The following is a 60,948-nucleotide window of genomic DNA, read 5'->3' as shown; positions in this document are numbered from 1 at the left end:
GAAGGGTCCGGGACAGATCTATGGTATTAGGTTGATAGCCAGAGAGTTAGCTGATGATATGACCAGAGCTGGTATAGAGTTACTGGTGGGCCAGTTGGCCAATATTACGCTACAGTCTACGCTGCTAGAGAGGATTAAAGAGGGTCAGTTGGGTGATTCGCAGCTAATCAAGATTAGAGAGGATGTCTTGGCTGGAGCATCCAGGGATTATACAGTGTCTGATTTGGGGTTGTTGAGATACAAGGGGCGGATATGTGTTCCGTTAGACATTGCATTGAGGCGGGAGATTCTGGATGAATCTCACACTACACCTTACTCTTTGCATCCAGGCACCACGAAGATGTATCAGGATGTGAGATCCTTGTACTGGTGGCCAGGGATGAAGAGAGATGTAGTAGAGTATGTGGCTAAGTGCTTGACGTGTCAGCAGGTCAAGGCTGAGCATCAGAGGCGGGCAGGGTTACTGCAGCCTCTGGATATTCCAGAATGGAAGTGGGAAGACATCACAATGGATTTTGTGGTGGGCTTGCCCAGGACAGTTGGTCAGCATGATTCTGTTTGGGTGATAGTGGATCGCTATACCAAGTCAGCTCACTTTCTACCAGTGAGGACTACTTATATCGTTGACCAGTATGCAGATCTCTATGTGAGGGAGATCGTGCGCCTCCATGGAGCTCCTAGGTCGATTGTGTCAGATCGGGACCCTACTTTCACTTCCAAGTTCTGGAAGAGTTTACAGACGGCCATGGGTACACGACTGAAGTTCAGTACAGCTTATCATCCTCAGACAGATGGGCAATTTGAGAGGACGATCCAGATACTGGAGGACATGCTGCGGGCATGTGTGCTGGACTTTGGTGGGTCATGGAGTAAGTATCTGCCTTTGATAGAGTTCTCTTATAATAACAGTTATCAGTCTACCATTGGTGTTGCACCTTATGAGATGCTATATGGTAGGAAGTGCAGATCTCCCATTCATTGGGATGAGACAGGTGAAAGGAGATACTTAGGTACTGAAGCAGTTCAGAGGACCAGTGAGGCTATTGACAAGATTAAAGCTCGGATGCTTACTTCTCAGAGTAGACAGAAGAGCTATGCAGATCCCAAACGCAGGAACGTGGAGTTCCAGGTAGGAGATTATGTCTTCCTTAGAGTCTCGCCATGGAAAGGGGTGAGAAGGTTTGGGAAGAAAGGCAAGCTGAGTCCCAGGTTGGTAGGTCCATTTGAGATCCTGGAGAGGATTGGTCAAGTGGCTTACAGGCTAGCTTTGCCTTCGGCGTTGTTGGTCGTGCATAATGTATTCCATGTATCTGCTCTTCGGAGGTATGTATCTGATAAGAAACATATTTTGAGTTATGAAGATCTGGAGCTTGAGCCAGATCTCTCCTTTTAGGAGCAGCCTGTTCAGATACTTGATCAGAAAGATAAGGTCCTCAGGAACAAGACAATACCTTTGGTTAAGGTATTGTGGAGGAACTGCAAGGTCGAGGAGGCGACCTGGGAGCTGGAGTCTGATATGCGAAGTCAGTATCCCGAGCTGTTCAGGTAAATTTCGAGGACGAAAATTTCTGTAAGGAGGGGATAGTTGTAATGTCTCGGATTCCCTATTATGGTTAATGGCTGGATGAGTAGGCCGGGAGGGCCATAACTGTTTAATTATGCCATTAAGTGTTTTTATGCATGTTTATGAGAATTATATTATAATATGATGTTAAGTGCGTGCATGTGGGTCCACATTTGTTTACAGGGGTGTTTTGGTAATTTGGCCCGTTGAGGGTATAATTGTATAATTGAATATTTGTTTGCATGTTAATGATATATTGTGAGACCACATTATAATGTGGATTGGTTTGAATATTTTGACACGAGACGATCTTTAAACATGATTTATCGGTTTGGTCATAACAGGTTTGAGCTCGGGGCTCGGGGTGAGTCTCGGGGTGTTATTAATGACTATAGCGTTACCGGGGATTTTAGGGTAACGGGATATGAATTATTGGTGTTTGAGGATATTGAGATTAGCGGGAATTGGGAAGCGTTAGTTATGATTAACGGGTTAAGCTAAAAGTACCAATTTTACCCCTAGAGTAGCTTGAAAGGCTTTAAATGACACAAGGGTATTTTGGTCTTTTTAGGGAGGATATATATGATGTTTATGTTAGAAAAAACTTATACAGGATCTTTATTTATTTTCATGTATATCTAATATTAAACAAATTAATACGAGATAGCCTAAAACATGTTTCTAAAATTGAATTCAAAGATAAACAAAAATAGAATACTTACAGTATACGCAGCGGAATTAAGAGTCCTTCCTTCAGTTTCTCTAACTCTTGTATCCTCTCTGTCGCAGAGTATTATCAAGAAACTGAACCGATCTTCTATTTTCTTCACGATCTTCCAATGTATCCTTAGAACCACCTAGACTAGTGTGGGCAATTCTCAACACATGAGATAGATATAGAGAGAAGAATAGAAAATACAAAGAGGCTTAGAAAATGACTTGTGTTTAGAGAGAATATAAAACTATCAGAAAATCTGACTTATCAAAAACCCTTGTTTTGACTTCTCTATAAGCACTCCTTTTATAGACTCAATTAGGCCATTTAATTTAATTAAAAAATCAATAAAATAACAGCCATTTTGAAGCCCTAGGTCGAAATTATCATGGGCTATAGGCCCGTGAAATTTCCCATTTGATTATAAGCCCATTGGACTTAAAATCAAGGCCTGTATTATTTTCTATTGATTTAATTAATTAAATAATTATTTAAATCATTTATCAAATTAATTATTTATAATTTGAACCTTGATTTAAATTTATTTATTAATTTAGATACCAATTTATCTTAATTAATAAATCTGCCATAATTTCTCTTTTCTTCTCAAAATTACACAACTTTGTGAAACTATCCAAAATTGACCTGGTCAACTTTGATAATTCTAAGTGATGATTAAATCAATTAATTGAGACTATCTAGATGATTTTATCCAAGGTACAATGGGGACCATGGGCCTATGAAATCAAGCTCCAATAAGTTATCATAAATCTAACAAATAAATTTACTAACTTATTAATTCCTCGTGACTCCACTATAGACTTGGAATTGCACTCTTGAATTCATAGAACGCTCTATAACAAATATAGATACGCTATTAATTATCCATTGTTACAACCATAATTGTCACTCAATCCTCTATAGACGTTCTACAATGAGATAGGACTAAAATACCGTTTTACCCCTCATTGTATTTTATCCTTAAAACACTTAGTTCCTTGTAAATGATATTTCAGTAAACTAATTTAATTACTGAAATGAGATCTCTATCATTTAACACCTTGAACCAAACTAAAAGGAAACCATCGTTTCACTTCTTCATCAGAAGCTATAGATGTTCATATCTATGATTAACACTCCCACTCAATTATACTACCGAGTTCCCAAGATGTAAGTATGGGCTAGTCCGTAGGGTAAGCTGGTAACGAACAAGTCAAAGAACTCAAATAATACAATCAGTTAGAATACTAACCACTCATAATTGAGATTGAATTGACCTATGGTCAACTATATGATATGACTAGAATAGATAATAACGGTATGTTTACTTATCTTATCAACTGTCAATATCGGTCCTGTTCGATGTAACACTGTAATGTGTAAGTAGATCATATCGTAGATTGGCAAGTCAGTGTAAATCCGGTGCACTGACTAATCTTAGGACTAACTTATTTTTGAACATATAATCATATTTATATTCCACTGTGATTACGTCACTATAAATAAGATTAGCTATATGCTCGGGATTTAATAGAAGTTTATATTAAATAAATAATCATGAAAATAAAACATGTGAGCAAAGTGATTGACCAAGTCAAAAAATGATTTCTATTCTTTTATTGATAATAAAATGAGATTACAAAGAATTTGAGTTTTAATTAGGGCATAAAACCCCAACAGTTTAGTGGCTGTAGAAGGTGGTGGAATAAACAGAATAAAAACAGGGGTTTGCTTCCTCCATTCCCGTACATCATCTTCCTCACTTTTCCTTTGAGGGTTTTGAGTTCTTGGTGGAGATTCAAGCTAGGGAAACTTAAGGGCTGGATTGGAGACTTGGTTTAGCTTGTAAGGGAGGTTCAAAACCGGTTCCAAGGTGAGTTTTAGCCACTGGTTTTATACATGCTCTGTTTTTCGTTTTAGTTTTCAATTCATGGTTTTGATGTGGGAAGTGGGAAATCAAAGGGGGTTTTTGTGTTGTTTTGATTGGGGTTTGATGAGGGTGGGCTATGGGTGTTATTTAGGGGTTTAATTGGGTGTTTGGAGGAGGTTTGGAGTTGGTTTGAAGGGTTAGTTCCAAGGGAAAACGCAGGGGAGAGTTGGCTGGTGCGTGCTGGTTCTTGGTTGTTTTGCGTAATGAGCCGCGGCCTGTCTATGGCGTGCCGCGGCCTATGATGGCTCAAAATGTGAAAATGGCCCTGTCAGGAGGGTGAGCCACAGCATGGCTCTGGTGAGTCGCGGCCCATCAGGGCAGATTTAGCCAAAAGCATGTTTTTAGCTTGGGGATTCAAACCTTAGGCCTCGAGGTTGAACCTAGTACCTAGGTGAGTTATGTTTGATGTCCCGGAGGCTAGATCTTGGTTTGGGAACCCTCAGTTATCATTTTTATTGATGAATTCTATAATTTGGTTATGACCAGGTGACCGTCAAGGATTTTAAAGGTTGATCGTTCTCAGGGGTCGTTCATATTATAATTCTCACTCGAACCAGAGGTAAGAAAACGGTGTATGATTACATTTGCACCCTGTATAGGTATATGACATGCATGGTTTGATATTGAGGCATGTTGGTTGATTTATGTGGACATGGATTGCATGTTAAATGCTAGTGAACGCTGATTACCTGTTTGAGACACTGACTAGTCAGGGACCGACTCTAAAGTCAATGATCACGCATTGAATGGCTCTATGGCATTAATGCGGGACCGACCCTAAGGTCGAAGAACTTATAAGCGCTTGCCTGGTCTACGACCAGATGACTATAGCCAAGGTGTATGACCCCGGTGACCGTTTGTCACGTGGCTAAGGGACGTTGTCCATAGTTTCAACTCTAGAGTCGTGAGGAAAGTTATGTTGGTGACCAATCACCATGCACCTGTCCTGAACAAGCTTATGAAAGAATCATTTATCAGTTAAGCCCTGGTGACCCTATCGTCACATGGCTAGAGGGAGCGATGCTCATTATTGTGACTTTTGGCTATTGTCACCTATTTGTTGGACTGTTAGTCCTGAATGGTTATCATGATCGTTGTCGATATTATATCATGTCTTATTATGTTTTCTTGCTGGGCCTTGGCTCATGGGTGCTATATGGTGCAGGTAAAGGGAAGGAAAAGCTTAACCAACCCTGAGTGGAGAGCTTGGGCGATGTGATGTACATACAGGGCCGCTTGACCGCCACGGTCAAGGAGTTCTCAGAGGGACTAGGGGTTTACCCTATTTTTGCCGCTTAGGCCGGCGGGGATTGTAAATTTGAAACTGTAGCGACTATTTTGTATTATGGACATCTTGTACACATTTTAAAAAGCTCATGAGCAGTTTATTTACTTAATGAAATGTACCATTTCCTTTTTACTGGTTTCCACCTTAACCTGATAATAACACTTAGATCACGTTTTTAACCAAAGGACTCGGGTAGCGAGTCAAATTTCCGGTTCACCGTTCACCGTAACTGTTCTGGGGTAACCAGGGCGTTACAGACCTAGCCGAGAATGCCACAGATCAATGGACGACTTGGAGGAATAGAGTAAACGGGGAGGGGCCGAGCAAGTGGACTTGACGGAGGAAGCAACACGATAGATGCCTTGATCAAGTAGACCGGTGAGAAGTATTTGGTGACTGACCTGGTTTTTAACAAGAAAATGAGTGGGGTGAAATTCAAGATATGCATTATTATCTTGACAAAGCTGAGAAACACTAAGAAGATTCTTTGACAGGGAGGGAGAATAGTAAAGGCGACAAAGTTTAAGTGAGGGAGAGAGTAATGAATGAAGATATGCAGAGCCCACATGAGAAATAGGAGCAGACTTACCATTGCCCATAGTAATTTGGTCATTACCCGTGTATGGAGTAGCCGATTCCAGGAGGTTGAGATCAGGGGTGAAATGATGGGAGGCACCCGAGTCCATATACCAAGCCGAATCAGTTATTGAGGTGGGGGAAGGGGGAGTGGGCAGTAAAGGAGGGGCGGGTGGGGAGGATGATGCATAGGATGGAGGCCTTTGTTGGGTAAAATAGGCATTGAATGGTCTTGGTGAAGTGGTGGGTTGGAAGTTGAGGTTTGCACGGTGATAACAAGTGAGGGCAGTGTGACCGATTTTGAAGCAAATTTGGCATTTGGGTGGGCGATTGGTTGAACGGGAAGGAGGCGATAACCAAGGAGAGGGTGGACGGGATGGGGGTCGGGTGGAGGGATATTGGGGTGGGAAAGAGGCATTATGAGTGGAGGGAAAAGGAAACCGTGTTGGGGTAGAGTGAGGAGGTGATTTGGGCTTCGGTTTGGGAAAGGGAAGCTTGGCGAAATTGGCTTGAAGGGAGCTAAGGGAGGCCGCAGCAGTTTGGCGTTCCAGACGAGCTTCATAACTGAGAAGCAGAGCATGTACTTCTTCAATCGTAGGGGGAATCGGTCGAGCTAAGATTGGTGTAACAAACGCATTGTACTCAGGACCCAGGCCATTGAGAAGGTAAGAAAGGTGTTCTTGAGGGGATACGGGTTCTCCAACCGAAGCAAGGGTGTTACACAGTGACTTCATTTTTTGCAGGTATGTGGAAGCAGAGAGGCCGTCCTTCCGTAGCGTTTGCAAGGTAGTGCGAAAGTCGAAGCTGCAAGCAAAGGAGGCGGCGGTGTAAGTGCGTTCGAGAGAGACCCAAATTTCAGCTGCAGTGTTGAAGCTGACGATCTGGCCAAGTAAAGAGTCGGAGAGGGAGGCATACAACCAGCTCATGAGAAGGCGATTGCATCGATGCCACGCCTGAAAATCTGGGTTCGGTGCTGAAGAGTCGGAACCGAGGAACTGGGAGGGGCAAATCACCGTGCCATCTATATAACCTTCAAGTCCATTGGTTATAATAATATTCTGCATTTGTATTCTCCATACCAAGTAGTTTGAATCATCAAGTTTGACTGAAATGGAGTGGTGAAAAGTGGAAAGGGGTGAGGAAGAAGATGAGTAAGGAGAAAAGGAAGGGGCGGCGGCAGCAGCAGAGATGTTTTCAGGGTTAATGATAGTAGGGTTTTGAGAGGGGTTTTGGGTATTTTCATCCTCCATTGATGGGGTAGAGCTATTACTCCCTTCGGATGCCATTTGTTTGGCCTGATACCATGACAGAAGGAATCAGAAATTGTGTATTGTATTCCTTGAGTAAAAGTAGTACACAGTACAAGACTATTTATAATACACGTGAATGGGTAAAAGGGACACTTGTCCATACAATAGCAAATAAGAGAAATGAACCAATAACAGAGAAAAGCTGGAAAAAGGCAGAAGATATTTTCTATTGTTTAACAATGATGATGCCTTAATGTTCATTTATAAGCCATATTCTAGTATTTTATAAATAAAAAATGCATTTTCATTTTCATATTCAAATTCAAACACTTACTCCTCTACATAATCCAAAACAGAAATGACATTAAATATAATAAACAACATTCATTACTATTACTACTAGAGTAGTCTACAGAGATAGACATTAACGTGCACAGGAAATGTTGTCAACAAAAACGACACCAAAAAATTGATAATACCATACGTCACTTATATACTTTTATTATTATAGTAAATCTCAATAACTTATGATCAGATAAGTCAAAGTCAATTGAATTTTATAGGCTTGAGAAAATACAAAATTCTATGTATAAAAAGTATGCAAATTAACACCAAAAAAAATCGTGATTCATTAAGAACTCTATTTATTTAGTTGTATATTATTTTCATTCAATCCCATACACACGTATTTCGCATGAAGAGTGAATATTTATTCTTATTTAAATAAAGAAATAATATTTTTTTATTTTGTAAAAAATTTCTTAGTAAAATGATTTATTTTTTAAAATTATTTTATATTTTACTCTAATTTTAATAATTTTTATAAAATATTCTCTCATAATTAAATTAGTAGAAAATTTATTCAAACAATTTTAAACAACTAATCATAAAATTTAGACAGATAATCAAATTTTAAACAAAAATTATTTATAAAAATAGTTCAATTTTACCAATTTCATTGGGGGATGTTTCGTAAATCATATGAAACATTATTTCTTAATTTAGTCGGTTGTCTACATGAACTCTTAGACTAATATGATCAAAGTGAAAATATATATTTTATTAACCCAAAATACATAAACAACACGTGCTGCTAAAAGTAACAAATCCTTATCAAAAACGTCAGAGCGTGTTGGAATAAAAGTCACACACATTTAACCACGTGTCATTATCCTATTAGACAGAAAGAGAATCTTCTCTAGACTGCAAAACGAGTGTCCATGTCTTAGCTGCTAAGCCTTCACCTACCCTCACATCATCATAATCCTATTAATTTATTTATTGATCTTTATACAATTTTATATTTATAATTAAAAATAAAAAAGCTATTAAAATCTATCTCCTCCCTCAAATCTCACCTGCACTTGGTTTTGAAGCTGTGAAAATTTTCAACCAGAACACAAATCTTCATCTTCAATGGCCGATTTTTCCGAAGGCTGCATAGCCGATATCATCTCCTTCACCACTCCTCGCGACGCATGCCGCCTCTGTTCGGTGTCCACCACCTTCAGGTCCGCCGCCGAATCCGACACCGTGTGGGAGAAGTTCCTGCCGCCGGATTTCTCCTCCGTCATCTCTCGATCCACACATCCTCCTACTTTCTCTCGCCTGAAAGACTTGTACATCTCCCTCTGCGATCAACCCTTACTCATCGATGGGGGTAGAATGGTAATTTCACCTTCCCATCGTCTCTCCAGTCTTCTCTATTTCGGTTCAGATCTAATTCAATTCTCTGGTGATTGACATTGCTCAGAGCTTCTCACTGGAGAAAGAGACTGGAAAAAAGTGTTTCATGGTATCCGCGAGAGAGCTCTGTATCGTTTGGGGTGGTACTCATCAATATCATTGGAAATGGATTTCGTTACCTGATGCTAGGTATAAAGATGTATATATTACTTCGTTGTTGTTCTTCGATCTTCTTTCTTTCTTGTGGGAATGAATGTGAATTGAAATTAAACAGTTCGAAGAAGTGGCTATGCTGATTCGCGTGTGCTGGTTGGAGATCAGTGGGAAGGTTGAAGTTTATTAGAAGAAAGTTCTCTGTTATTTGTAGTACAAGAAGAGACAAGAAGAGGGTTAGCCATATATACATAGGCTAACAAGAGTTTGTTTTAGACAAGAGAAGAGACTCTTACAACATAAAAGGTATAAAACTGTTACAATAACTAATTAATCAATAATGGTTATAACTCTAAAACTCCCACTCAAGATGAAGTGTAGAGATTTCTGACACTCATCTTGGATAACAATTCCCTGAAGTGAGTTGGAAATAGAGCTTTTGTGAGAAGATCAGCAATGTTATTTTTGGATGGAACATGAATGAGCTTGATGGAGCCATTGTGAACTTTCTCTCGGACAATGTGACAGTCTATTTCAACATGCTTTGTACGCTCGTGAAAGACAGGATTTTCGGAGATGTGAATGGCAGCGTTGTTGTCGCAAAAGAGAATGGCAGGCTGCTTGTGATGAATGCCGAAGTCTTGGAGAATATTGAGTAACCAAGTGAGCTCACATGTTGCGTTTGCCATGGCCCTGTATTCGGCTTCAGCTGAAGATCTAGATACTGTGACTGTTTTTTTTTATTTCCAGGAAATAAGAGATTTACCAAGAAATATGCAATAGCCTGTGACAGACCATCTAGTATCTAAACAAGAACTCCAGTCAGCATCTGAAAAAACTTTAAGATGGAGATCATGAGCAGTAAAATTGGATTCAGCATAAGCAGTTAATTGAGGCTGACTATTTGATGGGAAGAAAAGGCCTTGACCATGACTTCCTTTCAAATATTGGAGAATCTTTTGGGCAGCCTTTAGATGAGGTAATCTAGGCAAAGACAAAAATTGACTCAACCGATTAATAGCAAAGGATATATCAGGCCGTGTAATGGTAAGATAAATCAACTTGCCAATTAAGCTTCTGTATGATGTAGGATCGGTAAAGGCATCTCCTTCATCTTTGCTTAACTTTATATTAGGCTCCATAGGTGTGGATGAAGCTTTAGTGCCAAGATATCCTGTATCACTTAAGAGTTGTAAGAGAAAGGGTCTTTGAGAAACAGAAATGCCAGAGTTAGATCTGCCTATTTCAAGACCAAGAAAAAAACGAAGAGGACCAAGGTCTTTTAATTTGTATTTTGAGTCTAGGTGAATTTTGAAGTCATGAATAGCTTGATCATTGTTAGTGGCGATGACAATGTCATCAACATAGATCAAAATTGCTATAAAAACACCTGACATATTTTTAATGAAAAGAGAATGATCTGAATGTGATTGTTTGAAGCCATCTTCAATTAAAGTGGAGCTGAGTTTAGCATACCACTGTCGAGAGGCTTGTTTTAGGCCATATAGGCTTTTGTTTAATTTACATACTGGATTAGGAGGAAGATTCACCTTAGGTATATATCCTTGGGGAATATTCATATAAATTTCCTCTTCTAAATCACCATGTAAAAAAGCATTATTAATATCCATTTGATGTAAAGACCAATTAAAAGTGGCAGCAAGAGCTAGAAGAAGTTTTAAAGTATTGAATTTTGCAACAGGAGCAAAAGTGTCAATGTAGTCAATACCTTGTTGTTGCGTATATCCTTTTGCAACGAGTCTAGCTTTATATCTGTCTATGGCTCCATTGGGTTGATATTTTATTTTATAAACCCATTTGCTTCCAATGGTATGTTTGCCGTGAGGAAGAGAAACTATTTGCCAAGTATTATTAAGCTCAAGGGCAGTAAGTTCGTCCATCATAGCTTGTTGCCATTCAGGCATGGTAGAAGCTTTGGCATACGTAGAGGGTTCTGTAGTAGTATGAGCAGTAAGAATGGCTGCACGAAAAGAAGGAGAAAATCTGTCATAAGAGAGATATTTATGTAATGGATGAGCAGTAGATGAAGTAGAAACACTATGAGTACAGATATAGTCATTTAAATGACTTGGTCGAGTAGTAAGACGGCCAGATTTTGTGTGTACAGGTAAAGCTTGTGAAGTGTCATCCTGCTGGGAAGGATTATTGTTGGCCAGAGGAGATGAAGCGGAAGGCATGAGAGGAGGCCTGTATGAAACAGATTCTGATTTTGGCAGCAAGGAGTTATGAAAAAAATTGGTGATATCAACATTATGGTTAGACTTATATAGAGGAAAAATATCCTCATGGAAAATAACATCTCGTGAATGGTGAACTTGTTTTGTTTCAATATCAAGAAGAGTGTAAGCTTTCATACCTGTAGGATACCCAATGAAGATGCAAGCTTGAGATCGAGGGGTGAATTTATGTCTTTTGCTGTCAAGAGTAGACATATATGCAAGACAACCAAAACTTCGAAGGTGTGTATAGTTAGGAACTTTATTATGAAGTAATTCAAATGGAGTTTTGAATTTAAAAAAAAAAAGATGGTGTCTTGTTAATGAGATATGCAGCTGTAATGACAGTATAATTCCAATATGATAGTGGAAGATTTGATTGAAAAGCAAGGGCACGAGCTACATTCAAAATATGTTGGTGCTTTCTTTCTACTACTGAGTTTTGTTGAGGTCTATCAACACATGAATGGTAATGTTGAATTCCCTTAGTAGCATAAAAAGATGTCAAATTGAATTCCTTAGCATTATCAAAACGAATGGCTTTAATTGTAGTAGAAAACTGAGTGGAAATAAGTGCAAAAAAAGCTGGAATTATTGTTTGAACATCAGATTTTAATTTTAACATTTAAAGCCATGTAAATCTAGTATGATCATCAACAATGGTGAGAAAATATCTATACCCTTCAGTAGTAGTGACTTGAAATGGACCCCAAATATCAATGTGAATTAAAGCAAAGGGAGTATCAGATATATTGTTATTGGAAATAAATGGCAGTCTCTTTTGTTTAGCAAAATGACAGATTGAGCAATGCCTATCATGAGATTTATCAGTAGAAAAACTCAGACTTTTATTGATGTTATTAGAGATTAACATTGAAGGATGACCTAGGCGATTATGCCATAGGTTTCCATTAGTACATACAGAATTATTGGAAAAAACATTAGAACAAGAGGAAATAGATGACTTGTCTTGAGCAATTATATAGAGATTGCCAACTCGATTAGCCATCCCAATCTTGGAAATCCGAGTATGATCCTGAATGATGCAATGGCAGGCAGTAAACAAGAAAGAATGAGCATAAATTTTCAGATGTGCATTAACAGAAAATAGATTGAACCTAAATTCTGGTACATATAGAACATCATGAAGAGTTAATTGGTCATTCAAGTGTATTGTCCCTGTTTTGTGAATCTTAATATGCAAACCAGTGGGTAAAGAGACAGTGTTTGCAATATTAGTATCATTAAACGAGGAAAAACAAGCAAGATCATAACAAATATGGTGGGTAGCCCCACTATCAATTATCCAATGAGATGATGGAAAAGAAAATGAGTTACCAGTAATGTTGGAAACCATTGGCTGAGTTTGGGGGGTGGAGGATTCACTCTTCTGAAGTTGTTGACTGAGTAGAGAGAGAAGGCTCTGAATTGAGGCATTGCTGGCACTAGCATCAATTATGGGAGGGGTCATAGTGGTACTACCAGTTTGGTTAGTGACAGTAGCCAAGTTGATATTGGCTTTAGGGTTGTTATCAGTGCGCCTCTTGTCACCATATCCCGGAGGAAAGCCATGGAGGAAGTAACACTTTTCTTTGAGATGTCCTGGTTTGTGGCAATTAGAACATGTTGGGCGCATTTTCTTGGGCCGGGTATTGGTAGTTGGAACAGCAGCCACCAAGTTGTGATTAATAGAAGAACCAAGTTTTCTTTGGCGTTCTTCTTGAATGATCATGGAAAAAACTTTGGATAAAGGGGGAAAGGGATCAATCAACAAAATCTGAGCTCTTACAGCATGAAATGATTCATTAAGACCTGTTAAAAACTGTAAGACTTGATCTTGATTCGGAAAATGAAAGTTATCAACAGAGGCAGCACAAGTACAAGGAGTTCTAGGCCTTAATTGATTGATTTCATCCCACATTGATTTGAGTTTAGTGAAATAAGCACTTACAGAATCATCACCTTGATGAAGACTAATGAGACTTTCATTGAGTTCAAAGATTCTAGGGCCATTGCCTTGGTCGAATCTATTATTGAGCTCCATCCACATGGCTGCTGCAGTATCCAAGAACATAATGCTACTCTTGATTTCTGGAGAGACAGAATGTATAATCCACGACATAACCATCTGATTGCAACGAAGCTAGGCGTTGGAGTGAGAATCAGATGGAGAAGGTTGTGGGAGGGAGCCATTGAGAAAAGCAGTCTTGTTCTTTGCCCCAATAGAAATCTTAAAATCACGGCGCCATTGGAGGAAATTTTTGTCTGTGAGAGGAGGTGAGGCAAGAATAAGACCGGGATGATCACCAGTCCCTAGAAAATATGGATCATCTTCATGAGTTGGACGAGGCAGAGGGGTACTGAGCATGGGTGGAATTGGAGTCTGAACAGTCGGTGGTTGTTGTCCAATCGAGGAAAGATGGATTGGAGGTTGAGCGACTGAAGGTTGGGGTCCAATCAGAGACGGAGCAACCGGAGATTTCGCAATCGGTGGCTGAGTTTGTTCTGGTTCTTCTGGTGTGATGGGGTCAAAGCGATTAGAGTTAGAGCTCGCATGACCAAGATTTTCAGTGGCACCATTAGAGAGGTCTGGACCGGTTGAAGGAAGGTTTCGTCTGGTGCGAGCCATCAACGCCGGAGGAGAAAAAAAGAGCAATCAATCGAAGAGGGTAGTGACTTCTGATACCATATTAGAAGAAAGCTCTCTGTTATTTGTATTTCACTCAATATCAGTACAAGAAGAGAGTTAGCCATATATATATATATAGGCTAACAAGAGTTTGTTTTAGACAAGAGACTGTTACAACAGAAAAGGTATAAAACTGTTACAATAACTAATTAACCAATAATGGTTATAACTCTAAAAAAGTTTCCATGCTTACTCCATCGACGTCGTACACTGCATATCTGGTCTTCAAGCTAAGTGATGAACGTTTTTGGGGATTTGACACCCAAGTAGGATATACTGCAATTAGACTTGTGGGATCGGGGAAGACTGTTCGGGGAACAGCCGTTTTAGACGGCGATTACGAGAGAGAAGAAGGAGATGGGCATAATTATCCCAAGGAGAGAGGAGATGGGTGGATGGAAACTGAGCTGGGTGAGTTTTTCTACCATGGAAGACAAGAGGGGGAGCTGGAAATGAAGTTTGAAGATTTGAGTAGCCATTGGAAGGAAGGTCTCATTGTTCATGGCATCGAAATTAGACCAAAATAAGATACATCACTGTTTATGTTTGTTCATATTCTCAAAATATCTTGAATTTTATATGAGAAATAATTGCAAAAAGTTAAAAAAAAAAAACAGAAAAGAAAAAAGAATGCTTGTCGTTTGTTGAATTTAAAAAATTACTTGTCGTTTTGTGTTTTTGTAATCAATGGGATTAATTTTCATATTTTTTCTCTCGGATCTCTCTTAGGGGTGTTCACACCACACAAATCGTTTATACTGTATGACACCGCACCGCAATTTGCATTTTAGAATCTTTCGTGGTATGATTGCAGTTTGTATTTTTGTCAAACCGCGTAGTACGATATGGTTTGCGGTTTTAAATTTTATAAATACGGTTCAAACCACACTGCATTATTATATATATTAACTTATTTATATTATTTTTTTCAATTTTACTAATTTAAAGTTAATACATAAATATTTATATAGTATAATATAATAAACACAATATCTAGAAAAAAAAATATAATATTTCATATGATGCTAACATATATTCTACTTCATATTATTCCTTAATTAAAATAATATTTACTTTTAAATTACATTTTTTCTTTGTTATTAGTTTATTATATTTTTATTGTTTTGCTTAAAGTTTATTAACTTGTTGTACATTTAATTATTTTGTTAAATACTCTATGTTATGAGGTTTATTATGAATATTTCTTAATTATAATATTTAAATGTTAAATTATTTGGCGATAGGTATAAACCGCCCACACCGTACTACACCACACCGCATGTTTGCGGTTTGAGGTCTATGCGGTGCGAGTTGTGGTTTGGAAAATTGTTCAAACTGCATATGCGGCACGGTCCAAAAAATTAGAGAAAAATCGCACCACCCGCACCACGAACACCCCTAATCTCACTTGATAAATTACTCTAAATTATGCAATTGTTGCAAGGATAGTCCATGTAATGCCCCGAATTCTCCGATGAGTTTAACGGCATGAATAGTAGGCCGGGAGGGCGATACTTGCTTAATTATGTTATTAATTGATAAATGCATGTATATGTTGATTATATTATGATATGATGTGAAATGCATGCATGTGAGTCCATATCTCTTGTTACAGGGGTGTGATGATAATTTGGCCCGTTGAGGGTAATTTGTGTATTTGGGTGCATAACTTGATTTGTGAATGAGATTCCATTATTATGGAGATATATTCGAGTTATTTGTCATGAGACGGTTATTTTTAGTGGATTAGCGGTTTTACCATAATGGGGTCAATTTTGGGGTAATAGAAATGTTCATTTGATGATAAATTGGGAATATTTGAGATCAGGGTGAAATTTTGGAGGTTTTGACTTTAATGTCCCCGGGGGTGTTTTCGGGACCCCGAGCATTAGGTTTTATTTGAGATTACTTAAGGTTGAAGTAGCTTATCAGATAGAACCTTTTCAAAGTTCGTTTTACCGTTTAAGCCTTTTTGACGAAATCTTGAGTTCTAGGAGTCGGAATCGAGTGAGGATCGAGGCATAGCGATCCTAGGGAAGATTAGAATCTTCTTAACCGAAGGATTCGACGGAAAACAACCCAATTGAAGGTAATCAAAGTTTAAGTTTTGAGTTTTTCCGAGTTTCTAAGCTTTGAATTGATTTTGTGAATTGTTGAGTTTTCGGTTCGTTCGAGCCTTGGGTTTTGAGGGTTTTGATGCATGGGGAAGCTTGAGAACTTTGTTTTGATGATTGGGGAATGTTTAGGGATGATTTTGGAGGCTTTGGAGTGTTAGAAACGCGGTTGGGAATGGCCCAGGGTGGAGTGCTGCGGCCCTGTTCTTGAGGCGCCGCGGCCCTTCTTTGAAGAAGCAGGTGGGGAGCTTGTGCTCGCTGGGCGCCGCGGCCCTAGCCTCTGGGAACCCTGGGGGCCGCGGCCCAAGGTGCTAGGGCTGCATCCCTTGCCCTGTTTTCGCCCCATTTGCTCGTTTTGACCCTGGAAACCTAGTTTTAGGCCTCGGGAGTGTCCTTGCTACTTGGATTAGTTTGGATTGATCTCTTGGAGGTTAGATAATGGTTTGAGACCCTTGATTATCTTGATTATTAATGGTATCCCAAATGTGTTGTGATTAGGTAACCGCTAAAGGACTAAAAGCTAAACCGTTCTCAAAGGTCGTTCTTTTGTTCATTCTAGCTCGAATCAAAGGTAAGAAAACTGCACCCCATGTGTGACATGCATGGATATTTGTGAGGCATGTTGGTTGTGTAACATGGACATGGAATGCTTAGCATATGTTGTTCACTTGAGCATAGCACTGACTAATTAGTCAGGTTTGGCAAATGTGCTAGTATCAGCTGTGAAGCTGTGACTGATTAGTCAGGTTCGGCAGTGGTACTGGGCACTGGTCACGTTGCACTGACTTGTCAGTCAGAATTGGCAAAGGTGTTAGTGTCAGCTATGAAGCTGTGACTGATTAGTCAGGTTCGACAGTGATACTGGACACTGGTCACTTAGCACTGACTTATTAGTCAAGGATGGACTTAGCGTGGTTCACGTAAGCCAACAGAGATTAGATCTAATCGACCATTAGCATGGAATGGCTCAAAGAGCATTAATGCCTGACCGACCCTGAGGGTCGATGAACAAACAGAGCTTGGAGGCTAGTGGCCTACCTAGCAGCCACTCTCCCGCTAGGAAAGAGAGCTTGGAGGCTAGTGGCTTACCTAGCAGCCACTCTCCTGCTAAAATCATGTGATATTCATTCGCTGGTTTGAAAGCTTTATGCTCAGTATGATTATAATGATAATCATTTGATAATGTTATGAAAAGTATCATGCTTTCTTGCTCGGCTTTGGCTCATGGGTGCTATGTTAGTGCAGGTAAAGGGAAATAAAAGCTCACCTAGCCTTGAGTGGAGAGCTGATGTGGTGATGTGTACATATGCGGCCGCTTGACCACCACGGCCAAGGCGTTCTCAAAGGAACTAGGGGTTTACCCTATTTTTGCCGCTTAGGTCGGCGGGACTGTAAATTTAAACCTGTAATGACCATTTTGTACTGAGAACCACTTGTAAATGTTTTGTTTAGTTCTGCAGAGCAGTTTGTAATAAAATCTCCATTTCCTTTTTATTGGTTTTGTACCTTAACCTGTTAATTACACTTAGAGCACGTTTTTGACCAAAGGACTCAGGTAACGAGTCAAATTTCCGGTCCACCATTCACCGTAACTGTTCTGGGGTAGCCAGGGCGTTACAGTCCATATGTCACAAATAACAGAGAAAATTAGTCATATGCAAAGTGCTAAAAAATATAATTTTTTTTAAATGATAAATTTTTATTTTCTTTAAACTTTAAATTTGAGCAATAATTCATTATAAAAATTAATAACTTTTATATCGGATATAAAATTTAATGAACTTATACTATGGCAATTTGTAAGGATTATAAGGCACTCTATTTTGCTTAGCGGCAGCGCCATTAAAACTAACCTAATATGAATAATTAAATTTCAAATATTAATACAATTTAATTTATTCATTACATGTTATTGGTTTAATCTTGATAATTGGTGACCTTAAACTGATTAGAAGGATATGTCGATGTTAGAAACATGATTTTGGTTTGAACTATGGCTTGAATTCAAATTGAAAATTAAGATATTAACTGAGTTTTGGAACTTGAAGAAAATTGGAGAACTTAGACCTAAATTCTTGAGTTTTTAGTTAGAAACTTAATTTGGGCACTTGATGGTTGTTCTATAATGTGTATATTTGTTTTAGTGCACCAATTCTAGGCTAGATGCTGGTTTGGGGCGAGTTGGGGTCAGATTGAGTTTGGAAGAAACTAAATTTTTGGTTTGTGTTTGGGTTTCCAGGCCACTAGCGCGACCGCGCTAGTGCCCCATAAAGCCCAAACTTTTTTAAAGGCATTTTAACATGCACATAGAGGTGGGCATCACCGTGATGACTGAATGCGGTTATAACTTTGCATTGAATCTGTTTAGGGTTGAGTACCCATTTTTGCATAATTATATTTGTTTGGATAAATTGTATTGAATTGTCTATGATTGACTGGCGTGGGTCGTATTCGGAGATAATTATGCAGAATGTAGGTCGTGATGTCAGGGCCACTATGGGAGTGTTGTACATACTCGCCTGACAAGGTCGTAAGTTTGGTGCCCTAATGATGCGCCTTGCTCGGCATATGCAGTATAAATTGTCTATGAGTTTGAAATGAATACGTCTATAACTTTTAAAGCATGCTAGTTGTTGTTCATGTTTAAAATGATATTATTATGCTTTGTTGAGTTTTCTTGCTGAACCTTGACTCACGGGGGCTCTATGTTACAAGTAAGGGCAAGAAAAAAGTGGATTAACCATGAGTTAGAGGGCTTTGGAGTGGTGCATACATGCTCGCCTTGCTCAGCCGTCAAGGTTGGGATATCCGTGGGACTTAGAATAAAAGTCAATTTTTGTCGTCAACTCAATTAGATATTAGTAATGTAATAATATTTTGTTAAACTTATCTTGAGATCCCATGTAAATATTTAAAGTTTTAAATAGAAAAAGTTTATACCTTTTAATCAACTTTTTAGTATTTTAACATTTAACTAACTTTAATTATACTTTTGAATCCAAATTACTAATTAAACATTACTTTTAAACACGGGAGGTGAAAGTCATGAATTAATAAGGCCTTACATATACTTTCCTTATTAATACAACTTTTCTCCTAATATAAAAAAAAAATTAAAAAGAAGGTCAAATGAATTTGTTTATTATTTGTATTTTTTGAATTTTTGGTAATTAATAAGTTGGATATTTCATAATCAATTCATATTATTAGTACCTTGATTTTTTTGTTGGTTATAGATTATACAGTATAATGTATAATATATTTTATTATTATAATTTTTTTGAGCAATGATAACATTTTTTATTATAATTTCTTTTATTTACTAGTATATAGATAAAAATTGCCCTACTATTAATTTATTGATCATTATCTAAAAAAAAAGCTTATATAAACCATCTCCTCCCTCAAATCTCACAAAATCTCAACCAGAACACAAATTTCTTCTTCATTTTCATCATCATAATCTTCAATGGCCGATTTCCCCGAAGGCTGCATAGCCGATATCATCTCCTTCACCACTCCTCGCGACGCATGCCGCCTCTGTTCGGTGTCCACCACCTTCAGGTCCGCCGCCGAAGCCAACACCGTGTGGGAGAGGTTTCTCCCAACCGATTCCTCCTCCCTCGTCGCTCGATCCACACTTCTTCCGACCTTCTCTCGCCTTAAAGACTTGTACATCTCCCTCTGCGATCAACCCTTACTCATTGATGGGGGTAGAAAGGTAATTTTGCTATCACCATCAATTCACCCATCGTCTCTCCAGTCTTCTCTATTTCGATTCAGATCTAATTCAACTCTTTTTTAATTGACTTTGATTAGAGCTTTTCATTGGAGAAGGAGACCGGAAAAAAGTGTTTCATGATATCTGCGAGAGAGCTCTGTATCATTTGGGGTGATACTCCTCAATATTGGAAATGGATTTCTTCACCTGATGCTAGGTATGCATATATATATATACATATATTTTAGAATTGTGTGAATGAATATGAACTGAAATTGAAATCAAACAGGTTTGAAGAAGTGGCTCTGCTCCTTCAGGTGTGTTGGTTGGAGATCAGTGGGAAGATTGAGGTTTCGATGCTATCTCCATTGACACTGTACACTGCATATCTGGTCTTCAAGGTAAGGCATGAAGATTTTTATGGATTCAAAACCCAAGTAGGAAATACTACAATTGGATTTGTGGGATCGGGAGAGATTGTTCGGGGAACAGCGGCTGTAGACGGCGATTACTACGAAAGAGAAGAAGGAGATGGGCATAACTATCCGAAGGAGAGAAGAGATGGGTGGATGGAAATTGAGCTGGGTGAGTTTTTCTACGATGGAAGACAAGAGGGTGAGCTGGAAATGAAGTTTCAGGATTTGAGTAGCCATTGGAAGGATGGTCTCATTGTTCTTGGCATCGAAATTAGACCAAAATAAGATACAACACTGTTTATGTTTGTTCATATTCTCATATTCTTGAATTTTATGTGAGAAATAATAGCAAAAGTTTTTTTTTTTTTTTTTTTAAATTAGAATTAGAGAAAAATAAGTTCCTGTCGTTTGGTGTTTTTGTAATCGACAATATGGGATTAATTTTCATATTTTCTCTCTCCAATCTCTCTCTATAAATTATGCAATTGTTGCAAGGATAATCATATGCAAACTACTAAATTTTTTATTTTCTTTAAACTTTAAATTAAAGCAATAATTTAGTATAAAATTAATAATTATTTTTGATCGGATATAAAATTTAATAAATTTATACGGTAGTAATTTGGAAGGATTATGAGACATCTCCATTGAGTCAGGTTGAGGATAATGAAAATTGAGAACTGAACAAAAATAATAAACTACACTAAAATGTATAATGGTTCAGCCCAAAATTTAATAATAACATATGTTACTTAGATAGTTTTTTATTATTGTAGTAAATATCAAACTCACGATTAGATGAGTAAAAATCAACTGAATTTTATAACCTTCAGAGTATACAAAATTTTGTGTATAAAAAATATGCAAATGACCGCCTAAAAAATAATGATTCATTAAGACAAGTGTTTATTTTGTTGTAGTTTATTTTCATTGAATCCAATATACATGTATGGTTGACATTTAAAGTGAATTTTTATTATTATTTAAATAAAGAAATAATTATTTTTTTGCTTTTCAAAATAAAAAACTTTCATTTTGCAAATCATATGAAACATTATTTATTAATTTAGTTGGTTGTCTACATGATCTCTTAGACTAATATGATCAAAGTGAAAATATATATTTTGTTAGAGAATTTTTAAGGAACACTTATTATTACATTTATTAGTATGGCCTAGGGTTGAGCATAAAATCCGAAAAAACCGTGTACACCTACCTATCGAACACCGAAAAAACCAAAACCGTTTAAATCGAAAACCGAAAAAACCGCCGACGGTGCAAACCGCTACTGTTCGATCGGTTTGGAAATTTTGCGTGAACCGACCAAAAAAAACCGAAACCGACCAAACACAATAAAATAATAATATAATATTATATAATTATTAATTATTAAAATTTTTAATAAAAAAAAAAACTTAAGACATTTGTAAATGTAATTATGTTCTATATATTTATGTTTTAAAAACATACAAAAATGGATTCTAACAATCCAAAATTTTTAATTTTTTAACTAAAACTTTTAAAAAAAATAAAAAATAAAAAATAAAAAATAAAAAATTAATTCGGTTTGGTCGGTTTAACCGACCAAACTGCGGTCCAAAACGGTCGGTTTTTTTTTTAAACTGGTTTGGTTCGGTCGATTTTTGAATTGCACCAATCCAAACCGAAAATCGAATTCTGAATTTTTTTTTGTGAAAAAACCGCCCAAACCAACCAATGCTCACCGTAGTCCCTAGTATGGCCGACTAAAAGGCGACACTTTATACGTGGAACCTTGCTCCCCCTAATAGTTATTAAGAAAAGTAACAAATCCTTATCAAAAACGTCAGAGCATGTTGGAATAAAAGTCAAACACATTTTAACCACGTGTCATTATCATATTAGACAGAAAGAGAATCTTCACTAGACTCCAAAACGAGTGTCCATGTCTTAGCAACTAAGCTTCACCTATCCTCACATCATCATAATCCTATTAATTTATCGATCTTTATACAATTTTATATTTATAATTAAAAATAAAAAAGCTATTAAAATCTATCTCCTCCCTCAAATCTCACCTACACTGGTTTTGAAGCTGTGAAAAATTTCAACCAGAACACAATTCTTCTTCTTCGTCATCATCTTCAATGGCCGATTTTCCCGAAGGCTGCATAGCCGATATCATCTCCTTCACCACTCCTCGCGACGCATGCCGCCTCTGTTCGGTGTCCACCACCTTCAGGTCCGCCGCCGAAGCCGACACCGTGTGGGAGAAGTTTCTCCCACCCGATTCCTCCTCCCTCGTCGCTCGATCCACACTTGTTCCGACCTTCTCTCGCCTGAAAGACTTGTACATCTCCCTCTGCGATCAACCCTTACTCATCGATGGGGGTAGAAAGGTAATTTCACCTTCCCATCGTCTCCTCAGTCTTCTCTGTTTCGGTTCAGATCTAATTCAATTCTCTGGTGATTGACATTGCTCAGAGCTTCTCACTGGAGAAAGAGACTGGAAAAAAGTGTTTCATGCTATCCGCGAGAGAGCTCTGTATCGTTTGGGGTGGTGCTCCTCAATATTGGAAATGGATTTCTTCACCTGATTCAAGGTGTAAATATGTATATATTACTTCGTTGTTCTTCGATCTTCTTTCTTTCTTGTGGGAATGAATGTGAATTGAAATTAAACAGGTTCGAAGAAGTGGCTATGCTGATTCGCGTGTGCTGGTTGGAGATCAGTGGGAAGGTTGAAGTTTCCATGCTAACTCCATCGACGTCGTACACTGCATATCTGGTCTTCAAGCTAAGTGATGAAGATTTTTGGGGATTTGACACCCAAGTAGGATATACTACAATCAGACTTGTGGGATCGGGGGAGACTGTTCGGGGAACAGCCGTTTTAGACGGCGATTACGAGAGAGAAGAAGGAGATGGGCATAATTATCCCAAGGAGAGAGGAGATGGGTGGATGGAAACTGAGCTGGGTGAGTTTTTCTACCATGGAAGACAAGAGGGGGAGCTGGAAATGAAGTTTGAAGATTTGAGTAGCCATTGGAAGGAAGGTCTCATAGTTCATGGCATTGAAATTAGACCAAAATAAGATACACTGTTTATGTTTGTTCATATTCTCAAAATATCTTGAATTTTATTTGAGAAATAATTGCAAAAAGTTAAAAAAAAAAAAAAAACAGAAAAGAAAAAAGAATGGTTGTCGTTTGTTGAATAAAAAAAATTACTTGTCGTTTTGTGTTTTTGTAATTAATGGGATTAATTTTCATATTTTTTCTCTCGTATCTCGCTTGATAAATTACTCTAAATTATGCAATTGTTGCAAGGATAGTCCATATGTCACAAATAACAGAGAAAATTAGTCATGTGCAAAAGTGCTAAAAAATATAATATTTCTTTAAAATGATAAATTTTTATTTTCTTTAAACTTTAAATTTGAGCAATAATTCATTATAAAAATTAAAAACTTTTAAATCGGATATAAAATTTAATAAACTTATACTATAGCAATTTGTAAGGATTATAAGGCACTCTATTTTGCTTAGCGGCAGCGCCATTAAAATTAACCTAATATGAATAATTAAATTTCAAATATTAATACAATTTAATTTATTCATTACATATCATTGGTTTAATCTTGATAATTGGCGACCTTAAACTGATTAGAATGATATGATGATGTTAGAAACATGATTTTGGTTTCAACTATAGCTTGAATTCAAATTGAAAACTAGGAAATCAACTGAGTTTTGGAAATAGAAGAAAATTGGAGAACTTAGACCTAAATTCTTGAGTTTTTAGTTAGAAACTGAATTTGGGCACTTGATGGTTGTTCTATAATGTGTATATTTGTTTTAGTGCACCAATTCTAGGCTAGATGCAGGTTGGGGCGAGTTGGGGTCGGATTGAGTTTGGAAAAAACACAGGAAGAAACTAAATTTTTTGTTCGTGTTTGGGTTTCCAGGCCACTAGCGCAACCGCGCTAGTGCCCCATAAAGCCCAAACTTTTTTAAAGGCATTTTAACATGCACATAGAGGTAGACATCGCCGTGATGGTTGAACGCGGTTATAACCGTGCATTGAATCTGTTTAGGGTTGAGTACCCATTTTTGCATAATTATATTTGTTTGGATAAATTGTATTGAATTGTTTATGATTGACTGGCGTGGGCTGTATTCGGAGATAATTATGCAGAATGTAGGCCGTGATGGCAGGGTCACTATGGGAGTGTTGTACACACTCGCCTAACAGAGGTCGTAAGTTTGGTGCCCTAGTGATGCGCCTTGCTCGGCATATGTTGTATAAATTGTCTATATTGTCTATGAGTTTGAAATGAATATGTTTATAACTTTTAAAGCATGCTAGTTGTTGTTCATGTTTAAAATGATGTTATTATGCTTTGTTGAGTTTTTTTGCTGAGCCTTGGCTCACGGGAACTCTATGTTACAAGTAAAGGCAAGAGAAAAGTGGATTAACCATGAGTTAGAGGGTTTTGGAGTGGTGCATGCATGTTCGCCTTGCTCAGCTGTTGGGGTTGGGATATCTGTGGGACTTAGGATAAAAGTCAATTTTCGTCGTCAACTCAATTAGATATCAGTGATGTAATAATATTTTATTAAACTCTTTTTGGGATCCCATATAAATATTTAAAGTTTTAAATGGAAAAAGTTTATATCTTTTAATCAAATTTTTAGTATTTTAACATTTAACTAATTTTAATTATACTTTTGAGTTCAAATTACTCGTTTAACTAGTTAAACATTACTTTTAAACACACAATGTAAAAGTCATGAATTAGTAGGGCCTTACATATACTTTCTTTATTAATATAATACAACTTTTCTTAAAATATAAAAAAAAAATTAAAAAGAAGGTCAAATGAATTTATTTATTATTTGTATTTTTTGAATTTTTGGTAATTAATAAGTTGGATATTTCATTATCAATTCATATTATTAGTACCTTGATTTTTTGTTGGTTATAGATTATACAGTATAATGTATAATATATTTTATTATAATAATTTTTTTTGAGCAAAGATAACATTTTTTATTATAATTTCTTTTATTTATTAGCATACCGATAAAATTTGCCCTACTATTAATTTATTGATCATTTAATTGATAGAGTATCAAAATCTAATTTTATCATTTTAAAAACTTGAAAACAACCACTACAAGAATAAGTGATTGATAGGATGTTTTTTTAAAATAAAATTCAAATCAATTTTCTAATTTTGTGTTATAAAATAAAAAACAAGAAAATCATGTTTTTTCTGATTATAAATCATTGTATCCTAAAATCTTACAAAACTATCACTTTTTTATATTTTTACTAGATACAAGCAACGTGCATTATGCACGTTTGCTTAATTTTATTTATAGAATTTATTAATTATTTTTATTAAATTTATATTAATGTCATATAAATTTTAAATAAATATCATATTTTAATTAAATAATTTATTTATTTTTGTTTAAGTTTATGTTTGTTCTTGTTTTTTAATTTGGGAGTGACAATTATATATTATATGTTTAATGTAATATTAAATATTATACATGTATTTTAAATTTAAGTTTCTTGCTAGTCTTAAAAAAATATTTTATTACTAATTGACACTGGATTATTTTATATATTTAATATGATATTATTATAATAAGTGAGTTTAAGTTTAATTAAATTTTATTTAAGTTTTTAAAATAATTTTATTATTTTTAAATAATTATTATTGTAAAATATCTAAAAAATATCCTATTTTAATTTGTTTAATTATTTATTATTTTTAAATAATTATCATTGTAAAATATCTAAAAAAAAATATATCACATTTTAATATGTTTATTTATTTATTATTTTTTTAAAATTATCATTGTAAAATATCTCAAAAATATCTTATTTTTATTTTTTAAATATTTATTTTATTTTATTTAAATTTAAGTATTTACAAACTACTATATAAGAATATTCTGTTAAATATAAGAATATTTCGTTAAAGTTAACATTAAAAAAATAAAAATCTTTAAAATCAGAAATTTTCATTATCTACGCACTTATTATATAGAATATTCATTCTATACCAATCACATATTCTGTTATTTAAAACCCCAAAACAGTTTTCATATTCAAAAACATATTTTCAAACTATAAATTCAAATTTTATTTTAGAACCACAAATTTTGAAAATCCAATTTTTCAATTACGAACTAATCAGCCGGCCCTTGAATAAACCATCTCCTCCCTCAAATCTCACAAAATCTAAACCAGAACACAAATCTCTTCTTCATTTTCATCATCATAATCTTCAATGGCCGATTTCCCCGAAGGCTGCATAGCCGATATCATCTCCTTCACCACTCCTCGCGACGCATGCCGCCTCCGTTTGGTGTCGACCACCTTCAGGTCCGCCGCCGAATCCGACACCGTGTGGGAGAAGTTTCTGCCACCCGATTTCTCCTCCCTCGTCTCTCGATCCACACATCCTCCTATCTTCTCTCGCCTCAAGGACCTGTACTTCACCCTCTGCAATCGCCCCTTACTCATCGATGGGGGTAGAAAGGTAATTTCACTACCATCGTCTCTTCAGTCTCCTCAATTTCGGTTTTGATCTAATACAACTCTCTGTTAATTGACATTGCTCAGAGCTTCTCACTGGAGAAAGAGACTGGAAAAAAGTGTTTCATGCTATCCGCGAGAGAGCTCTGTATCATTTGGGGTGATACTCCTCGATATTGGAAGTGGATTTCTTCACCTAAAACTAGGTATATATATACATACATATATTTTAGAATTGTGTGAACGAATATGAACTGTAAATTGAAATCGAACAGGTTTGAAGAAGTGGCTCTGCTCCTTCGGGTGTGTTGGTTGGAGATCAGTGGGAAGATTGAAATTTCGATGCTATCTCCATCGACACGGTACACTGCATATCTTGTCTTCAAGCTAAATCGTCAATTTCTTTGGGGATTTAACATCCAAGCAGGAGATACATCAATTAGGGTTTCGGAATCTGGGGAGACTGTTCGGGGAACAGCCGTTCTAGGCGCCCATCTTTACAAGAGAGAAGAAGAAAATTGGCATAATTATCCCGAGGAGAGAAAAGATGGGTGGATGGAAATTGAGCTGGGTGAGTTTTTCTACCATGGAAGACAAGAGGGGGAGCTGGAAATGAGGTTTGAAGATTTGAGTGGCCATTGGAAGGGAGGTCTCGTTGTTCATGGCATCGAAATTAGACCAAAATAAGATACGCTCTACTCTGTCTGTCCTCGTATATAACTTACCTTTTATGTTGGTAGATTTTCTCTTAGTTTTATTTGGGAAATAATCGCAAAAAGTTAGCATTAGAATTTTTTTTCCTTTTTTTTTTTCTGTTTATGCTCAGTAACTAATTTGTGAATTTTTACAAATTAAATTAAAATTTAAAGATACTATATATTAATTAAATCAATTAAACATTAAGTCAAAGGAAAAAAAAAACTCAAAATAAAATCATATAAATTTATATATGCTTCGAGGATATTATGTGGTATTCTAAAATCTACTCAAATCATTTTTTCTATTTTCTCATTTAATCTAATTTTTTTATTCATTTTCTATTTTCTAAAATATCTTAACAATTGAAAATATTAATATATATACATATTAATTTGATTAAAATTTTATTTAGTTAAATATCTTAACTACTTATTTATTGAAAAATACTAAAAAAATTAATCTATATATATATATAAAAGACAGCTTCAACGAGGCACTTTAAAATCTCTTCAAATCACTCTTTCTATTTTCTCATTTAATCTAATTTTTTTATTCATTTTATATTTTCTAAAATATCTTAACAATTGAAAATATCAATATATATACATATTAATTTAATTAAAATTTTATTTAGTTAAATATCTTAACTACTTATTAATTGAAAAATATATATATAAATGAGAGCTTCAATGATATTGTGTGGCACTCTAAAATCTCTTCAAATCACTCTTTCTATTTTCTCATTTAATCTAATTTTTTTATTCATTTTCTATTTTCTAAAATATCTTAACAATTGAAAATATCAATATATATACATATTAATTTGATTAAAATTTATTTAGTTAAATATCTTAACTACTTATTTATTGAAAAATACTAAAAAAATTACGTAGTAATTTTCGATTATCTATATATCTATTTTTCTTATTATATTATAATTATGTTTTTTTATTCCAAAGTGAATAGTTTTACAAAATATTTATATCTATATCTATATATAAATGAGAAGGTGGCATCCTATATTTTTTACAATCTATTTTTACTATTTTGTGTGAATTTTATATTGTGTCAAAAAAAAAATATACATATATATATGCGTACATCAACCCTTCAACAAATGTAACAGAATTAACCAAATTAATACACATACTTATAAATACATTGATTCTAATATAGTCACACGTAACAGTAGTTATCTAATAATAATAACATGAAAGAGATATCAATGAGAATGGTCACATATGGTTTAACTAAACAGTTATCACAATTAAATTTTATTATATTATTATATCATTTTATAATTAACATTTTACAACCTAAAGTATCTAATTTTTTATTTTTTTTAATATTTTATTAATTTTTTCAGTTTTAACCCATAAAAGTATGCCGTTACAAAATAATATGTTGCTTTTGCAGGCAGTTCTCTTCCTTAGAAAGAGAACTACCTTGATATTGGTAAGAACATATAATACCTGAATATTAATGAGAATTAAAATTTATTATCGGGTGTTGAATCGCTTGATGATGCCATTTTTATTTAAAATTCTAATTATTATTATTTTCACTAAAGAAAGTAAACTCTGAGTATATCGATTTACACTGTATATATGAATTTTAAAGAACCCACGTACCAAATTTTTAATTTTTCTTTTTGCTATGTAATTCAGTAAATATTAAATCTATATCTTTATATCTATATCTATATCTATATATATCTATATATAGGAGAGTTTCGAGGAGATTATGTTAGACTCTAAAATTTATTCAAAGCACTCTTTCTATTTTCTCATTTAATCTAATTTCTTTTATTCATTTTCTATTTTCTAAAATATCTTAACAATTAAAAATATTAATATATATATACATATTAATTTAATTAAAATTTTAATTTGCTTAAATATCTTAATTACTTAATCATTGAAAAAAAATTATTTTAATAAAAATTATAATAGATAAAAATATCTACATAAAATAATAATAATAATAATAATAATAATAATAAAATCTATCTATTTATATTTTAACTTTTTGACAAAACACGGGATCTAAATGTTAACTTTTAACAATAAAATATTCGAACGGGTAATCAACCAAATTATACATGGTTCAAATAATTTATCTTTACATTCCTATTTTTGAATTTTTGACAAAACACAAGGTCCATAAGTTAATTTTTTTTAAAAATTAATGGTCAAAATGAGTAATCAACTAAAATACAAGGTTCAAAATGGTGTGAATCCTTATAAAAAAACATAAATTATATATATTTATATAATTGTACTATAGCAATTTGTAAGGATTATAAGGCACTATATATTGCCTAGCACCCCTAAAATTAACCTAATATGAATAATTAAATTTAAAATCATTTAAAATATTAATACAATTAAATTTATTCATTCATTGCATATCATAAAGCATATTCTACTAGTTTTATAAATAAAAAGAGGCATTTCATTTTCAAATACAAATACTTATACATGATACATCAAATAAAGAACCCAACACTTAACTCCTCAACATAATTCAAACCAGAAACGACAACAAATATAATAAACGACACACATTACTACTACTACTAATTTACTCTATTCAGAGAGGTAAACGTTAACGTGCATGATGGTATCTACACCGTCAGTGGTGTGCTGGTCCACCTGTGGAAGTGACTCCACCGTAGCATACCCTTGCGCGTTCTCAAACTTCCCGGTTCCACCAATCACCGCGATATGCGAAATCGGCGTCGCCGTCCGATGAACCCCAAAGAAGCTGATCGTGTCTTCCGTCACATGACCATGACCGCTGTGTTCTCCGCCGTGAATCACCGCCGTAAGCACCATGGTGTGGCTGTTTCCGTCCAAAGAGCTAGCCAAGTAGAACCCCTGGGCCCTACCCAAGACGTCGGCGGACCCCAGCTCGTGTCCCTCCGTCAACACATCGTCGATCACCGTCACCGACCCAAACATCAGTTTCTGGAGGGACGCACCGGCAGGGAGCTGACCGGCGGTGACGAACGGCTGGTCACTGCCGCCGTCGACGATGTTGTTGTTGCCGCTGTTTTGAATAACGGTGCTGCTTTGGCTGTTACCGTTAAGTCCCGTTAGAAACGGAAGGTTGTTACGGTTACTGTTGATGAAGCCGTTAATGTTGGATGTGGTCAACGGAGTGCCACCGCTGACCGGGAAGATATTGTTATTGGGTTTGGTGAATGGGACGTTTTGTATGGTGTTGGCTACGAGACCCGTCACCACTCGGGCTGTTGGTTGTGATCCACCAACTATGTCGTGCATGAATAAGGATAGTGTTGGGTGGTCATTCGGCCCAGCTGTTGTTGGGCCTGCTCCCACTGGGCCAGTGGTTGTGGGACCAGCTATGGGTGCCACGTCGATAGCCGGGGATGGAACAGCGGGCTGAGTTGGCTGTGCTGAGTCAGCAGGGACGTCAACAGGTGGGGCAACATCTGGAATTGGTGAGTCAGCACTTTCTTCTACCGGGGCGGTGACTGCTGGGGCTACGGCTGGGATTTCGCCACCTGGCAAAATCGTTGGGGTTATGGGATTGGGCTGTGGTAGAACATTGGTTGCAGGCAGGGGCTGTGGTTGTGGGTCTGCTTCGTCGAATAATCTAGTTGAGATGGCACATTCAATGGCGATGGCTAAGAACAATAAGTAAAGAGTGGCTTTGGAGTTGAAAAGACGAGTTATGGCCATTTTTTTCTTGTCTCTGAATTTGGAGAGAATGTATTATGTAATGTAATGGATTAGTATTTCGAGATAGAACAATTATCTCTATATGGGTTTATATATAGTTTGGAGAAAGTGGATCAGCTAGCTATATGTGATATGGAGTTGTTGTGTGTGCTTTTTTATTTTTTTGGTTCAAGTGGCCTTTTTGTTTTGGTTGAGAAAAATATAAACCTGCCACACGTAAAATGGTTCAGGTGAATCATGCACATGATTAGGTGACAAATGGTACAATGCATGATACGTAACATGGCCTTTTAATTTAAGAATGATATTTCTATTGTGTTGAACAACTGCAATATATAGCAGTTAGAATTGTGAACTGTTAAGTTATCTTAAACTAGGCCAAATGAATTTTTACACTCCACATTTTCAAGGGGATATAGTAATAACAAAGCCCAGATAAAAAGAATCAGTTTGATCATGATCAGTTGGCTATTCTTTGGATAAAAACCTTTGAATTGTATTTTATTAGTGAAAAATATATATTTAAATTTATATATATATATATATGTACATATAATTACAAAAGAAAAAAAAACACTTTTGTGGGAGTGACCGAACCAAGTATATAGTGAACGAGACCCAAAAACGACATCAGATTCTTCCTTATTACCTTTCTGTTTATGCATTTTCTGGTATATATTGCCACCAATTTAATATACATAAGACCATTTTATTGTCCATTAGTGGTTACTTTAATTTATTCCATTTTATAACCCTTTTCATATATTTTGTTAACAATTCTTAGTTTATAATGATATCACCATCTAATAATCCACTTTAATACAAATCCACGAGCAGCTAATTAAGCCTTTACTTCACCTTTTTTCCCCAATTATTCCTCATCTATTATCAATAGATATTTTTCATTTTTACATTTAAAAATAAAAATAAAACAAAATGCTTTTCAAAACCATCTCCTTTCCTCAAATCTCACCTAAAATGATCTGAAAAATCTCAATTAGAACACAAATCATCATCATATCACGGAAAAAAAATAGATTAAAATATTTTTCACAAATTTGATAATAGATTTTTTCTCAATATTTTTTTTATAGATATTTACCATTGTTGTAATTTAAAAAAAAATTATACTACATTTGAGTTTCAATCTTTTTAATCGAAAAATTCTTAATTTATTAATTCAATAAAAAACATAACAAAATAAAATCATTTGTATTTCATTTTTTTTCATATTAAAATCAAAGATCGAAACAATGTCTTAGAGCAGCCTCAACGCAAGTTGCTTTCAAGATTGTTTGTTGACTATTTTCTGACAGGCCATCACTTTCTGCGTTGGAGGGGTTGAAGGCTTGAAGAAAATTAAGGCACCGTTGCCACTGTAAGGCAACGGTGCTTTCTCCTTCTTTTTTTTTTAATTGTATATATATATATATAAATAAAACATTTTACATATATATATATAAAATTTGTTACCATTTGTCACATGATTTTTTTTTTTTTTTTCTATAAATATTCATTTATTTCATTCAATTTTCACACAATTACATACATCTTCTTCCAAATTATCAATATCACAAAATTTCTTTTCTTACCAATGGATTCCCAAAATTCTCCAAATACCAACTCCCAAAATCTAAATTTTCAAAATTCATCATTTTCTCCACATACCAATCCCTAAAATCCAAATTTTCAATATTCACATTTCAATCAAAATTTTCAAAATACTCCCTCTACTAATCCTCAAAATCCAAATTTTCAATATTGTCAATTTAACCAAAGTTTTCCAAATTCTCAAAATTATCTCATGTCCTCTTACCCTTGCCAAAATTTTGGCTCTATTGAGACACCCCAACAAGCTCCATTCTTCACACCAACAAATTCACTACCATATGCATTTCATATGCCTTCCCTACACCAACCCGAAATGGTTTCAAGAAATTATAGGCCAACTATGGAAAAGTATAGTATTGATTTGAATCGTGAAACATCATCGACATCTGTTTCTGAAACCCAACCTAAACATAGTGTTGAAGGGTTGGAAAATGTAGTTCTACACAATGAAGATGAATCAAGGCATAAATGTAAAGTCAAATGGAGCAAGGAAGCCAATATACTTCTGATAAGTGGATGGCTTAATATATCTAAGGATGCCATTGTGGGGAATGACCAAACTTCTACACATTTCTGGGCTCGGATCACAGAATACTACAACACCAACCAAAAAGGCGAGCAAGCAAGAACTGGAAGGCAATGCAAAGATCATTGGAACAAGATGAATCAAAAGGTGGCGCGTTTCAATGGGTGTTATAAACGAGTACAACAAGCACATCACAATGGTTGATCTGATGAGCAAATTTTTGAGAATGCACATCAATTGTACAAATATGAAAATAACAACTCAAATTTTCTGCTTGTGGACTGTTGGAGATTGCTAAAGGATGAGCCGAAATGGAATACAATGTACCAACCAAAAGGTGGTAAGAGAACAAAGGTGTCAGATACAGGACATTTACTTCTTCTTCCAATGCAGACATCAGTGATGATGAAGTACGTGAAGTGCGCCCTACTGGCCAAAAGGCAGAAAGAGAAAAGGGAAGGAAAAAAAAGACACACATGTTAGATTTATAGAGATTAGTGAACGGAAAGCATCTGCATTGGAGAAATTGGTGGCGATAAAGGAGAAAGAGGCGACGATAAAGGAGAAAGAGGCAGAAGATAATAGGATGACAAAATACATGGATTATCTCATCATGGACACATCGCATATGACTCCTGAACAAAAGAAAGACCATGAAAACTTGTGTACATTAAGAATAATATCCTGAAGTTGTAATTGCTATGTATTTTTATCAACCGCATTATTATGTATTTTATTTTATTTAAAAAAATTATCCTTTATGTTAACGACTATAGTTTAACGGTTACATTTTAACGGCTATATTTTAACGGCTACATTTCAACGGCTATATTTTAACGGCTACATTTCACACGAGGTCAATTCACACGAGGTGATCACGGCAGACCAACAATCATGCTCGAAGCAGTTGCGTCACAAGATCTTTGGATATGGCATGCATTTTTTGGTGTTCCAGGATCCAATAATGATCTCAACGTGTTAAATCAATCCCCAATATTCACTGATATCTTACAAGGGCAAGCTCCGAGAGTTGAGTTTACGATAAATGGCGCACAATACAATAAGGGGTATTATCTAGCAGATGGTATCTATCCAGAGTGGGGTACATTTGTTAAAACTATCCCACTGCCTCAAGGAGAGAAAAGAAAATTATTTGCCCGATGCCAAGAAGCGGTACGCAAAGATGTTGAGCGAGCATTCAGAGTACTTCAATCTCGTTTTGCTATTGTACGAGGACCAGCACGTTTTTGGCAAAGAGATGTTCTCAAAGATATTATGTATGCATGCATCATATTGCACAACATTATTGTCGAGGATGAAAGATATGCATATGAGAGTTTGTTTTATTTTAATTATGATGACGGCCCCGCCAACACCCTAATGGTTGAAGTATTGCATGGACCTATTTCTGACTTCCCGACAATGCTTCAAAGAAATGCTGAAATTCGTGATAGAAACATTCATCGCAATCTTCAGACGGACTTGGTAGAGCACATATGGTCAAAATTTGGAAATCATTTTAATTAGCATTTTTTTAATTATGTTAGATTGATTAATTATGATTATGTCATTTTATAAGCTCCTTTAAATTTCGTCTAATTTAAATTCGATGTAATATTTATTTATATTAATATATGGATTTAAAAAATTTAGTGTGACAATATTTATAATTACAAAATAATATATTAAATAATAATATGTGGGGTCATAGTTGACAACTTTTGGGGTGGCTTAGCATTGGAGCATTTTTATGAAAAAAGTTGCCAAAAGTTATGTGGATGAGAGAGAAAATAAAAAATTATATTTTGGGATGATTTGGACATGTTAAGCAACTAATGGAGTAGCCACCATTGGAGTTTCTCTTAAAAATTGATTTTACTGAAGGCTGCATAGTCGACATCATCTCCTTCCCCACTCCTCTCGACGCATGCCGCCTCTGTTCGGTGTCGGCCACCTTCAAGTCCGCCGCCGAAGCTGACACCGTGTGGGAGAGGTTCCTCCCACCCGATTTCTCCTCCGTTGTCTCTCGATCCACACATCCTACGACCTTCTCTCTTCTTAAAGACTTGTACTTCACCCTCTGTGATAACCCCTTGCTCATCGATGGGGGTAGAAAGGGTAATTCTAATGATTTATGCATTGAAATGAAACAGGTTTGAAGAAGTGGCTGTGCTTGTGACCCTGTGTTGGCTTGAGATGGTTGGGAAGATTGAAGTTTCGATGCTATCTCCATCGACATTGTACGTTGCATATCTCATCTTCAAGCTGAGTGAATATGTTGTGGGATTTGACACCCGAGTAGGAAATAGTGGATGAAAACGGAGCTGGGTGAGTTTTTCGATCTACCATGGAAGACAAGATGGGGAGCTGGAAATGAGGTTTGAAGATTTTAGTAGCCATTGGAAGGAAGGTTTCGTTGCTCATGGCTTCGAAAGTAGACCAAAATAACTCTGTTGAGTTTGTTCTCTATTCTCACTACATGTAAAAGTACTCTTGTTGTGTTAAATTTATGTTTGTTCATATATATTCTCATTATTTTGATTTTTATTTGAGTAATCACTGCAAAAGGGAAAGAATTTAGAATTAAATGTTGTTGTCGTTAGAATTAAAAAATTACTGTAACGACCCAAATTCGCTAATAAGGCTTAAGGGCCTTGATTAGTGTGCCTGGAGGGCATAATGGGAATTATGTGTGGTTTTAATGACTTAGATGCATGATTATGATTTAAAGCATGTTATATGATTATTTGAATATTTGAGATGCATGACTATGTGTGTTAGTATGCATATAGGCCCTCATTAGGTTAGAAGGGCATAATCGTAATTTTGGCAATTATGGGCATAACTGCTTTGATATATGTGATAATTGTCGAGACCACATTATTATGTGGATACATCTGTGATCTGAGTCTCGAGACGATCCTAGTGAGCAAAGTAGCGGAAAAGTCATAGCGGGGATTTATACCCGGCTCGGGGTGAGCTTAGGGGTATAAAAGGGAGTTTGGCGGATATATTGGAGTCTATTTTGACATTGAGGAGTTTTATTAGTGATTAGTTAGGTATTGGAAGTTAAGCGGGAAACAATATAGACACTCGAGGAATTAGCGGGAATAGGGTGAAATGACTAAAATACCCTTAAGTGGACTAAAGGGTTAGAATTAATAGGGAGGGTATAATGGTCATTTGCTTTACAGAAGTTAAGTTACACTAAGGCTTTATACTAGTGGGAAGTGTAGAGAAGGGTAGAAGTATGAGAAAGAAGGAAAAGGAAGGGAAAAGAAAGGAGAGGAAACATAGAGAATTCTTTAAGTCGGTTCAAGCTTTCTTCACCAATTTCTTGAGGATTTCTGGAGTGAAGCTCAGAGGGGAGCTGGGATAAGCTAAGCATCAAGGGGTCTAAGTTAAGTGTGGGGAATTAACAGAGGTTTAGCAAGGTTTCATCAGCAGTTGAGGTAAGGTTCTGTAATTCTTCAGCTGCTGGTTTAGTTTCTGAACTTTGATGTATAAGCTGAGTTTGATGGGGAACTCTGGGGAAATTCAGGGCAAAGTTCAAAGGAGAGCAAGTCAAGAAGATCTAGGGATAGCTTGTGGGCGAAATCCTATCAAAGGTATGAATTCTAAGCTCTAACTTTGATGTTCAGCTGGTTTCTGTTGGGTTTTAGAGTTTAGAGGTGACTATGGTGAATTCTGAGTTTGTGATTGCATGTGCTTAGGTTTTAGATGTTTGGGGTGCTTGGGATGAGTGGAATGTGGTCATGAGATTGTTTTTAAGTTTGGGTAAGAGTTGGAAGAGGTTTGGTTGAGGTTGGTTCGAGAAAATCACAAAAGGGAAATTTTGGTGCTGGGCTATATGTGACTAGCGCTACAGCGCTAGCCTTTGGGCGCTGTAGCGCTAGGCCATAACACTGAGGGGAATTTGGCTTCTGTTTGTAGCGCTGTAGCACCCTCCCAAGAGCGTTGTAGCGCTACCCTGCTTCCTGAAGGGGATTTTGAGGTTGTTTGCAAGGGTTTTTGACCTAAGGTTTGGGGTTTGTTTCCACCACCTTGTTTGGTGGAACTAGGACTTCCTGGGGGCTCGGGATTGACCCCGGGGCTAGGTTTTGAACTTGGGAATCGGTAATGACTTTGGCCATGAATGTGATTAGGTGAGCGTTAAGGCTCGAGGGAGATCGTGCTCAAGGAGTCAAGGGATCAAAGCTGGTGAATTGAAATGTAAGAAAACTACACCCGATTATATGTTTATGATGGGACTAAGTGCTCCCGAGAATTGTATCGTGTCAATGATGGTATTACGCCATGGGACATGTAAAGCGGCCTAAGAGTGTCGTACATAGTACTTGCGCACAGGGCGCAGCTTGGCCACTGGTAGCCGAGAATATTCACTGAGCTCGGCTTAACTAAGCTGGAGTCAGTGGGATAGCGGAGGGAGCAGCCTGAGAGCGCTAGCCCTGGTTATCATTTGTGCAGTGATATGTGGTGTGAATTGATATGTTTAGTATGTTGAACACTTGGTCATACTGAATGATTACATGGTTGAGAACCTGTGATGCAATGTGGGATTATGGTTTTGTCTGTTGATTGCTTATGCTCTGTTGTTGTGTTTTTTTTTCTTGCTGGGCCTTGGCTCACGGGTGCTACGTGGTGCAGGTAAAGGCAAGAGCAAGCTAGACCAAGCCTGAGATGGAGGGCTCCGAGGTGGAATGTACATAGCCAACCGTTCGATCACCATGGTCGAGGAGTGGATCAGGACAGGGATTACCTAACCGCTTGTTTTGCCTTAATATGGTTGGTTATTGTATCTAAATCTTGTAACTTTTGTAAACGATCTTTAAACCTGTATTTTGGGATCCCGTGTAAACATATAATGTTTCTTATTGTAAAAGTGGCTTTTGAGACCAAACCATTTTAAACCCTAGTTCCTTTATAGTTTCAGAAACACGATTTTAACTAAATGACTTGATTAGTAAGTCTGACACTTTGTAAACACACAGTGTAACGGTCTTGGCTATCCAGGGCGTTACAATTACAATCTATGTAAATGTGGTTATGTGTGTGTGTGTGTGTTTTTTTTTTTTTTGTAATAAATGATAGGATTCTCATCTTGAAGAATAAAAAATGCTAATTTGCATTAACTTTTTAAAATAATAATAAAAAAAGACCAATATATGTTACAAGCACATGAGAACATGTAATAATAAGTTTCTAGTTTTGTGGGACTCTTTAAATTTTTTTATCTTTACAGCACATTTTTGGAGAAAAAGAGTTTCAAGGAGGAGGACAAACAAACCACCATAAAGGACAACAAGAGTAATGTATTATAATTTTGAGATAGAACAATTATTTCTATCGGCTTGCCATCTCCTTGGATGACATCTTATATCCAATCTAACTTTTTTTGAACTAATACAATCTAATCCAATTAAATGTTGGATTTTGAAAATCATGATCAATCTAGTCCAATCTAATACAATTAGTAATTTGATTGACTCGGTTTTTTAATTGGATTTCGAGTTGGAACCTGATTTTTTTCGAAACCAAATTGGAACTTGATTTTTAATATGAGGTTTATACCTTTTTGGACCCTGTATTTTTTCTCATTACCTGTTTGGACCCTATGTTTTGACAAATTACTTTTTGGACCCTATGTTTTGTAAAATAGTTAAAATAGAACCTTAAATCTGATTTTGGTCAATTTTTTTTTCAACTAAAATCACAAATAATTTACCAAACTAACAATTCAGAACAAAAATAAAATCATTCTGCTTAAAAACTATGTTGTTATATTCAATTTTTTCTTCATCAAAATTGAGTTTAGGGTTCTATTTTAACTATTTTACAAAACATAGGGTCCAAAAAGTAATTTGTCAAAACACAGGGTCCAAACAAGTAATGGGAAAAAATACAGAGTCCATAAAGGTATAAACTCTTTTAATATTAACTTAAAAACTAAACAATACTATTCATTTAAGTTCAAACTACATAAAATTATCAACCTTATAAGTTTAATCTAACTAAAAGATTGAAGTAGTATTGAAAATGAGAGAGAAAGATGAGAATAGAGGCCTATTTTTAGTGTTTTCTCCTTTAATTATATGTGGAATTGTATAGGGGAAGACTAATAGTTAGTCAATAATAATGTATTAAAATAAATATAAATATATTTAAAGAATTAAATATTTTTTAATATGTATTATATGTAATTAGATTGGATCGATTTTTAATTGGATTTTGACAATGTCATCCGTCATTCGATCTAATCCAATTAAAATCCAATCCAATCCAATTCTAGTTGGATATCCAATTTTTTGTAATTGGATTGGATTACTTCGGTGTAAATTGATTGGTTTGGATGGTGCACACTCCTAATGTTAACTTCAAATTCACTTTTATTTTATTTTGAAGCGAAAATCCTTCTCCAATTACACTTCAATTCTATCTTCACTTTTAAACTTCATTAATAAATATGACACTATTCATTTAAAGTCAAAGTAAATTATTATAAAATGATTATTTTATAAAAGAATTATTGTTTAAATATATATTGATTAATTAATTTGATTATTAATGATTAAGAAGAATAAATGAATAATATTCTTTTTTTTTGAAGTAATAGATTAGAGATGAAATAGTAATTTAATGTAATAAAAATGGTAAAGTGAGGGTGAAGTTAATTTAAAACAGAGTTTCAGTTGGAGATGGGCTTAGGAGTACTCATGCTCTTTTATTTATTAAAGTAGGGTAGAGGAAAGTAAAAGAGTAGTCAAAAGTCTTAGAGCACTCCCAGTAGCTGTAAAATAGTCCAAATGTTAAAAAAAATAAAAAATAGCTAAAAGACTTAAAATGACCTCCATCAGCTCTTTTATATGTTTATGTATAATATATTTGTATTAAAACTAATAATTTCTACGCTAAATATAGCTAAACTTCAATTAGTATATGAAAATATTTTTTTCTCTTTCCCATTAGCTAATTTTTTATTATTATTTTTTAATTTTATTCTTTAACTTTAATTATTAAATAATTATTATAAATATAATATGTAAGTGATGTAAAAGAAAATATAAAAAAGCTTATATATGGTCATGGTGTAATATAAAATTATTTGGTAAAATATAAAAATTAGAGTTTTGATGAGGTATTTAGATTGATAGAGTAGAGCACTCTAAATGAGTGCTCTCACATTAAATGAGTTATTTTAATTTTTTTGTTATTTTAAAGAATGATGTGGTAGCAATATTCTATTCACGCGCTCTAAACAATATTTTATCTATATTTTGTTAATGCGTATTATATATACTAGATACAAATAACGACAATATACACATTTGGTTAGTTTTATTTATAGAATTTATTAATTATTTTTATTAAATTTATATTAATGTCATATAAATTTTGAAATAAATATCATATTTTAATTAAATAATTTATTTATTTTTGTTTAAGTTTATGTTGGTTCTAGTTTTTGAATTTGGAGTGACAATAAGAGATTATATATTATATATTTAATGTAATATTAAATATTATACGTGAATTTTAAATTTAAGTTTCTTGCTAGTTTTTAAAAAAAAAAAGTAATTTGTTGCTAATTCACAATAGATTATATTATATGTTTAATATGATATTATTCTAATAAGTGAGTTTAAGTTTAATTAAAGTTTATTTAAGTTATAAAAAGTATGATTTTATTATTATAAAATAATTATCATTGTAATATCTCAAAAATATCAAATTTTAATTTGTTAAATTATTTATGATTAGTGTCCAAAAATACACATTTATTGATTTTAATAGTCAAAATAAATTAAGTTTTAATTAATATTTTCATCGAATTAATATGATTAAATTTATAAATGAAAATATTTAATTTTAATCTAGTTTGTTTTATTTTGTAGGATTTAATTAATATTTTTGGCACTTGGAAACAAAGAAAAAATAAATAAATAAAATTGAAGAAGGAAAAGGAAATGTGGCATTATTGAAAGAGGGAAGCCCAAAAATAAGCCCAGGCCCGTCCTTCCCCAAGCCCACTGAAGTCAAGCCAGCCGAGCCGAGCCGCCGAGCTTCTGAAGCCTCCTTGCGCCACCTGTCCAGCAGCTCCCCTCCCAGCCTTTGACCCGTGCATCTCCACCAGCCGAGCAAAGCATCAATGTCATTCCAAACAACTCCACCTTTGCCTCCTTCAAAGTAAACGAAGGCCCAAATGCATACGAAAGCCCAACTCGGCCCAAGTAGTCTCCCAGCCAGCGCCCACGTGGCGCGCTCCCATTGGCTGGGAGTGGTCAAAGTCTCATCTGCCACAGCCACCCTTCAGCCCATATTTTGTGCACATTGGGTCTTGCAAAATTGTCATTTTGAGCTTTAAAGCTCATCTTTTTTGGTGTTTTTGAAAAATGACATTTTGACCATACACTAAAATAACTAAGTTAATATTTATAATAAGATTTGATTTTTCAAAATCATATTTATTATTAATATTTCAGATTTATTTTGTAAACCCCAAATTGTTGTTTAATTTCTTTTTAGTCATTTTCTCCTAGGGGTGAGCATCGGTCGGTTTGGGCGATTTTTTCACAACAAAAAATCCAGAATTCAGTTTTCAGTCCGGATTGGTGCAATCCAAAAACCGACCGAACCAAACCAGTTTAAAAAAAAACCGACCATTTTGGATCGCGGTTTGGTCGGTTAAACCGACCAAACCGAATTGATTATTGTTTTTTTTTAAAAGTTTTAGTTAAAAAATTAAAAATTTTGGATTGTTGGAATTCATTTTTGTGCATTTTTAAAACATAAATATATAGAACATAATTACATTTACAAATTTTAAAGTTTGAAACATAATTAAAAGTACAAATTTTAAAAAATTTAATAATTAATAATTATATAATATTATATTATTATTTTATTATGTTCGGTCGGTTTCGGTTTTATTGGTCGGTTCACCCAAAATTTCAAAACCGACCGAACAGTGGCGGTTTGCACCGTCGGCGGTTTTTTCGGTTTTCGGTTTAAACGGTTTTGGTTTTTTCGGTATTTGGTAGGTCGGTGTACACTGTTTTTTCGGTTTTTCGGATTTTATGCTCAACCCTATTTTCTCCCTCTATAAATAGGGATTCTTCCTTCACAATTTCTATGTAATTTTTAGGTAGCAAAGCTCTACCAAATTTTAGTCTCAATTCTCATATTTTCTCTCTAGAATTTCATGAGAATGTCTAGCATAATAGGCTAACCTTCTTAGGAAAGTTAGGATGATCTTATATGCCCTATGATTTTGTTTGGTATTTTTGATTCACCATGTGCTTAAAGTTTATATATTTTAGTGATTTATTTTCTTTCATCTCTACTTCTTCATCTTATTATCTATATTTATGTTTACTAATGGTATATAGATTTTGTCATGCACTTTCTATGTATTATCAAATTAGTAAAAATAATATAGATAATATCTTTATTATTTTCTCCATCTCACTCATATATATGTACTTTTGCTAAAATCTATATAGAATTAGTCATGCTATTTCTATGTATTTTATAAATAGTAAAAGTAATATTTGTGTTAGGTTTTATGTCCAATCTTTTATTGCATTATTGCCAATGGTATAATGTCATTTTTAGATTTCTCATAAGATTTATCTCATCTTTCCATGGTAAAGAATAATAATCACTTGAATACATTTTTGTAAAACATATTTGTGCTTCAATGTTAAATCTTCCAAATGAATAGTTGAGATGTGAACTTCTCATTTGTGTAACTTTTATGAATCAAAGATCCAAATAAATAAGTATGCATATTGGTGACTCTTGATCCTTCCTACTTGTTACCTATTGTTACATCACACTTTATTCTATCTTTATTTCTAATCTTTAAATTTCAAAACAATAAAAATATCACTTGTTCTATTTTCCTCACATTATTTATCTCTAACATTTATTTATTTATTAACTTTATTTATTTGCCTCCTTGTGGAATCGACTGCCCGATCTATACTACGACAACCGCTAAGTGGAAGTCACGTTTGGGCGTTAAAGTTCAGTCGTGGGTTTACTACAAAAATGAAGGTTACTGACTAGATGGAAGCTTTTGGATGACCTCAACAACATTTTGCTAGAGAAAAAGTTTATCATACGAATAAATCATATAATAAACTTGGGGGCAAATGTTATCCCCAAAAATTGGAGTTCGATGATATGGCAATCAGAAGTGACAAGTGGCAATACATGGTCCGTAAACGACACTTTAATAGTCAATAAATGTATTGGCTCTTCGGAATTGTGATAAAGTGATCTGACCGACCGATAAGAATTTTTGACTTACCAGTCAAGTGTCATGACCGACCAGTCAGGTGTTTGGCCGACCAGTGAGGTACCTGTCCAACCAGTCAGGTGTTTGTCCGACTAGTCAAGTGCTTGGCCGACCAGTCAGGTGTTTGGCCGACCAGTTAGTCATTTTGGCCGAGCGGTCATCTGTTTTGGCCGACCAGTCAGTCCGTTTTGCTAAACCAGAAATGTGTCATGTTAGACCAGAAGTGTGCTAGAGGTGTGCTTTGCCGACGAGAGGTGTTTGCCTATGTCCTCAGTAACAGCTTCAACCCGAATCATTCTCAACTGCCACGGGAATCTCTCAGATATCCTGGAATAATAGCCATATTGTTGTAATATTATATTTATTTATATTTTATTAATTAAAGTCTGTTGGAAGAACAAATGACCCGGTAAAAGGGAGATATTTATGTACGATCCATGAGCCTAAAAATAAATGGCTCATGGCATCATTTGGGGGGATCAGATCTTTTTCGACTGAGAAAAAACTCTCTAGTTTTGAGACTTTGGGACTGTTACTTGGAGATTCTTGGGGAATTTTCTAGGAGAGTTTAGAGAGAGAAACTCTGTATTTTTTCTACTTACACTTAAGAAACTCAGTTGGCTCAAGTTCATTTGATCTTAAGTGTAGGCTAAATATATCACAACTCTAAGTGGATTATGCTATTACCAACAAATTGGGGCTGAACCACTATAAAATTATCTGTGTCGTATTTTTCTCTTGAAGGTTCATTGTAGTTTTGACGTCTACTCGTCGTTGGCCAACAACGCGGTCAACACTCACATTATTTATCTCTAACATTTATTTATTGATTAACTTTATTTCTTTGCCTCCTTGTGGAATCGACCGCCCGATCTATACTACGACAACCGCTAAGTGGAAGTCACATTTGGGCGTTAAACAATTTATTATTTTAAAATAATTATCATTGTAAAATATTTGAAAAATATCATATTTTAATTTATTTTGTTTAATTATTTATTTTATTTTATTTAAGTTTAAGTTTAAGTGTTTACAAATTACTGTTAAATATAATAATATTTTGTTAAAAATAAGAATATTCCGTTAAAGTTAACATTAAAAAAATAAAAAACCGTTAAACCAAGAATTACTGTTATTTCTACACACTTATTATATAGAAGAGACATTAAAATTTATAATATTTAAATAATATAGAAAAATAATAAAAGTTGATTTATGGTAATAATGTAAAATTTAAATGAAAAAGATAAAATAAAATTTTGATGATGTGTGGATTGAGAATAAAGAATCTAATGAAAGTGTATTTGTAAATCCCATAATCGGCATTTTTATAGAAATATTTTTTTCTTGAAAGATAAATTGGTTGTTTCCCTTTATTATAATTTTCGGAAATTCACTTTCCCATTTTGTGAATTTTGGATAATTATGAACTTCCTTATTTAGCTTATATTGTCTCAATTTGTTTATAAAGAGAATATTTATATTGCAAATATTCGGTACTTAACCAAAGTTATTTATGGTTTATTTGCTTATATATTTTCGTGCAGCTCAAGAATTACAAACAAGAAACTGGTTCCTTAATGTCATTAATTGTTGTTTCCTTTTTGAGCTTGTTTTTTATCCGACATAAGTATGAGCTGTCTCCACCAAAATTGTATCTGTCGGATCATCATCTTCTAAAAAGAGCAACTCTTCATCAATCAAGAATATCTTCATTTATTCTTGCCTTTATTAGAAGAATTCTTTCACAGCCTTTATGATCACGAAAACAAACTCTATAAATAGGGCTCTAAAGGCAGTGAGAAAAGTAAACTCTTTTGTGCATTATTCGTGAGCATTATTGTAATATTTGCGAGAGTTCCTCTTTGTATTCAAGATCATAAGTATTCACGTGATCTTGTAGAAATATGTGTGTTTAGTTTTTAGTAGTGAGTTTATACCATGTTCATGAGTGAATACACATTGTAATTTTAACACAACGTTTATAGTCTTCGGGAGAAGATTTTTACAAGCCTTGCGTCGGGAGGATGCAAGCACTCGCTGGCCATTGAAGAGAGTTCAAGTGGTTGAGCGTTTCAATCAAAATCAGATTATTGAAGAGAAGTACAACAAAGTTGCGGCAAATCTCAAGAGGGAGTCTTGTTTTGTTTAAGTCAATATTTTGTACTTGTGATTCTTTATTAATTGGTTTTATTCTCTCGGTGTGATCCCAAGGAGTAGGTTATCCGAAAGGGTTTCTGAACCTTATAAAAATTTGTTGTGTTCTTTATTGCTTTACACTGTCTTTTTATTGTGTTCAGTTTCTATTGTGACAAGTTTGGATTCTGTTCCGACAGAACTACAATTTGTGTAAACAGTTAATAACCATTCCGCACTTTATTTAATTAATTCACATAATTTAATTAATTTGGTAATTACTAAAAACAGAATTTCAGGATTTATGGTTTGGAGAAAGTGGATCAGGTTTGAAAAAATATGAACCTGCCACGCATAAAACATGTATAAAGTTTTGTCGTACTTAGCATGGCCTTTTTAAGAATGATATTTTAATATAACAATTAGAATTATGAACTATTAAGCTGAAAAAAAATTATGAACTGTTAAATTATCTTAAACTAGGCCAAATGAATTTTTACACTCCACATTTTCAAGGGGAGTATAATAACAAAGAGAAGATAAAAAGAATAAGTTCGATCAGTTGGTGGCTATTCTTTGGATAAAAACCTTTGAATTGTCTTTTAGTGAAGAAAAAAATTGATGCTCTAATATACATATATTTACATTATAAAAAGAAAAAACAAAACAAAACAAAACTTTTGTGAGACTGACCCAAAAATGACCATATGATTAGGGTGATATAGTGATAAATAATGACCTAACAAGATTCGCTATACATGATATTCAAATTATTATTGCCTTTCTATAAATATTATATATATATATAAACTGTATATGCATCTTCTCGTATGTGCCACCAATTTAATGTACGCTACACGATTTTATTCTTGCTTTCCTCTATCCAATAGTGCTTACTTTAATTTATTCCAATTTCTCACTACCCTTTTCAAATATTTTTTTTTAAATTTGTCAGTGTCACGAAATATATCATTTTCTTCGTTTCTGTTCATTGACACTATACATAAGTAACACCAAATATAGTACACAACACTATACTTTGACAATGATGATTTTATACACCATTGACAAATTTGCACATTCTCATGATTTTGGTCTATAATTGCAGCCACTGCCGTCTTATCATACTCATTCTGTTTAATCTCCACTAATTTGATTAATGATACAATTACAAACTACTACTACTACAACCACCACCATATTAACTTATTCAAATCTCTCTCACACTAAATTTTATAAATATATACATATAAATATTTTTTCATAAGTTACAAGACTATATTATCAAAAATTTATTATGATCCGAATACCTATTACCCCATTTTTAAATAAATATTTTTTTAATATATAAAATTTATTCCTCATCAATTAACATTTATGACTTCAACATATAGTGTCTTCCTTCCCCTGAGTTCTGCGGCTGGGATTTTGATGATACACTTCTTGCCTTGTTTTCAAGTTCTTTATCTACTCAAGTTAGGTACACTGAATTTTTGGTGCCTGTGAATACCATGTCTTACATGAAATATAATGAATATTTTTTCAAATGTATTCATGCATCTTTGTCTTCGTTGTGGCTTTGTAATAAATTTATTTATTTTTGTCAACATTTTTTTTTAGGGAATATACTTATTTGGTATTTTATGTTTTTACAAAATATCATTTTGGTACCCTCTGTTTTCAATAATGCTCATATGGTACCCTGTATTTTAAAATCGTACATATTTGATACCCTAAACTCAGATTTGATAGATAAAATTTTGTCAATTTAATCAAACTGCTGTCAATTATGTAAGTTACAAATTTAAATTTAATTACATAATATATAACTGATGACAGTTTGATCATATTGACAAAATTTTATCTATCAAATCTGAATTTAAGGTACTAAATATGTACGATTTTAAAATACATGTACCACATATAAAGCCTCAACATGTGAAACAAGTCACTTGCCTCCCTCAAGGTTTGAATGCATTAACAATGATTGACCACACCTTGTGCATCATACATTTATGTGTGACGTAATCATTTAACATATGTGAGAATCGATATTAATTTGTACTATTAATAATGTGTTACATTATAAACATTTAGCCTCTATGGAATTTTGTCCTAAAGGACATTAGAGAAGCTCTTCGTGGCCTACCCAATTAAATATATAATATTATGTTTTACGAGAATTGTTAAATTTGGTAGGAAGGACGAAGAAATGGATAAAAATATTTATGAATGAAGAATCAGATGAATTTTTATATTATTTGGTATTAAAAAGAAAGTGGGAAAAATAAATACAAAATTACTAAAACTATTCATTATAAAATTCACTTAATATTTTTTTTTAATTCTCTCCTCTACCTATTTTTGGATATATATATAAATATATATTTTTTAAAATGAAGAGAAAGCTCATCCCTGTATTTCTCCTATCCCTCTTGCCAATAATTAATTTTTGATATCCTCCAACGATTCTATCTCTTACACTCTCCATCTTCCAAAAAGAATCAATCATATGCCAAACATAGCGTTAAGATTCATAAATGAGTTTACTCGTCAATGTCGTAGCAACTAAGTCTTCACCATATTAAAATTAAAACCCAGCTCCTTCCTCAAAATCAAATCTCAACCATTAAAAACAAACTAAAAACTCGTAACCAGAATAGAATAGAACATAAATCTTCACTTCATCTCCAATGGCCGATTTTCCCGAAGGCTGCATAGCCGATATCATCTCCTTCACCACTCCTCGCGACGCATGCCGCCTCTGTTCGGTGTCCACCACCTTCAGGTCCGCCGCCGAATCCGACACCGTGTGGAGAAGTTCCTCCCGCCGGATTTCTCCTCCGTCATCTCCCGATCCACGCATCCTCCTCCTACTTTCTCTCGCCTTAAAGACTTGTACTTCTCCCTCTGCGATAACCCCTTGCTCATCGATGGGGATAGCAAGGTAATTTCATATGTAATCTCTTCATCTTCTTGTTGTTCTCCCTCGATTTTGTGTTTGGATCTAAATTGACTCTCTGATAATTGACATTGTTTACAGCTTCTCATTGCATAAAGAAAGTGGGAAAAAGTGTGTCATGATATCTGCGAGGGAGCTCGCTATTACTTGGGGTGATACCCCTCAATATTGGGCATGGATTCCTTCACCTGATGCTAGGTATATTTGTATATATATAATTCATTGTTGCTCGATCTTCTTTCATGAATTATGTATTGATTGAAATGAAACAGGTTTGAAGAAGTGGCTGTGCTGATCAGCGTTTGTTGGCTGGAGATCGTTGGGAATATCAGAGTTTCGATGCTATCTCCGTCGACATTGTACGCTGCATATATCGTCTTCAAGCTGACTGAATACATTCAGGGATTCGATACCCAAGTGGGAAACAGTGGAATTAGAGTTGTTGTGGGTAATGGAGGGAATGGTTGGGTCTGGCAAACAGCGGTTTTGGACGGCGATTACGATAGAGAAGAAGGCGGTGGCCATAATTATCCCAAGGAGAAAAGAGATGGGTGGATGGAAACGGAGCTGGGTGAGTTCTTCTACGATGGAGGAGAAGAGGGGGAACTGCAATTGAGCTTTGAAGATTTGAGTAGCCATTGGAAAGAAGGTCTCATTGTTCTTGGCTTCGAAATTAGACCAAAATAACTCTTTCTCGTTTATATAATTGTTCTTGTGTTTATGTTGTGTGTTTATGTTGTTTATTCACACTCTCTATATCTTTATTATTATTTTGGGAATTTCCAGCATAAGAGGCCCGTTTACTATCTAATAGTGTCCTTGTCTCTTTAAAAAATCAATCTCTTATTGGTCCAACTAATACTTATTAAAAAATCATTTATATAAATTTTGAAATTATAAAATTCATTTAAAAAAATATATTTTAAATAATATAAAATAAAATTCTAATTAATAAAAAAATTAAAAACATATTTTTTTCTATTTCTTTTTTCTTTCTTTCTTTCTCCTCTTCTCTCCCCAACATTTCAGATGCTTCTTTTTTTTAGTTGTTCACCTTCCTCATCTTCATCTTCTTCGCTTTTGAAATGGCCTATTGTTTTTCACCGCTGTCCGGAGCTTCGATCGGTGGATGACGATGGAGGAAGAGTTTCGATCTGTTTGAGGTGTGATGTGTTTGTGGCTCTTTTGATGATGGAAGCATGGACAACCATGGAGGAGGAGGAGGAGGAGCTCGGCGGCTTGGACAGAGATCGATGGAAGGCGACATCAGGATGGTGGTCCACAAGCTCAATGGTGAAGCGGGTCTAGGATCTTTTTTATAGATATGACTTTGTGCATATTGAACTCGGTTTAGATAAAAACAAATAGGTATAAAGTGCAATACTTTAAAAAAAAATTATAATTTGGTACAAAAGTGTTATATTTTGAAAATATTAACTGCTGAAAAAAAAAGATTGAGTATAAAAATATAACATTTTAAAAATATTAAGTATTTTAGTTGCAATTTAATTTTTCAAAAATTTAATAGCACACCTTGATTGTTTTAATAAGATTTTATTAAAATATTAACTTACTATTAAATTAAATTATAAGTAAATAATATTATGTATTTTTATTTGAAAATTTAATTATTTTAAAAGTACATGGTTATCTTGTTTTATTTAATTTTAAATGATTAATTAATATGATTTAAATAAAGTTATCTTATAAATAAGTTGACTAGAATAAAGTCAAAAGTTATCTTTGTTATTTTAGTAATAGTAGGGATTGATGTGAAATTTTACAAAATATAGGGTTATGTATGTTTGTTATCCCCAAAATTTCGTTCAATGATGTGGCAGATGGACAAGTGGCAAGGCATGGTCAATAAATGACACATTAATAGTCAATAAATGTGTTATTTAAAGAAGTGAAAAAGTTGAGAATTGACCTGAGGAGTTGTGATATTACTGGTCAGGAATAAGTTTAGCCGACTGGTGGTGTGCCATGCCCGACCAGTGGTGTGATTTGCCATGCCCGACCGGTGGTGTGCCATGCCCGACCAGTGGTGTGATTTTCCATGTCTGACCAGTGGTGTGATTTACCATGCCTGACCAGCGATGTGCCATGCCCGACCGGCGGTGTGCCATGCCCGACTAGTGGTGTGATTTGCCATGCCCGACCCGTGGTGTGTTATGCCTGACCAGTGATGTGCCATGCCCAACCAACGGTGTGCCATGTCCGACCGGTGGTGTGCCATGCCCGACTGGTGGTGTGATTTGCCATGCCCGATTGGTGGTGTGCCATGCCCGACCAGCGGTGTACCATACTCAACTGGTGGTGTGCCATGCCTAACCAATGGTGTGTTTTTCCACGCCTGACCAGCGGTGTACCATGCCCGACCGGTGGTGTGCCATGCCCGAACAGTTGTGTGATTTTTCATGCGCGACCGGTGGTGTGCCATGCCCGACCAGCGGTGTGACATGCTCGACCAGTGGTGTGATTTGCCATGCCCGAACGGTGGTGTGCCATGCCCAACCAATAGTGTCATTTGTCCAACCTGTGAGTTGTCTTGGTCGACCAGTCACTTCGGGGATGGATTTGGTCAGTCGACGGATCAGAATCTGAGAAGTTACCGTCTAGTGACTATTCAGTAAAGCCTTAGTAACAGTTTCAACCCGAATCATTCGCAACTGCCGCGGGAATCTCTCAGATATCCCGGAATAATAGCTATATTGTTGTAGTTTGAATTTATTTATATTTTATTAATTAAAGTTGGTTGGAACAACCAAGGACCCCGTCAAATGGATATTTCTCATATACGATCCATGAGCTTATAAATTAGGGGGGGGGGGGGGGGGCGGAGATCTGGAGATTGTAAAAGAAAGCTCTCTAGTTTTGAGACTCTGGGATCATTACTTGGGGTATTCTGGGAGCGTTTTCTGAGAGTTCAGAAAGAGAAACATTGTATTTTCCTACTTATACTTGAGAAACTCAATTGACCAAGGTTCATCTGATCTTAAGTATAGGTTAAATATATCACAACTCTAAGTGGATTAGGCTATTACCAACAAATTGGGGCTGAACCACTATAAAAATTACTTGTGTTATTTACTTTATATTCAAGGTTATTGTTTAATGCCCAAACGTAACTTCCACTTAGCGGTGGTTGTAGTATAGATCGAGTGGTCGATTCCACAAGGAGGCAAATAAATAAAGTTAATCAATAAATAAAGTTTAGAGATAAATAATGTGAGGAAAAATAAAACAAGTGTTATTTTTGTTGTTTTTGAGATTTAAGGATTAGAAATAAATATAGATTAAAGTGTGATGTAACAATAGGTAACAAGTAGGAAGGATCAAGAGTCACCAATATGCATACTTATTTATTTGGATCTTTGATTCATAAAAATTACACAAATGAGTAGTTCATATCCCAACTATTCATTTGGAAGATTTAACATTGAAGCACAAATATGTTTCACAAAAATGTATTCAAATGATTATTATTCTTTACCATGGAAAGATGAGATAAATCTTATGAGAAATCTAAAAATGACATTATACCATTGGCAATAATGCAATAAAAGATTAGACATAAAACATAACACAAATATTACTTTTACTATTTATAAAATACATAGAAAGAGCATGACTAATTCTATATAGATTTAGCAAAAGTAAATATATATGAATGAGATGGAGAAAATGATAAAGATATTATCTATATTATTTTCACTAATTTGATAATACATAGAAAGTGCTTGACAAAATCTATATACTATTAGTAAACATAAATATAGATAACAAGATGGAGAAATAGAAATAAAAGAAAATAAATCACTCAAATATATAAACTTTAAGCACAACGTGAATAAAAAATACCAAACAATGTCATAGTGCATATAAGATCATCCTAACCTTCCTAGGAAGGTTAGCCTATTATGCTAGACATTCTCATGAAATTCTATAGAGAAAATATGAGAAATGAGACTAAAATTTGGTAGAGTTTTGCTACCTAAAAATTACATAGAAATTGTGAAAGAAGAGTCTCTATTTATAGAGGGAGAAAATGACTAAAAAGAAATTTGTTGACCCTCGATTTGCCCAACGACGCGGAGTCAGATATACGACAGGAAATGAGACGACAATTAAGAGTTTAATCTAATGGTAAAGAAGAAACACCAACGATTTATAGTGGTTCGACCCCAATGAATGGTAATGACCTACGTCCACTTAGTGCTATTATTAATATTGAGTTCCGATGTTGTGATCAAAGAACTAGAGTTTTTTGAGTTTCGCAAACCTTAGGAGAATTACAACAAGACGATGGATAATCGCATTTTAGGCTCTCTCTCTCAATATTCAGGAAAAAGATTCAAAGCTCCAAAAAAAAGGTCCCCTCCTTGAGCTATTTCATGCATATTTATAGGCCCAATGGGGGTTACATGGGCCATTGGGCCTTAAACCTCCTTAATATCCGTGTATCAAGGTAATAAAGATGAAATAATCAATGTATTCATTACAATATCACAATCTTATAAAGGAATAAACTGAATCATACGACCAGCCTGGTCGTACCTAATTGTCAGTCTTGATGAAGCAATGTGTATCTGGTCGATAACTGAACAACACCGCCTTATTTCAATTCCGCCACGTGTCATCCACGTGTGAGAAATACCTGCCACGTCATAAGCAGCCGTTTTTGGGTAAACATTTGCCCCCAAGTTTACTTTACTGCGACCAGCATAAAGTAAACTTAGGAAACTGACTCTTCGCTTACCCCACCAAATCTGTCAGAGCCGCTCATGCCTTCTCAAAAAAAGTAACCAATCATGTCCAATCACGTCTTTTCGCCTTTCCAAAAACTTGTCTGACGGCTATTACACCTCCCCATACTTTGAAAAAAATAATCTCATGATTACTTCTTTTATGGTGTCTCAATCACTATAAATAATACCCCAAATTCATAGTTTCACTTTTTACTTTTCACTTGCCTTCCATTTTTCAAGAACTCTGAAGAACTTCGACCGTTTGAGCCAAGAAAATCTCAGAAGCTCCTGCTGCTAATCTAAGGAACCTCCGTTGAGACGCTGAAAGCTTTCGTTTTCATACTCCACCTTTCATCCAAGTAATTTTTATGAACCTTTCAGTTGTTTGAGTTGCCATGCAAAATCGTTTTTTATTTGTTTCCTATCTAAGTTCTTGACTGTTCTTGACCGAAACTGTCTTGGGGTAATGGACATATTGATTGATGCTTGATAAGGTAGTGAAATAACATTTCATAGGAGTTAGGAATCAGTTTGGTAGTCGAGATTGTAGATTTAGGGTGCAAAATCGAAGTAAAAATTCGATTTTTAAGCTAGTTGAAAAATTGGGTTTTTCCCGCCCTCTCAGAGTCGAAAAAATTTTCTCTGAAAAACATTTTACTTCTACTTTTTAATCTGTTTCTCAAACTTCTCGTAAGAGACTTAGTGTTTTGCTAGAATGCTGCTAGTCGTATAAAAGCTTAACTTTTATATGCAAGCAACGTTATTCTCACTTTCAACATAAGTCTTTAGACTCCAAGTTCTTATCGCCCCTTTTCTGTTCGCAGATTTTGATGCAAGATCCGTGGGGAGGTGAGAGACCAATTGACGATGACCTGCTTGCTCAACTGCTCGTGGATGAAGAACAACCGTCGTTACTCATTCTGGACATCCCTTTTTCTCGAACTCCACCTAATAGACCTCATTCAAACCTTTCAGCCATGGGTAGAGTGAAATCCACTGCCCAGAAAAAGAAAACATCAAAACCTTCTGAACACCAGCCTGCCCCTCACGCGGAAATTCCCTCGACCAACGGTAGAGCTGAGAGTACTCCCGAGCCAGGAATCCAAGCTCAAGCCCAACTTAGAACCGTCATTCGACCAGATGTCGAGTGGTATGTCGCCCCTCCTAGTCGAGTAACGATTATGATGATTGCTAATTATATCAAGAAGTACGGGCTCCTTGGGGTGACCCTAGTTCAACCCACCAGAGACCAATGGGCGAATCTGTCTGGAGGCGCGTATAGCGCCAAGTCGAGGTATAACATCGAGCCAAGAGCGTTCCTACCTCTTCATCCTTTCTTCCAAGGAGTGGCCAATTATTTTGGGGTCGCTCCTTTTCAAATAACCCCAAATGGATATAGAATGCTCTCTGCACTCTATATCCTTTATAGTCATAAGAAATGGTCGGTCCCCACTGTTAGGAAAAAATAGATTGCCTCAATGGAAATAGGTAAGATTATTACAACTCTATGCAATAATATTACAAATAAATATAGATTGATTAAATAAGGTTACAACTCTATAACTGAAAATTACAAATAAACAAAGAAAAGGAAGAAGATGATGAAGAAGAAGAGAATAGTGAGAATACAACTTTAAGCAAAAGATTACAAGTAAAATAAAGTGTTTGGACCAAAAGAAAAGATTACAACTTTTAAACAAAATATACAATTAAATAGAACAAGAGAATAAGAAGAAAAACAATAGAATAAAATGAAGAACAGAAACACAAGTAAACTCTCACTTACACAACCTAAGTGAAGAGGGTTGGGGATCACCAACTTGAACAAGGTTTAAAACCTTTGTCCAAAAGTTTATTTCCCCTTAACTCAAGCACTAAGGGATCTCTCTCAGATATTGGAAATGTTTTATGGAATTATCAAGCCTCAGGGTGTTTCTAGCCAAGTGCTCTAATGGATAGAAATGTTGTGTCTTTCAAGTGAGCTATATGCTCCTATTTATAGAGTTTAGAGACACCCTTTAAATTTCAAATTCCACCAACCCCCATGGCTGTTACCAATATTTAATTGGATTAATATGGAATTAAAAATGATATTTGGGAGTTATTTGGGTTTTTTGAGCCGTTCAACAAAGATTGAAAAACTGGAAAAAAAATGGTCAGTTTTGGGTAGTGGCCGCGGCCACTACTATCTGTCCCATTGGCCGCGCCCACTAACCATTTTTGGCACTTAAAAATATGTTGTTTTTCCAAACGGTTCCAAACCCTCCCAAATGATTTTGTAACTCCCAAAACACATATTGGGGTTAAAATCATATCTTTAACAACCATTTCACATATGGCTTTATGAAATTCATCTCAATATTGTGTAACACCAAATTTACACAATAAAGAGTAATATTTGGAAGTTACAAATTTGTAACACCAAATATGTTACATTATTTGGATATATCTCATATATCTAAATATTGTAACTTTCTATTATATGTTACAATATGTGACACTCTTTTGTCACATTTATTTAATCTAAAACATTATATTATAATATAATATAATATTACATTATATTATAAAATAATGTAACATTCCCCCACTAGATTAAATAGTTATCTATTGTAACGCTTATTTAATCAATCATTATATTTTAAAATATAACATATCCCCCACTTGATTAAATAAGAACTCTCTCTTATAGGAGTCATTGCATTAGTGCATAAAGCAAAGTATTTTTCAACTTGAACTTTACTATAGTGTAATTATCACAAAATTTGTCAAAAATTTGGTTGCACTAGGCATTGAACCATCTTTTCATGATAACAAATCGGTGATAACACACACATATTTGCGATGTTCACTTGAGACCTCTATGTCTCCCTTTGCACCGTTAAGGCCATGTGCACTTTCCATTCATGGACGTTCTTGAGAATACTCCCAATTCTCATGAGAGGCGGCACCACCCCCAGGTCCATATAGGTCGAATTCTTACAATATTTTGTTACCAAAAATAATTGTCTTCACAAGACTAAATTCTATTAAAAAAACCTTTCGGTTTTAACCCTCAACTTGGTAACACACAAGTACTCAATATCTCAGATGGGACTTTTTGAGTACAATTAATATTCACTTGATTGACTTGTTGTTACCTATTGAACCTAACACTAGTTGAATAACTAGTGTTAAGATATGTTACTATTGACGCGGTTCTTCGCCAACAGATAATTATACGAATAAATGGGATGGATTAGTGCTAAATAGTGAACCGTAATATGTAAATATTTATATTTCAAACTGGCGAAATTAGTATGGTGGGAAGGTTATCACTCCTTTCTTTTTAGGTGGTTCGAAGGTTAAAATACCTCTAGTCCACCAGTCAATATTATTGATATCTCTCGAGTATTCCTTACAGGGTGTTTCTTTACAATCAAAACGCCAACCCCTTGCAACGCCCAGGGTCTCCATATTTATATGGAGAGGATATATGGGTGTTGGTAAAAGGGGTCATCCCGTAACCTTCTTACCCATCATGTCACCTATGTGACACTTATGATTAATTCCTAAAACCTGACAATGAAGTGTTGTCTAATCAATAGGTAAGGGGGATAATGGGCCGCATGGCCCAAACCAGCCGTGGGGTGCCTGAACATGCACGTTTATGCTGCGTGTCCGAGAATTCAGGAATGCAGCAGACACGTGATGTTTGATTTGCGCACGTTTACATTGCGTGGTTGACTTCACAAATGGTCGGGGGTGCCAGATCTATGCCGCACCTCGAGCTTGATGTAGTGCCAGCTCATGATATCCATACTGCTGACCCGATGCCTTCGAGTATATGTTGGCCCTTTGATTAGCTCGTGCTAAAGAGGTGGAGACTCGTAACAGCAGCTCCGGGTAGACGGTTTCCACGTGGCGGATTGAATTATGCCTTTTTCCAGCTCGCTAATAACTCGTGGATATTTAGGGCGTACATTTGCCCCCCCAAGCCCCTGCTCGTGACACGTGACGTCACCTGTGGCCACAGTGGGGGCTTTTAGGCTTCTTTTTCGACTCTTCATGTCCCACCTATTGCGCTGGTATCGGACATGTGGAGCATCGCGGTTGGTGATAGTCCGGCTTCCGAGAATCGCATTAAATGGCCTAGCCTATCTTCGGCCGTCGTTTCGTCTTTCGAGTTGTGACCCTTGTATCTCACATTAAGGCAATCGAATGGTCCTCGCTCATTTTCCTTTTACGTATATATAAGGTTGGCCACCTTTCGCATGAGCCACCCTTTATTTGAAAAAAAAATTCCTCATCTTCTCTCTTCTTTAGCCTTAGAAGCCTTTTTCCTTCTGGTTATCGTTCCAGAGGTCTCTACGTTCCAGACACAAGGGTTTCTCCGTGACTCCAGTTCTAAAGGCTCCACCAGGATTCTGACTCCTACGCCTTTTGCGATTTTCGTACAGCAAAATACTCTATAAGTCCTCTGCCTGTTGTACGTTTAGATGTTTCTGTTTCTCTTGTTTAGGTAAACTTCTTTCTTAGTCGCACATTGTAGGTTGTTTTTTCTTTTTGGTTGGTGTTTTGTGCGTAGGTTTTCATCCTAGGGGTATCGACCATATGAGAATATGTTTAGGAATGTGACGCATAGGACAAGATAATTCTGGGGTGACTTTTCTGGGTAACCTTTTGAAATGCCTGTTTCGAGAGGGGAATGCGATTGGATTCTGGGGTGCAAAACTGGGTAGCTTGGGGGTCACGCTTCCCAGGCGGTTTTTCTTTTTGAAACTTTCCCTCTAAGGCAAGCATTATCCTGACCCTCCTAACACATGGATCCCGAGCAATCGAGGACCCGTTGGGAACATAGGCATGTGTTCATAGAACTGCGTGGCCTCACGCACCGCGGGCTGAGATTACCTCAGCCTGTGTAAGGAAAATCATTTCTCGCGCTAGATTCCCTTTCCTATTTTTAGGTTGTCTTTCTAAAATTTCCTCATCTTTGTTCGTTAGGCGACCAGATGGGACCCAGGAAGAACATGCCCAAAAAGAGCGCCGCCGACTCGTCATCCCAGCAGGCCAGCAAGGGGAAGGATGTGGTAGCGGAATCCCCTATCCTCCACTTCGGTCTCACCGTTGAGAAAGAGGTCGAGGTGGGACCTGACGCCTTCTTCGAGGCCGAGAGGATTGTCTCGAAGGTTATAACTCAGGGGAAGGTCAACAAGATCCTGCTATCCCACAACATCGAAATAAAGACAGGCGCTCTTGTTGCCCGACCTCCACTCGAGGGCGAGCGGAGCTGCACACCGCTCGACGAGGAGTTCGCGGCCTGGAGTGACGAACACCTCAAGGCCGGGGCCTTTCTTCCTCTAGACCAGTACTTCGCGGACTTCCTGAACTTCGTGAAGCTGGCCCCCTTTTAACTCCCCCCTAACTCCTACCGCCTGTTAGCGGGGCTCAGGTATCTGTTCCTGAAGCAGGAATGGGAGGTCCCTACACCGGCGGACATTCTCTATTTCTTCTACCTCATAGCCAGCTCAACTTCATGGGGGCGAGGCGACGGGTTCTATTACTTGACCCGTTTTCCCAACTCTGTCGCAGTCATCGAGCTACCCAGCCACCCTAACGACTTCAAGGACCAGTTCTTTATGTCGACAGGGTTCCGCAACTGCGAACACCACTACTTTAACCGTCCTCGTAAGTTCTTTCTATCCTCAGCTCGCAAAATCGTCGCTGGCTTGTTTATTTCCATGCATATTGACTTGAATACCATCGTGCAGCTATTTTTGCGAGGACGGCTAAATCGGTGACCCTCGGGGGTCAATATGAAATTTTGGCAGGGCTCCCTCCAAGCGAAAAAGACTACCGCCAGCTCGTGTCTGATGAGACGATGCTGGCGTGTAAGTTAATTTCTCCGGGCCAGACCCTGGCCTTGAGGAGGCCGTGGACCGTCCTAGCAGCTCGCAAGATGGCGCCCATCCCCGAGGACGAGGAAGACTAGGTGTCGCTCATGCGTCGGAAGTGGGCTCTTGAGATCACCCAGGGGGTCGACGCATAGTGGATCCAGTCCGGGGCAGCAGCCGGCCCCTCCGGACAAGGTAACCCATACTTGTTTAAGGACTTAGATAGGGCTGCCGCAGACCTACGACTTGCTAGGTTTAACCCCAGCCAACTCGTACATCGTCATCAAAATGACCCAGACCGTAACATAACTCTACTCCAATGCGCTGATCAACTAGTGTTGCGCTATGACATGGGCCGCCCTAGGGGCACTGTAGTAGTAGACAATGCCCTGGCTTTTAGGTCAGCCTTTTTATAGGAGTATGAGACCAACCTTAAGTCGTGGCCCTCCCTTCTGGAGGGTGTAGTAGCTTCGGAGCTTAGGCAGTATGTAGAGGAGTCCAGTCCTGAGGCGGATCCAGACCCAGAGCCCTCTCTCATTCGTGAATTTATAATCTTAGACTTTCCCGTAGAAGCTCCACGGTCGGAGGTCGTGGCAATAGATTCCTCCTCTAGCTCGGAGGGTAGGACCTTTTCAATACATTATTTAGATTCTTTAGAGATATTTTTTTTATCAAGTATTTTTACACGCATACTAACGCTTCCTTGTCTTTGTTTCAGGTGAGGAGATGTCACAGCCCGGGGACAACGTCCTGCGATCCATTTTCCAGGGGGGGAATCCTCCCTCCGGGTCATCTGGACCATTGGTAAAGAAGCCCCGACTGACCAAGAAAACTCCCCCTCCCGGGACCACCTCCAAGTCTCCCGCCAAGGGGAAGGGCCAGGATCCTCCCGCTGTAGAGAAGATGCCCCCGCCTCCTTCGTGACCTCCGGTCTCTAACTGGGAACTGGAGGTACCAACTGGGACCTTGCCAGCTCTGACTCCCACTGTGCGCATCCCAGTCAACACTCAGGCCTTGGAGAAAATCCCTGAGGCCTTTCAAGGGACGGTTTACGAAGCCGCGACCTATATGGTGGATCATTGCTACAATTCCACCCCAAGGGACTTGCGGGAGATTGAGACGAGGAACCCCGAGAACGTTATGGAGTCTTCACTGGGGATGACCCTCACGGTAAGTTTGCTTAATCAATGGTTCTCTTTGCTTTTTCTAAAGCACATGCCTTATCATCTTTTGACCTTGCAGGTGGCTTTGGCCCTACATCGAAGCATAGCTCGGTCCAAGGGCAAGTTTGATGAGGTCAGGGGCAAGTTCCAGACTGCTAAGGACGCTCTCGCGTCTGCTCAACAACAAGAGCGAGATGCCAAGGCTGCCTTGACGTCTGCCAGGGAAAGCGAGAAGGCCACCTTGGTCGCTGCACAGGCTGATCTGGAGGCAAACCGGGCTAAGCTACTGGAGGCCGAGGCTACACAGGTCGCCTTGGACGCTGCGAAGGTCGAGCTTAAGGAGGCCA

General features: G+C 36.0%; 7 protein-coding genes across 7 annotated transcripts; 6 read left to right on the top strand and 1 right to left on the bottom strand.

Moving 5' to 3' along the window:
* Nucleotides 1-8,588: 8,588 nt before the first annotated feature.
* LOC133790593 (F-box protein PP2-B3-like) lies at nucleotides 8,589-10,291 on the top strand. The gene is made up of 2 exons (XM_062228267.1): nucleotides 8,589-8,991; nucleotides 9,077-10,291. The coding sequence occupies exons 1-2, from the start codon at nucleotides 8,740-8,742 to the stop codon at nucleotides 9,260-9,262; spliced, it is 438 nt and encodes a 145-aa protein (XP_062084251.1). The 5' UTR covers nucleotides 8,589-8,739; the 3' UTR covers nucleotides 9,263-10,291.
* A 3,982-nt stretch (nucleotides 10,292-14,273) lies between these two features.
* LOC133791322 (putative F-box protein PP2-B8) lies at nucleotides 14,274-14,615 on the top strand. Its single transcript, XM_062229246.1, has one exon. It carries the CDS (start codon nucleotides 14,274-14,276, stop codon nucleotides 14,613-14,615), a length of 342 nt encoding a protein of 113 aa, XP_062085230.1.
* A 4,997-nt stretch (nucleotides 14,616-19,612) lies between these two features.
* Nucleotides 19,613-20,702, top strand: LOC133790592 (putative F-box protein PP2-B12). Its single transcript, XM_062228266.1, has 3 exons — nucleotides 19,613-19,923; nucleotides 20,022-20,140; nucleotides 20,213-20,702. The coding sequence occupies exons 1-3, from the start codon at nucleotides 19,672-19,674 to the stop codon at nucleotides 20,622-20,624; spliced, it is 783 nt and encodes a 260-aa protein (XP_062084250.1). The 5' UTR covers nucleotides 19,613-19,671; the 3' UTR covers nucleotides 20,625-20,702.
* Nucleotides 20,703-22,307: 1,605 nt separating this feature from the next.
* Nucleotides 22,308-23,570, top strand: LOC133790591 (F-box protein At2g02240-like). The gene is made up of 3 exons (XM_062228265.1): nucleotides 22,308-22,717; nucleotides 22,803-22,921; nucleotides 23,004-23,570. The coding sequence occupies exons 1-3, from the start codon at nucleotides 22,466-22,468 to the stop codon at nucleotides 23,410-23,412; spliced, it is 780 nt and encodes a 259-aa protein (XP_062084249.1). The 5' UTR covers nucleotides 22,308-22,465; the 3' UTR covers nucleotides 23,413-23,570.
* Nucleotides 23,571-26,506: 2,936 nt separating this feature from the next.
* On the top strand, nucleotides 26,507-27,661 carry LOC133790590 (putative F-box protein PP2-B12). Its single transcript, XM_062228264.1, has 3 exons — nucleotides 26,507-26,877; nucleotides 26,961-27,079; nucleotides 27,149-27,661. Exons 1-3 carry the CDS (start codon nucleotides 26,626-26,628, stop codon nucleotides 27,558-27,560), a joined length of 783 nt encoding a protein of 260 aa, XP_062084248.1. The 5' UTR covers nucleotides 26,507-26,625; the 3' UTR covers nucleotides 27,561-27,661.
* A 2,492-nt stretch (nucleotides 27,662-30,153) lies between these two features.
* On the bottom strand, nucleotides 30,154-31,279 carry LOC133790589 (dirigent protein 24-like). Its single transcript, XM_062228263.1, has one exon. The coding sequence runs from the start codon at nucleotides 31,277-31,279 to the stop codon at nucleotides 30,161-30,163; it is 1,119 nt and encodes a 372-aa protein (XP_062084247.1). The 3' UTR covers nucleotides 30,154-30,160.
* A 16,981-nt stretch (nucleotides 31,280-48,260) lies between these two features.
* LOC133790588 (putative F-box protein PP2-B8) lies at nucleotides 48,261-49,625 on the top strand. Its single transcript, XM_062228261.1, has 3 exons — nucleotides 48,261-48,799; nucleotides 48,896-49,012; nucleotides 49,087-49,625. The coding sequence occupies exons 1-3, from the start codon at nucleotides 48,546-48,548 to the stop codon at nucleotides 49,499-49,501; spliced, it is 786 nt and encodes a 261-aa protein (XP_062084245.1). The 5' UTR covers nucleotides 48,261-48,545; the 3' UTR covers nucleotides 49,502-49,625.
* The last annotated feature ends 11,323 nt before the right edge of the window (nucleotides 49,626-60,948 follow it).

This window comes from Humulus lupulus, chromosome 7 (assembly GCF_963169125.1).
Source record: "Humulus lupulus chromosome 7, drHumLupu1.1, whole genome shotgun sequence".
NCBI lineage: Eukaryota > Viridiplantae > Streptophyta > Magnoliopsida > Rosales > Cannabaceae > Humulus > Humulus lupulus.
Note: the sequence above shows the minus strand (reverse complement) of the source record. Positions and strands in the feature narration are given on the sequence as shown.

Excerpts from the sequence above, each read along its gene's own strand:
- LOC133790590 (XM_062228264.1), top strand. The coding sequence starts at position 26,626 with ATGGCCGATTTCCCCGAAGGCTGCATAGCCGATATCATCTCCTTCACC. Across the intron at positions 26,878-26,960 it reads TCATCGATGGGGGTAGAAAG|AGCTTCTCACTGGAGAAAGA; the intron begins GTAATTTCACTA and ends GACATTGCTCAG. Across the intron at positions 27,080-27,148 it reads ATTTCTTCACCTAAAACTAG|GTTTGAAGAAGTGGCTCTGC; the intron begins GTATATATATAC and ends GAAATCGAACAG.
- LOC133790588 (XM_062228261.1), top strand. The coding sequence starts at position 48,546 with ATGGCCGATTTTCCCGAAGGCTGCATAGCCGATATCATCTCCTTCACC. Across the intron at positions 48,800-48,895 it reads TCATCGATGGGGATAGCAAG|CTTCTCATTGCATAAAGAAA; the intron begins GTAATTTCATAT and ends CATTGTTTACAG. Across the intron at positions 49,013-49,086 it reads ATTCCTTCACCTGATGCTAG|GTTTGAAGAAGTGGCTGTGC; the intron begins GTATATTTGTAT and ends GAAATGAAACAG.
- LOC133791322 (XM_062229246.1), top strand. The coding sequence starts at position 14,274 with ATGCTTACTCCATCGACGTCGTACACTGCATATCTGGTCTTCAAGCTA.
- LOC133790591 (XM_062228265.1), top strand. The coding sequence starts at position 22,466 with ATGGCCGATTTTCCCGAAGGCTGCATAGCCGATATCATCTCCTTCACC. Across the intron at positions 22,718-22,802 it reads TCATCGATGGGGGTAGAAAG|AGCTTCTCACTGGAGAAAGA; the intron begins GTAATTTCACCT and ends GACATTGCTCAG. Across the intron at positions 22,922-23,003 it reads ATTTCTTCACCTGATTCAAG|GTTCGAAGAAGTGGCTATGC; the intron begins GTGTAAATATGT and ends GAAATTAAACAG.
- LOC133790589 (XM_062228263.1), bottom strand. The coding sequence starts at position 31,279 with ATGGCCATAACTCGTCTTTTCAACTCCAAAGCCACTCTTTACTTATTG.
- LOC133790593 (XM_062228267.1), top strand. The coding sequence starts at position 8,740 with ATGGCCGATTTTTCCGAAGGCTGCATAGCCGATATCATCTCCTTCACC. Across the intron at positions 8,992-9,076 it reads TCATCGATGGGGGTAGAATG|AGCTTCTCACTGGAGAAAGA; the intron begins GTAATTTCACCT and ends GACATTGCTCAG.
- LOC133790592 (XM_062228266.1), top strand. The coding sequence starts at position 19,672 with ATGGCCGATTTCCCCGAAGGCTGCATAGCCGATATCATCTCCTTCACC. Across the intron at positions 19,924-20,021 it reads TCATTGATGGGGGTAGAAAG|AGCTTTTCATTGGAGAAGGA; the intron begins GTAATTTTGCTA and ends GACTTTGATTAG. Across the intron at positions 20,141-20,212 it reads ATTTCTTCACCTGATGCTAG|GTTTGAAGAAGTGGCTCTGC; the intron begins GTATGCATATAT and ends GAAATCAAACAG.